The sequence below is a fragment of the Salvelinus alpinus genome, chromosome 9, assembly GCF_045679555.1.
Source record: "Salvelinus alpinus chromosome 9, SLU_Salpinus.1, whole genome shotgun sequence".
Taxonomy (NCBI): Eukaryota; Metazoa; Chordata; class Actinopteri; order Salmoniformes; family Salmonidae; genus Salvelinus; species Salvelinus alpinus.
The window spans coordinates 80,131,412-80,185,525 of NC_092094.1; the positions used below are offsets into that span (position 1 = coordinate 80,131,412).

A 54,114-nucleotide genomic window follows, 5' to 3' on the forward strand; every position below is an offset into this window, starting at 1 on the left:
TCATCAGACCAAAGGACAGATTTCCACCGGTCTAATGTCCATTGCTCGTGTTTTTTGGCCCAAGCAAGTCTCTTTTTATTATTGGTGTCCTTTAGTTGTGGTTTCTTTGCAGAAATTCAACCATGAAGGCCTGATTCACAGTCTCATCTGAACAGTTGATGTTGAGATGTGTCTGTCACTTGAACTCTGAAGCATTTATTTAGGCTGCAATTTCTGAGGCTGGTAACTAATGAGTTTATCCTCTGCAGCAGAGGTAACTCTGGATTTTCCTTTCCTATGGCGGTCCTCATGAGAGCGAGTTTCATCATAGTGCTTTATGGTTTTTGCGACTGCACTTTAAGAAACTTTTAAAGTTCTCCACATTTTCCTTGACTGACTGACCTTCATGTCTTAAAGTAATGATGGGCTGTCGTTTCTCTTTGCTTATTTGAGCTGTTCTTGCCATAGTATGGACATGGTATTTTACCAAATAGGGCCATCTTCTGCATATCACCCCTACCTTGTCACAACACAACTGATTGGCTCAAATGTATTAAATTAACTTTTAACAAGGCACACCTGTTAATTGAAATGCATTCCAGGCAACTACCTCATGAAACTGGTTGAGAGAATGCCAAGAGTGTGCAAAGCTGTCATCAAAGCAAAGGGTGGCTACTTTGAAGAATCTCAAATATATTTTGATTGAGGAACACTTTTTTGGTTACTACATGATTCCATATGTGTTAATTCATAGTTTTGTCTGCACGATTATTCTACAATGTTGAAAATAGTAAAAAATAAAGAAAAACCCTTGAATGAGTAGGTGTGTCCAAACTTTTGACTGGTCCTGTGTGTGTGTGTATATATATAATATTTTGAAATACATGTGCTAAACTGCACGTGTAGCTACCTACCAAAAAAAGAAACGCATGTCCACCAGAGCTGTTGCCAGAGAATTTAATGTTCATTTCTCAATCATAAGGCGTCTCCAACGTCATTTTAGAGAGTTCGGCAGTAAGTCCAACAGGCCCACAACCACAGACTACATGTTTGGCGTAGTGTGGGCGAGTGGTTTGCTGTTGTCAACATTGTGAACAGAGTGCTCCATGGTGGCGTTGGGGTTATGGTATGGGCAGGCATAAGCTACAGACAACAAACATAATTGCATTTTATCATTGGCAATTTGAATGCACAGAGATACTGTGATGAGATCCTGATGCCCATTGTCGTGCTGTTCATCTGCCGCCATCACCTCATGATTCAGCATGTTAATGCACAGCCCTAGTGGTGCCAAGTACTTAAGTAAAAATACTTTAAAGTACTACTTATGTAGTTTTTTGGGGGTATCTGTACTTTACTATTTATATTTTTGACAACTTTTACTCCACTACATTCTTAAAGAAAATTAGGTACGTTTTACTCCTTACATTTTCCCTGACACCCAAAAGTACTCGTTACATTTTGAATGCTTAGCAGGACAGGAAAATTGTCTATTTCACACACTTATCAACAGAACATCCCTGGTCATCCCTACTGCCTTCGATCTGGCAGACTCACTAAACACAAGTGCTTAGTTTGTAAATTATGTCAGCGTGTTGAACGGTGACCCTGGCTATCCATAAAAAAAATTTAAACAAGAAAATTGTGTCTGGTTTGCTCAATTAAAGACATTTTAAAATGATTCATACTTTTACATTTGATGCTAAAGTACATTTAAAACCAAATAATTTTAGACTTTTACAGAAGTAGTATTTTAGGTGTGTACTTTTACTCCAGTATGAAAATTGGGTACTTTTTCCACCACTGCACAGCCCCATGTTACAAGGATCTGTACACAATTCCTGGAAGCTGAAAATGTCCCAGTTCTTCCATGGCCTGCATACTCACCAGACATGTCACCAGTTGAGCATATTTGGGATGCTCTGGATCAATGTGTAAGACAGCGTGTTCCAGTTCCTACCAATATCCAGCAACTTCGCACAGCCATTGATGAGTGGGACAACATTCCACAGGCCACAATCAACAGCCTGATCAACTCTATGTGAAGGAGATGTGAGCTAAAATGTGATCACACCAGATACTGACTGCTATTCTGATCGACGCCCCTACATTTTTTAAAGGTGACCAACAGATGCAGATCTGTATTCCCAGTCATGTGAAATCCATAGATTAGGGTCAAATAAATCTATTTCTATTGACTGATATCCTTATATGAACTGTAACTCAGTAAAATCTTTGAAATTGTTTCAGGTTGCATTTATATTTTTGTTCAGTACATAAAGTCTTGGTAAATAGGCATTTATAAACTGGGTGGTTCAAGCCCTGAATGCTGATTGGCTGACAGCCGTGGTATATCAGACCATTACTAATTACATTGGTAACCAATTTAATAGCAATAAGGCACCTTGTGGGTTTGTGGTATATGGCCAATATACCACAGCTAAAGGGTTGTATCCGGGCACTCCACGTTGCGTCGTACATAAGAACAGCCCTTTGCCTTGGTATATTGGCCATATACCACACCCCTTCGGGCCTGATTGCTTAAATACAATCCCTTTTCTGAAAGGGTTACTTCCCAGACTGACCTCATGTAATGTAGTACTACTTGTCACTGCATTCATTCATTTTCAAGTGAACAATCTGCCAATATTGATCACAAATGTTGTGTTGAAGAAACAAGTTACACTACATGACAAAGTATTTGGACATTAAGCCACTTCAGCCAACGCTTGGCATTGCGCATGGTGATCTTAGGCTAGCGTGCAACTGCTCGGCCATGGAAACCCATTTCATGAAGCTCCAGATGAACAGTTCTTGTGCCGACATTGCTTCCAGGGGCAGTTTGGACCTCGGTAGTGAGTGTTGCAACCGGGACAGATGATTTTTACGCATTTCAGCACTCGGTGGTCCCGTTCTGTTAACTTATATGGCCTACCACTTCGCAGCCGAGCCGTTGTTGGTCCTAGACCAGTGGTTCCCAACCAGGGGTACCAGGACCCCTGGTGGTACTTGGTCTATCCACAGGGGGTACTTGAGAAGACTCATGACACCATAGTTCTGCTGGTTAAATGTACATGAGTGGGTACTTCAGGGGTACTCCAGGCAGGGCAAAATTAGGTTGGTGGTAGAGTAACTGAAAAAAGGTTGGAACCCCTGTCCTAGACATTTCCACTTCACATTAACAGTACTTACAGTTGACCGGGGAAGCTCTAGCAGCAACGGGTGTGGCTGAAATAACCAAATCCATTAATTTGAAGGGGTGTCCACAGTGCATTCGGAAAGTGTTCAGACCCCTTCACTTTTCCCACATTGTTACATTACAGCCTTAACATAAAGTTTAAAAATGTATCCCCCCCCCCAGTCTACACAATATCCCATAATGACAAAGCAAAAACTGGTTAAAGTTTTACACATTTAAAAATAAAACTGAAAAATCACATTTTCAGACCCTTTACGCAGTTTTGTTGAAGCACCTTTGGCAGTGATTACAGCTTCGAGTCTTCTTGGGTATGACGCTACAATCTTGGCTCACCTGTATTTGGGGAGTTTTTCCATTCTTCTCACAGCTATTTTCAGGTCTCTCCAGAGATGTTCGATCGGGATCAAGTCCGGGCCACTCAAGGACATTCAGAGACTTGTCCTGAAGCCACTCCTGTGTTGTCTTTGCTGTGTGCTTAGGGTGGTTGTCCTGTTGGAAGGTGAACCTTTGCCCCCAGTCTGGTCACTCAACCATGAAGGCCTAATTGGTGGAGTGCTGCAGAGGTTGTTGTCCTTCTGGAAGTTTCTCCCATCTCCACAGAGGAACTCTAGAGCTCTGTCAGAATGACCATCGGGTTATTGTTTATCTCCCTGACCAAGACCCTTTGCCCCCGATTGCTCAGTTTGGCCAGCTCTAGGTGTCTTGGTGGTTCCAAACTTCTTCCATCTAAGAATGGAGGCCACTGTGTTCTTGGACCTTCAATGCTGCACATTTCATCATTTTGGTACCCTTCCCCCAGATCTGTGCCTCGACACAATCCAGTCTCGGAGCTCTACGGACAATTCCGTCGACCTCATGGCTTGGTTTTTGCTCTGACATGCAATGTCAACTGTGGGACCTAATATAGACAGGTGTGCCTGTCCAAATCATGTCCAATCAATTGAATTTACCACATGTGGACTCCAATCAAGTAGTGGAAACATCTCAAGGATGATCAATAGAAACAGGATGCACCTGAGCTCAATTGAGTATCATAACAAAGAGTCTGAATGCTTATGTAAATATAAACTAAATATAATTCTGAAAATCAGTTCTGTCATGAGGTAGTGTGATTGAGGAAAACTATTTAATTTATTTTAGAATAAGGCTTTAATGTATCAAAGTGAACGGGCCTGAATACTTTCGTATATATAGTGTATGTTAATTTGGGCTAGGGGGCAGTATTTTCACATCCGGATGAAAAGCGTGCACAAAGTAAACTGCCTGCTACTCAGGCCCAGAAGCTAGGATATGCATATTATTTGTAGATTTGGATAGAAAAAGCTCTGAAGTTTCTAAAACTGTTTGAATAATGTCTGAGTATAACAGAAGTGATTTGCCAGGCGAAACCCTGAGCACAATTTGAGCTCAATCTGTTTTCCATGGCAATCCCTTTTTAATAGAAATATGTGTGCAGTTCCTATGGCTTCAACTAGATGTCAGTCTTTAGAAATTGGTTGATGTTTTTCCTTTGAGAAATGAAGTACGGCATTTCAGAATGAGTGTCAAGCGGACTCTTGTTTGGGGCGCGCGACCTGGAGCCCTCTCCACTTTGATTTTATCCGCTATAGAACAGAGTATATTCCGTCTTAAATTGTATCTATTACTTACGTTTTAGGATACCTAAGGATGGATTAGGAAAGCTGTTTGGACCAAGTTTACAGGTAACTTATTAGATAATTTGTAGTCATGTTGGGCGAGTTGGAACCTGTGTTTTTCTGAATCAAACGCGCCAAATAAATTTATATCCCCAAAATGTCAAAGGAGTTTATCGAACAAAAAGGAACATTTGATGTTTCTGGGAAACATTGGAGTGCCAACAGAAGATGATCTTCAAAAGGTAAGGCGTGAATTATATCGTTATTTCTGACTTGTGTCGCACCTCCCTGGTTGAAAAATGTTTGTCATGCGGGGTGCTGTCCTCAGATAATCGCATGGTTTGCTTTCGCCGTAAAGCCTTTTTGAAATCTGACATGGTGGCTGGATTAACAAGTTAAGCTTTATTTTGATGTATTACACTTGTGATTTCATGAAAGTTAAATATTTATAGTAATTTTATTTAAATTTGGAGCTCTGCCATTTCACCGGATGTTGTCAAATCGATCCCGCTAAAGGGATTTGATCCCTAAGAGGTTTTTAACTTAAACTTCTCTGCCATGTAAAACGAGCAACAGTCATGCTGATAACTAGCAAACTGCACCTGAAGATGTTTTTGAATTAACAATGACATTCAAGCATATTTCTGTAGATGAAGACTAGTAGATTTATAGCATTGTTTTTATTGGTTTCTAAAAGTAGTCAGATTGTGTGGTCCTTCATATTTGTATGAAGTTCACAAGCACTCCAAAAAAAAAATGGTTTCATTTTTGCAGAATAAAATCACATATCCACACAACACTGAATGTGTCCATTTTTGCTTGGCTAACTTTACTAACGTGTTGTGGCATTACCAAAATACCCTTGAACATCCCGTTCCAAGTGAAATCTAGGAACACTGTTTTCATTGAAATGTGGGGATGACATGGGTCCTAAACAACCTCTGAAAATACCAAACTACAATACATGGATGGAAGTCCTTCACAATTGTTTTGTCACATACTGTAGGAGCAGTATTCTATATTGTTAATCTGGGTAATACAGAATGAATACATCTTTGAGAAGTGGACCTAATTGTCATAACTACATTTCCGAAGGCACATGACAACAGTGGGACTAAATACACAAGTGGATTAAATAAATTAAATCCAAAAGATATAAAAGCGTAATAGTTCGTGCTAGGCCTTTAATATATAGACTACAGAAATGTTTGAGTAAGAAGCGGATAGGATAAAAAGATTCTAAACAAAATGGGCCTAAGCATACAGAACAGTACTTACAAATAAATCACTCCATTTGAATTTCAGTCCTTGAACAGAAACATTTATATGTTCTAGAAAAGACATTTAGCCCATTCCAATTTGAAGGAGCAGGATCTGTCATTAAAATGTATAGTCCTTTAGGGATATTCTTTGTAGCAGCCAGTAAAGGTAACTGCTCTGAAAAACAGAACCGGTACAATCGCTTTAAAGAGAGCTAGGAGCTCCTCACGGTGTCTTGGACTCCTCTTTTGGCCTGTCGGATAAACAGGGAAAATGACTTAGTCATCATTAAATTAGTTTGTAAAAAATCTGATACGACAAGTTTGAAATGTTTGCTCACCCCTTTGTGGATGTGTCCATTTTCTCCTCATCTGGCACCTTTTCTTCTTTTACTTCTATAATAACAAAGCAGCAACAAATAATCATCCTCACATGTTCAATGGGACGTGGTACGTCTGATATAGAACGAAGTAATGATTTTGATACCTTTCTTCTCATCAGCTTTCTTTTCGTCACCTGCTTTCTTCTCCTCACCCTCTTTGTCTTCCTCAGTCTTGGTCCTCTTGGCCTTCTTGAAGCTGGCTACATTTCTGCGTCCGCCCCCTTGACCCTCAGCCTCATCCTCAGAGTCAGAGAACTCCTCGTCACATGCTATCCTCTTATCGTGGGCACGGACTGCACAAAAGCAGAAGACAGGAGTATAAGCATCCCCGTGTGTGTGACATTACACACACCGGGCAGATTACGTATGATACTCACAAACTATAAACATAACATGTAAAGTGTTGGTCCCATGTTTCATGATGAAATATCACATTTTCCATACGCACAGTGTATTTCTCATAGATTTTGTGCACAAATGTGTTTCTCCCTTCCCTGTTAGTGAGCATTTCTCCTTTGCCAAGATAATGCCTCCACCTGACAGGTGTGGCATATCAACAAGCTGATTAAACAGCATGATCATTACACAGGTGCACCTTGTGCTGGGGACAAAGCCCCACTAAAACACGCAATTGAGTCAACACAATGACATGTCAAGTTGAAGGTGCATGCAATTGGCATGCTGACTGCAGGAATGTCCACAAGACTGCCAGGGAATGGAATGTTCATTTTTCTACTAAGCCGCCGCTAACGTCGTTTTAGAGAATTTGGTAGTACGTCCAACTGGCCTCACCACATGCCGATGTCAACATTGTGAACAGAGTGTCCCATGGTGGCGGTGGGGTTATAGTATGGGCAGGCTACAGACAAATACAGAACTGCAATTTGAATGCACAGAGCTACCGTGACGAGATCCTGATCATTGTTGTGCCATTCATCCCCCGTCATCACCTCATGTTTCAGCATGATACACGGCCCCATGTCACAAGGATCTGTACACAATTCCTGGAAGCTGAAAATGTCAAACATGTCACCCATTGAGCATGTTTGGGATGCTCTGGGTCAACCGGTACAACAGCCTGTTCCTACCAATATTCAGCAACTTCGCACAGCCATCGAAGAGGTGTGGAACAACATTTGATTGGCCACAATCAACAGCCTGATCAACTCTATGTGAAGGAGATTTTTCACAATGCATGAGGGAAATGGTGGTCACACCAGATACTGACTGGTTCTCTGATCCACGCCTCTACCTTTAAAAAAAAACAAGATATATGTGCCCAACAGATGCAAATCCGTATTCCCAGTCATGTGAAATCCATAAATTAGAGCCTAATGCTTTTAATTCAATTGCCGGACTTCCTTCTATGAAGTGTCAAATCTTTGAAATTGTTGCATGCGTTTACATTTTTTATTTAGTGTATTTGCAAACTGGACAAAGAACTTACGCAAGATGTGTTTGCAATGAATCATATCTCAATACAAATAACTTACTGGAGATGCGTTTGTTAGGGTCTTCCTCCTCCTCGTCTCCACTGTCCTCCTGCACAGCATCTTCTGGGATGGCCTGCATCTGAACACCCGGGGCATGGGGCAGCATGCGCAGGTTCTCAAACAGACGCTGCCTGAAGTGACACACATACAGGTGACATTAAACTAAATGACATCTCAACACAACTATAATAGTGCCAAAAATACACTCAATGACTCACATCAAGGATCACATGTATAACCTAAGTGCAGTAATATGACCTTTGGTAAGTGAAATTACCTGATTAACATAAATAACTACACAATCAAAAGGTATGTGGACATCTCTTCAAATTAGTGGATTCGGCTATTTCAGCCACACCCGTTGCTGACGGGTGTATAAAATCAAGGACAGCCATGCAAGCTCCATAGACAAACATTGGCAGTAGAATGGCCTTCCTGAAGAGCTCAGTGACATTCAACGTGGCATCATCATAGGATGCCACGTCCCCAACAAGTCAGTTTGTCAAATTTCTGCCCTGCTAGTGCTGCCCCGGGCAACTAAGTGCCGTTATTGTGATGTGGAAATGTCTAGGAACAACAACGGCTCAGTCACGAAGTAGTAGGCCACACAAGCTCACAGAACCGGACCAGAGTCCTGAAGCGTGCAAAAATCTGCCCTTAGTTGCAACACTCACTACCGAGGTCCAAACTTCCTCTGGAAGCATCATCAGCACAAGAACAGTTCGTCGTGAGCTCAATGAAATGGGTTTCCATGGCCGAGCAGCTGCCCACAAGCCTAAGATCACCATGCACAATGCCAAACGTCGTCTGGAGTGGTGTAAAGCTCACTGCCATTGGACTCTGGAGCAGTGGAAACGCGTTCTCTGGAGTGATGAAACACGCTTCATCTGGCAGTCCGAAGGACAAATCTGGGGTTGGCGGATGCCAGGAGAACGCTACCTGCCCCAATTCATAGTGCCAACTAAAGTTTGGTGGAGGAATAATGGTCTGGGGCTGTTTTTCATGGTTTGGGCTAGGCCCCTTAGTTCCAGTGAAGGGAAATCTTAACACTAAAGCATAAAATGACATTCTAGATGATTCTGTGCTTCCAACTTTGTGGCAACAGTTTGAGGAAGGCCCTTTCCTGTTTCAGCATGACAATGCCCCCGTGCACAAAGCGAGGTCTACAAAGAAATGGTTTGTCGAGATTGGCCATGTAGTGTAGCTTATATAACGGTTATATCTATCTATACTAAGAACCAAATCTAGAGACGTCACTTCATGACAGGAAAACATTTTTCTAATGATGTACAGTAGGACTAAAGAGCACAGTAAAAGGTATGGTCAAGGACTCACTTGATCTTCTCCAGGTAGTCGTTGGTGTTCTGGTTGGTCATGTTAGAGGGGCTGATGTGCAGTTTGAAGTCCGGCCCAAAGTACTCAAAGTAATCATTGTATGGAAGCTCTGGAGAAATACAAATGTGTTATCAACACGGTGGGCAATGATGTCTGCTTTAGTGGAACCTATCCTTAAACACTCATGCTCCTCTGACCTGTCAAAAAAACTAACTGTAAAAGATAGTAACACTAGAAAGTAAAAATACACAAATCAAATGGTGCAGCAGGAGAGATCACCATTGGGTATGGCGCTGTCCAGGGCCACGGCTGTCTCATAGGTCCAGCAGCGGGCCACGTTCCGGATGGTGTAGCCTCCACCACCCAGCATTAGCAGGGGCAGGTTGAAGCTCTTCATGTACTCCACACACTTAGCATGGCCTTTGATGGTGAGGTTAAAGCAGCCAAGCCTGTCTCCTGAGAGGGAGTCGGCTCCACACTGAAGAACCACTGCACTAGGCTGGTACATCTCCATCACCTTAGCCATGATCTACACACAGATATAAAATTACAAGATATGGTTGGCTAAATGGAAACAGGGCGGTCTATTTGAGTTACAGGGAGGAAAGATGACACATTAAAGGCATTTTTAAAATATTTTTTTTACTTACAGGTTTGAATATGGCTTCGTAAGACTCGTCGTCTATACCATCTCTCAGAGGGTAATTCACAGCATAGTACTTGCCCTTCCCGGCGCCAATATCCTTGAGTAGAAATAAGTCAGTCAACTACAAATGTGGACAGTTAATTGACCCTTAAGATGAATGAGAACATATATTTTACAGCAACAACCTGCGGAAGAGTTACAGGGGGGAGGAGACAAATCCACCAATAAAGCAAATGGGAAACTACAAACAGGCCATGAAATTCAAAGTATCCTTTGGATGCCATTTAATAAACAATGCGTGCCAATTCTCATCCACTGCCAATATCGGTAATATACTATTGCAATGCTTAAAAGCCAGATCAATGCCAGTGGGCTGGACAGACCATAATATTGTGACCATAACCATGAACACCAAGGTACCAAAGAAACCCCCTAGGATTGTAGTCAAGAGAAATTTGACAACATTTAATCATGAGCTATTTGTAAATGATTTGGCTGCTGTACCCTGGGAGCTGATTTATCTAGAGGATGATTTAAATCACGCTACAGAATGTTTTATTGATTTGCTCACTGAGGTAATGGACCATCATGCCCCTATAAGAGAGAGTACGGTTGGTGCTCGTCCATCTCCATGGATTGATGAACTGGGTGAGGCTATTTCTCAAAGAAATATGGGCAAAGTCTTAACAGCCAAGTCAAAATTAGAAATTGATGAACAGAATTATAGAACATTATGTAATTATGCAGTTAAATTGAAAGAAAGCTTTTACAACAATGCTTTTGATTGTAAGAATGATTCTAAAAAAAGGTACGGAACACAGTTAAGGGCTTACTTGGGACATCTCTCATCATACCCATCTAGTGTGGAGGTTGACGGGAGAATAACAAAACCAGTTGATATTGCCAATCATTTAGCAGATTTTTATTATACAAAGATTTTATTTACTGAGCAACAATATAAAACATACATTCTACCAAACAAGCTATTGTCCAATAGACATATTATGAGCAACAAGATCTGCTCTTTTAGTCTGCAAACAGTGTCAGTGGAGGAGGTGTTAAACCTATTGAAGTCATTACCTGATGGTAAATCTACAGGTTATGGTCTCATGGACAATTTTTTACTTCGCTATGCTGCTCCACAGATAGCAGTTCCACTGAGATACATATTTAATTGGTCACTGGAAAAGGGGATGTTTGCAAATGTATGGATTAAACCGGAATGGCCGATTAATTAGGACCGATTTCAAGTTTTCATAACAATCGGAAATCGGTATTTTTGGGCGCCAATTTGCCTTTTTATTTTTTTAACACACCTATATTTAACAAGGCAAGTCAGTTAAGAACACATTCTTATTTTCAAAGACGGCCTAGGAACGTTCTGCCTTCAGGGGCAGAACTTTAACCTTGTCAGCTCGGGGGATCCAATCTTGCAACCTTACAGTTAACTAGTCCAATGCTCTAACACCTGATTACATTGCACTCCACGAGGAGCCTGCCTGTTACGCGAATGCAGTAAGCTAAGGTAAGTTGCTAGCTAGCATTAAACTTATCTTATAAAAAACAATCAATGACTGTCATTGCTCCAATGTGTAAGAGCGTCTGCTAAATGACTTAAATGTAAATGTAAGTGTACTTAGCCATAAACATCAATGCCTTTCTTAAAATCAATACACAAGTATATATTTTTAAACCTGCATATTTAGCTAAAAGAAATCCAGGTTAGCAGGCAATATTAACTAGGTGAAATTGTGTCATTTCTCTTGCGTTCATTGCACGCAGAGTCAGGGTATATGCAACAGCTTGGGCCGCCTAGCTCTTTGCGAACTAATTTGCCAGAATTTTACGTAATTATGACATAACATTGAAGGTTGTGCAATGTAACAGGAATATTTAGACTCATGGATGCCACCCGTTAGATAAAATACGGAACGGAATAAACTTTTTGTTTGAGGTGATAGTTTCCGGATTAGTCAAAGGTATATGGTTTAGAGAAATAGTCGACGCGTTATAATTCCTGTAATAACTTGCGGCTGAACTTGAAAGGGGTTCCTTCGTTATTTTACGGTTCATGTCTTCCATAGAGAATGTCTTGATCTACGTCAAATAAGGTCTGTGTTTCGCAGAGGAGCAGACTGACAGGGGACCATGCAGACAAGCTCTGCTTTCTGCACTACAACCTAAAACTTAACTGGGAATATTGAAGACCCATGAAAGCTGGTGGTTCGTTTTAACATATGTTCTCATGTTATTTGAGACTAAATTGATTTTATTTATGTATTATATTAAGTTAAGTGTTCATTCAGTATTGTTGCAATTGTCATTATTACAAAAATGTGTGTGTGATATATATAAATACATGTTTTTATAAATTTTTTTATAAATCTGCCGATTAAAAATCGGCATCTTTTTTCCTCCAATAATCGGTATTGAAAATTCATAAATCGGTCGACCTCTAGTATGGAAGCATGCGAAACGGTGTCCTATTCCGAAAGACAGCAAAGAACCCGTTACTCCTGCCAATAGTCGACAAATTAGTCTACTCCCGACACTCAGTAAGATATGAGGGTATTGTGAGAAGACAAATATGGGAGTACATGGAAAAGAATGATCTGATTACAGCTAATCAGCATGCTTATCTCAAAACATTCCACTACATTGGTTGACATGACTGACCAGTAGCTCAATGCTATGGCAAGTTTGTGGGTGTACTATTTTTAGATTTCAGTGCAGCATTTGATTTAGTGGATCATGAAATAATTGACAAAATTAATGCATTATGGTTTTAAGGAGGTAGCATTGAATTGGGTACAGTCATATCTAACAGGAAACAGCCCACCTATATCAATGGTTCATTTTCTACCCCTCATGTGTTAAACTGTGGAACACCGCAGGGCAGCTGCCTTGGGCCACTTTATTTAATATATACCAACGACCTTCCCTATGCCTTAGCTGAAACTCAAGCTACTATATTTGCAGATGATACTACAATGTATGCAGCAAGACAATCGGTTCAACAGGTACAGCTCGCTTTACAAGGAGATTTGGAGAATATCAGGGAGTGGGTTTGCCAGAACAAACTTTTAAACACCAAGAAAATCAAAGTTATGTTGGTCTGTTCCACTAGGAAAAGGTCAAAACGGCATGGGATACAATTAAGTATGGGGGGAGTACAAATTGAAGAAGTGGCAGAAACCAAACTATTGGGAGTGCAGCTAGACAACTGCTTATCATGGTCGTCTCAAATAACTCATCTATGTAACAACATTTATTAAAACAGCATGCATAATCAGAAGGATAGCTAAATATTTACCAGGAAATATTCTTAAGCAAATAACACAGGCATTAATTGAGAGTCAGGTGAACCATTGTTCTGTGGTCTGGGGAAATGCATCAAGTGAAGTTAGGAGGCTGCAGATTGCACAGAATAAAGCAGCAAGGATTGTTTTAAGGTGGCGATATTGTTTTTCTGTTGCGGTCATGCACAATGTTCTTGGTTGGTCATCAATCGACAAGATAATTGGAAAAAACATGCTTATTTAATTTAATAAAATACATAATTTAAAACGACCAAGTTCTATTCACAAGGGTATTCAGTTCGTAAGAGACAGACATTCCGTAAATACTAGGAAAAGATTGTCCACCATCTATGCGTTATCCAGACAGAAAAGAGAAATAGGCAAAAGAACATTTCGATATAAAGCTATAAAATTGAATAAATTAACTGAGCAAACAAACCTTTCAATATATAAACCATTTAAATATAATACATAAATGTTGTGGGACTATAGTAGATGAAGAAGCAATATTTTTTAGATTGAGTTTATTGGGTCATTATATTATGTATGTTTGTAATAGTGTGTTATATGTGAAAGTGTTCGTATTATAAAGTTTAAGGACTCTTAGAAGATTAGTCCAAATGGAGACTAAAAGAGATCAAATATCAAACTCACCCTCAGGTCTCCGGTGCCGGGGAAGTACTCTCCATACTTATGGAAGGATACGGTCATGACCCTGTCTGTGGTGTAAAATGCCTCCTCCACTCCATCTCCATGGTGGATATCAATGTCTATGTACAGGACTCTCTGGTGGTATCTGGGGGAGAGAAGATTCAGCATCAACAGAATGAATGATACTTCTAAATGTGGTGTACCTATGGGGTCCCAATGTGAAGTTACTATTTAATTCAGTAGGCTACAATATTTCCTACGTAAACTTGATTAAGTGCTGTGGGCCTGTTTGACTCACTTCAGTAACTCCAGAATGGCGAGCACAATGTCATTTACATAGCAGAAACCTGATGCCTCAGACTTCTTGGCGTGATGGAGGCCTCCAGCCCAGTTAATGGCAATGTCTGTCTGCTGTTTGTTCAGCTTCACAGCTCCAGCTAAAAACACAGGACAAGAAGTCAATCGGAGAATCAATGGCTATATTGTGTTTTGTCAATTACAGGAAGAGGACAAGTAAGCCTGAAAAATATTCCATCTATCCAGGCAAAATGTGTCATCCAACGGGGTAGCCTACACATCAGGGTTTCCGGTGAGAAAATGTGTCCGGGAATATTTTAATTTAAAAATCGGCCATTTGAGATATTTAATCAGACCCATATGTAACCAATTACGGTATCCACTCAGTGCTCAAAATGACAAATCATATTAGATTATGGTAATTCATCTTAACAGAACATGCAACTCCTGTAATGAAGCAGCCAAGAAAATGTCAAAATCATTTGCCAAAATGCAATTTGCAGGAAAACACCACACCTGAGAGCAGCTCCATACGTAAAATTAGAACGAGGGCGAATCTAAAGATGCGCCAGCTAGGATGGGTTGCTAATGACTAGAATTGTGCCTGAAAACCAATAGAACAGGAGAGAAACGGCATAGCGGTGGGTCCAATAGGGAAGTTAATTGAAATAAACTTGACAAATCATAGTTACTCCTGTCTATACAGAAAGAAAGAAAATACTTCACCAGAAAGCTTGGGGAAGGAATAGGCAAGTGTGGCAATAGGCCAAGCTGATTCTTGAGTTGCAGCTGTCGGTGAAAAGCATCTACAATGTGTGAAAATAATGCATCTTGAGTAAGTTGAGACAAGGGGAGGGGTGTGTGGCAAAGACACAGGAGTCTCTACAGAATGGCTCAGCTGTCCACCGCCAATTCATTGTTTTATTGTGTGAAATGTTCACCCTTTGATTTTTATTAAATAAATTCTCCATTACATGTAACCAGTAGAAAATGTAACGTTATTCCCCGTCACTTGGTTACATTAATTTGTTACTGCATTGTATTAAAACTAGTGAGAAACAAGTTTGGGTTCATTTCATAACCATCATTTACAAGACTTGTCAATGTTTTCATTGTCTTTTGTTTGGAGTGCTCCATGTGCGCAGTGAGTATGTGTCTGGTTTCTGTCTTGATAATGTTGATGGAGCGTGCGCACCCGAGTACCTGGCCTGCTGCGCAGAAATGTAGGAAAGTGACCATTTGGGGATGTCTGTCTTAACTCACTACTACATCCACCACTAATAAGTGAAGCTTCTAAGTCATTTTCTTTACCACACAGTAAATTTAGAAAAACATTTATTTTTAAAGACTGATATTCATTTTTAATTTGGAATTTGTAAAAAAAGAAAAGAACCTCACAGATCTTCACTGCAAAGGGTTTAAACACTGTTTCCCATGCTTGTTCAATGAACCATAAACAATTAATGAACATGCATTTGTGGAACTGTCAATAAGACACCAACAGCTTACAGACGGTAGGCAATTAAGGTTCAGTTATGAAAGCTTAGGACACTAAAATACACCAAAAGAAAGATGCCCAGGGTCCCTGCTTATCTGCGTGAACGTACCCTAGGCATGCTGCAAGAAGGAATGAGGACTGCAGATGTGGCCAGGGCAATAAATAGCAATGTCCGTACTGTGAGATGCTTAAGACAACGCTACAGGGAGACAGGACGGACAGCTGATCATCCACACAGTGGCAGACAACGTGTAACACCTGCACTAGGAATGAGCGTTACACCGAGGCCTGTACTGTGGAGCGGGATCGATTTGGAGGTGGAGGGTCCGTCACGATCTGGGGCAGTGTGTCACAGCATCATCGGACTGAGCTTGTTGTCATTGCAGGCAATCTCAACGCTGTGCGTTACAGGGAAGACACCCTCCTCCCTCATGTGGTACCCTATCGGTCAGAAATGTCATATCGGTGCATCACTAGTTCAACCCGCTCCTTTCTTTAGCCACCAATGGATCACAGTGTATCAATGTGTCCATATAGCAGAGGCGGGTGATCTCGCATTAGTTTAATTGATACTTTTAAAATTTTAGCATTTTAATTCAGACTTTTCTGATTAACCACCTGACAATGCTTTTGAGAAACTTCGTTATTGAAATTAAACAGTTCCACGAAAATGTGCATGTGAAAATCATTACTGGCACACAGATCGGTAGGATAAACTGGAAGCTTCCCAACTTGACACCCACACACCATCTATGATGTCTTTATAAAATAATTGCCTCCATGTTGTCATGGTCAGATTCTGGCTACTTTGAAGTAAGGTAAGACATGCCTCATAATATGAAATAAAACATTTAGTTTTCAAACAATTAAGTATGTTTTTAAAATGCATACTGCCTCCAGCTCACATTGTAAAGTGGTGGGTAACATCCTGTTGCCTGCACTTGAATGGGAGGCCTGCTTCAAATACCAGGTGAGAAATCATTTTTTTTTTTTTAAATAGCCCTTTTAAATCATGCACCAAAACTGTTAACATGCAATTGCATTTATAATTGTTGCACAATGAATGGGGTTTATAAAAAGCATGTTTAAGTCCAGCAGTAAGTGGCTGAGGAGCTGCAGCACAAAGGCTCTGTATGCTGTGCGCGCCTGTGATAGAGAAATAAAGATACATGACTAACAAAAATACACCCGCCAATGTAATTCCACTTAAGTATGCATATTAACCTATAGACCGATAAGCAAATGGTCATATGCATTGCCATCAATGATTAAAAGCATTATTTTGCAATGGGATATTTTTTGGTCAGCAACAGTATTATTCAAAAATCGGCTTTTAATTTTTTTGGGCCCAAAAGCCGGTACTTGCGCCTAACAGAAACTCCGCTACACGTGAATATGACAGATTAACTTACCAACAGAGCCTCCTGTTGAGAGCTGGCAGAACTCAAACAGGCCATCAAACACAGGGCAATCCTCTCCAACGTTAACTGTGTGGGAATTGCAGAAAATGTGTTAATTTACAATCCATGAGAGCAGCAAAAACAATGACAAAGCTTTACTAGATGCTTTCCCCCCAAAAAATGTGTGACTTTTCATGGACTACATCTAAAATGTATAGTTATATTGAGACATGACATCTCTGCCCCAAACTCACATCTCTGCATCTGTTTGCTGTACTCTGACATGTTGTCCGGCCGAATGGAACGCAGGAACTTGATGTAGTCGTCACTGTGGTACTTGGTCATCTCCTCTCCATTGGCTTTGTGAGGTCGCTGTACAGAGACACGGAGAAGACCAATTACTGACACCTTAAAAACCAGGCAGTACATTTTCCAATTGGGAACTATTGAGTTGCAGGCTTTCTGCTGCGCTTGCAAATCTTTAAGGTTTTCAACATACGTATATCTCCATCTTTCTGTAGAGACCATAGTTCAGCAAGAGGTTGTGTGTCATGCGGATACGGTGTGGCTTCATGGGGTGGCCCTGGCCATAGTAGTAATTCCCAACATCACCTTTGAATGAAGAGAGGAAAATTGTGAACATAAGCAGACATACAATGAATGCATCATCCTAGCTTGTTGTTCAGTACAGCATAGTCTGGCTAACGTTAGATTGCAAACCTTTAAAGGCAACATTACAATAAAACTTTTGCGTTGATTAATAGTAACAATTCGGACCACAACATATGCACAGCCGCAGACAATGGACGGCCACTAACGTGCAAACAATCTGGCCAATGCAACGGAACTGAGTGCATTTTTTATAGAGACTCGCCATGATGGTAGGAAGCTTAATGCGTCCAGGAAGTGAAATGGGTTAACGTTAGCTAATAGTAGCTAACGTTGCTAGCTATCTTAGTGGTTTGTGGATTCCAATGCTTGCATAGCTAGCTAATGGGTCCTGCCAATGTGTTCTCCCTTTGTCCAAGCTATCTAACTAGGTAGCAAGCTAATCGACGACGTGGACAAGTAACTTGACGTTACTACACATTTGATGATAATGTGGAATTAGTGAACATTTTCTGAACGATCAATTTAACTTACAGAATTTGAAAATGCCTCGCTCTTGCACAAAGGGAATCTGCACGTTTGCACATCGGAGCTAGATAACGTTAGCTGGCTAATCTGACCACAAATTGAACCATTTGCACCACTCTAACAAAGCACATTGTACAATTAGTCAATGTATAGGCAAATCAGTACTTACCATCATAATAGTAGCAAACTTTTTTCTTTGTTCCTTGAGAACTCAGCGCCATTTTACCTTATTTTACAGCACAGACTACAATTAGCGAAAAGCGGCAGCTGTACTTCGGAAAACGGATGGATACAATCGGATAATTTGTAGAACGTCACTTGAACCAATCAAGTAGTAGTTTACAATGTCGAGGGGCGTTGCAAACAGATCCCGCCACAATAAGCACTGTTTTGGATTCCAGGTTGGGAAACATGTTTTACTTTTGCCACTTATTTGTTAAGAGTCTTTTCTATGTTTTACATCACTTTTTATTGCATGGTCATCATCGACATCTCATATGCATTTCGGGTAAGAAGAAGTATCAATGGCACTATAGATACATGAACAGAGTAGGTCTAACATTTGTGTTTTTTGTAAGGGCATCATCATCCATGGATTTATAGTCTTCAAACGCATAGAAAAAATATACAAATAGAATATAGAAAAATCTAAATAGTACAAATCGAACAAAAAACATGAAATGACAAAGGAATGCAAAGTATGTAAAAGTACAGTGGTATCTTCCTTGAGTTTAAAAAAATGTCACACTATAAATGCTTTAATTACATCCTACAAATGTTTAGGTGTGTATTGAAAGTAGATCAGGTATGGTTCTCAGATAGAGAGTATCAAAAGCATATAAGCTGGGACCATATCTCTGTGTCTTAAAAGTTAAAGTTAATGTCCTTAATGACCTCTCCTCTCCTTTCCCCATGTCTGTCTGTCTTATGGCTGTTCCTGGTACTGCCCCTCTGTGGCTGTGAAGAAGTCCTCCAGAACGCTTCTCAGGTACTCAAAGGTTGGCCGGTTCTCTGGGCTCTCATTCCAGCACAGGTTCATGATGTTGTACAGACCCTCAGGGCAGTTCTCAGGTCGGGGCATCCGGTAGCCTTTCTCCAGGTTTTGGATCACCTCTGGGTTACTCATTCCTGGGAAGAGGGAAGAGACAAGAGATGGGGATGCAGACTTGTTAATAATGTGGCCAATGTGTTGGGGTTTTGTGGGCAACACCTTTGTAGAGAGTATGTGATGTTTGTGGATTATACAGGTGCTATGTGGAGAATGTGTGTATGTGAAGTCTACATGCATTGCATATGAAATAGACATGTATAATATTGGATTATTGTGGATGTGCATCAGTGAAATACCTGGATATGGGATACGGCCATACGTCACTATCTCTGTCAAGAGGATCCCAAACGACCACACATCTGACTTGATGGAAAAGGTTCCATAGTTTATAGCTTCAGGTGCTGTCCATTTTATGGGGAATTTGGCACCTGATAAGGAAAAGTGAAATGGGTTTAATTTTGGGTTCATGTTCATTTCAAAAGCACCCAATGGATTGTACATGAACACTTGGTGGGGCTATAGTATATAGAGTGCATGGCTTTGCAGAAAGCACTTAGAACATTCAAGCACATCCATTTTTTTCTAGTTTAAAGGAAAGTCATGCTACCCTCTCTGGCTGTGTACTCGTTGTCCTCAATGAGTCTTGCGAGTCCAAAGTCAGCGATCTTACAGATGAGCTCATCAGACACTAGGATGTTTGCTGCTCTCAGGTCCCGATGGATATAGTTATTCTCTTCAATGTAGGCCATTCCCTCAGCCACCTGCAGAAGGCAGTACATCATAAAGAATTAATCATACTTGTTTCAATTTTTTAAATTTCACCTTTATTTAACCAGGTAGGCCAGTTGAGAACAAGTTCTCATTTACAACTGCGACCTGGCCAAGATAAAGCAAAGCAGTGCGAGACAAACAACAACACAGAGTTACACATGGAATAAACAAACGTACAGTCAATAACACAATAGAAAAAGTGTCTATATATAGTGTGCAAGTGGCTTGACGAGGTAAGGCAATTAATAGGCCATAGTAGCGAAGTAATTACAATTTAGCAAATTAACACTGGAGTGATAGATGTGCAGATGATGATGTGCACGTAGAAATACTGGTGTGCAAAAAAGTTAATAAAAACAATATGGGGATGAGGTAGGTAGATCGGATGGGCTATTTACAGATGGGGTGTGCACAGCTGTATTAGTCGTATAGGGTACACATGGTATACACTGTCCAATGAAATGCTTACTTCCTTCTCGACAATGTAACAACAATAAGAAATAATAAAAGATAAGAATAGGAACATAAAGTAACTGGCTCAGTAGAATAGAATGCACATTTTGGCATAAGTATAATACAGGAAGGCACAATTTATGAAGGATACATACTGTGTGTGTATAAGAGACAGACAGGACAGCGGTAGATTCCTGTGACAAGGAGGTTCCCACTTCCCCAGGTCAGATCTCTGCTTCTCACCTCAGTGCTCCACCCAGTTTTCACAGGCAGGTTATGAACCCCTAACAACCAGCTCTCTTTCCGGCCCACCCTAATGCCCCAGCTGTGTGTGTGTGTGTGTGTGTGTGTGTGTGTGTGTGTGTGTGTGTGTGTGTGTGTGTGTGTGTGTGTGTGTGTGTGTGTGTGTGTGTGTGTGTGTGTGTGTGTGTGTGTGTGTGTGTGTGTGTGTGTGTGTGTGTGTGTGTGTTTAGGCAGACATTAGTGCATATTTCAGATGTAAGAATCTCACAGATACGTGTCATGTGGCCCCGAATCCCTTGGCAGAAAACCGAGAGGTGCGTATGTGATATGAACTTCATATCATCATTGTGCATCACTCTGGAAGTTAAAAAAATCTAAATTTTCACTCATTAGCTCTTGAGGTCATGTTGTTTCAGTGTTCTTACTAACTACATGCTTACAGCAATGTATGGTGCTGAATGCCATTCAGTGTTCTTGCCATTACTCAGGAACATTCTTTTGCCGTAACACGTTCACAGTTCATCCATAGAGTAGGCTGTTCTTTTGCCACAGGCGGCTTTGACAGCTTTGTTAGTTGAAATCCCTGTAACCCCATTACACATCCATGTGGCTCAATGTCCATTACTGTAAATGAGAGTTATATAATTTAACCATAACATTACGTTAGTGTAGCCCAATTAGATAAGATTTTGGTGTAATTAGATGTTCTCCCATCTTTGGCCCGATATTTGGCCCTATCTTTGGCCGTAAACTACTTCTAAGTAAGTTGTTCTTCTAGAACGAGAGGCTCAAACAGCAATACAACTGCTTTCTTGATCTTATGAAGCTTGGTGCAAGTGTGATTTAGAGTAGGCTGTAGGTTTGTTTTATTATGGAATATGCATTACGTCTCTCAGGTATCAGGATATCTGTCACTTCGATTTGTGTTACACCTATAGCATTGCACTGTGATAGGGGTGAGCACCTCAGTGGTGTTGACACAGTTAGATTTGTGACAAGGTGTATAGACTTATGTTTGTTAGTAAACCTCACACAGTGGTCTCCATTGTTACCGGGAGATTATAGTTAGCCTCATAATAGCAAGAGCTGTTTCCTGTAGATGAGGGCCATACAGAGAATAGAAACTGAAAGAGCGAATGGAGGGGAAAGAGTGAGAGAGAATTTTGGAGACAGACACTCGTTAAAAGTGTAGAGAGCTATTGGGATTGACGTAAAGAGCAGGGAACTTGCCTGAGAGGCCATATCTATGAGGGTGTTGATGGGTATGTTGGATCCCTCAGACGACTTGAGAAAATCTACCAGAGCGCCTGTAACAAAATGTGATCAAGTTATTAAAATGACATATGTTTTGAGCGGCATTACATCAGATCTCCTTTGTTTAATTATAAACAGATGTTACCAGTCACCAGCACTTAATGCAATATTGATGGAGGTGTAATTATTTTAAGATACAAATACTTTTAAGTCAGAAAACTCTATGTTCAGTGAAAGGCTTTGTGAGAAAGATTAATGACACTGCCATTAAAACTACATTTAGATATGTCTCAGACATACTGTAAATAGCTGGCCTTAGACCCAGAATAGATGTTTAAATTAGGAAAATAACATTCTCAGGAAGTGCGTTCACCGTCAGTCAATGTGATGCATGGCCTCTATTCGACAGGCCATGGCTCCTCCGTCTCTACATTGTGTTTGATTAAAACCGAACAATACCACAGGACCTCAGCCAGCCAAGGCAAGCAGCAGGAAATGCCTTAAGAAAAGAGGATTGACTCTTCCAGGAAAGAAGGGCAACAGGCTCCTGTGCTTTAGTAAAGAAGGACTCCTTTGATGTCTGTGTGCCAAAGGAACGGTATAAGCCAAGGTTGCGAGGAAAGTTAAGCGTGCCACACCTGTTATTTTCCAGTTGTATTGTCTTCAATGATAAAAAATGAGGGACAAATTGAGAGGATGGGAACATCAAGCCTTACTTTCTAGTGACAACAGAGGCAACAATTGTGTCTGTGCATGTGAATCACAAACAAAGAAACAGTTCATGTTAAGGCACTGTTGGTGCTCTACAGGCCTCTCATAGAAGACAATACAAAGGCCCTCCATTCACTGGCTCAGAGCACTTACATACTGAAGCTATTGTTGCACCAGTGACAGAGCCTTTTCAATGTTCTTTGTTACCGTCCCTCCTAATGTCAGGTCTTCAAAAAGGCAACAACAACCTTTGAAGGGAATGTGGGATCACATTAAAAAACATGCAGGTGACATAGTAACTGTAGTCAGAGATTATGACCAAAGCTTTTGGAGAGAGCATACTGCTATCAAAATAAGTTGTTGTATTAAGCAGGGGCGTAGGCACGGGTGGGACCAGGCCCACCCACTGAGGAGCTAGGCCCAAACACTCAGATTGAGCCACGAAAAAAAACGATATATATATATACAAAAAATAATAATCCAAACGGGACATTATTTGTCTTTTTGCCTAAGCATGCAAACACCATCAGATATAATTCATAGCAAGCAGTGCACTGGTTTAGTCAGGTTTGATGAAATATAACAGAACCAATGATGTATGTTAACCCTGGATTGCTGCATTGTTTCACGTCAGATGGCGTCACTCATCCACAACGCTCGTCCCTCAACCGATCTTTATTGTTGGACGTGGAACTCATTTTCACATTTGAATATTGAACATTCTAAAAATGAAAACATAGTTCCTAATTCCTAATCACTGCGCTCTCGTATGACTTTCCATCGAATAGGAATAATAACTAGCTAGTTAAATGTTTACAAATGTTGTGACAGTGATTTAATAGTTTGCAATTGTGATCAAATAAAAAACAAACCGGTGGCTTTCGCCTGCACAAATTCTGTGCAAGGACGTTGGTCGTCTGTGCAGTGACTTCATCAGCTGTGTAGCTAACTGTTGTAGCTAGCTAGCTTACTTCCTTCACTCACATAAAAAGCTTGCTTAGCCTGTTTAAAATGCCCTGAAGTTGTAGAAATGCAGCCCCACAATTAAGGGGAACTGAATGTTATCAGAAATCAGTCCGTAGATAGATCAGCATGTTTCTCAACAATCTTATCGTTGGGTCTGCAGAACACAGCAGCTGACTTGGGAAGCTACTGCAATGACTCGTGGCAAGAACAGTTGCTTCATGAAAACTCATAATAATGTAAGCATTAGCACTACTAGCTACAGTAGCTTGCAAGTTGGCTTTTGTTGGAAGAAAAGCATTGTATGTGGAGCACGAAGCAGGTAGCTGGTAGGTTAGCAGCATCGTTTCAGTCAAAGATGATTTCAGTGACTGGTTCAGCAAGCTAGCAAACTAACGTTAATGTTGGACAAATTTATGATAGCTTTCATGCCCGTAGTCAAACTTCAGAAATACTGCTCATTGAAGCACAATAATCCTTAGCTAGATTTAAAATGGGGCGACTATGACTTCCTCACCAACAAAACATAAACATTATTGACATATTTATTGTTTTAGCTTAGATTAATTCAGACCATTTTGAGGCAGAAATTGGGTTCAGCAGACGATGTCACCTAGGTAATATTGTCTAATGTTATGGCAGCCCATTGTAGCTGGAATACTTTTGATCTATACCATTAGCCTTTGCAAGATATGCGACAGAACAGTGCGTGCAGAATCGACGCGCTATCTGATGGAAGACAATGTGGATTGCTGATGATATGTATTGGCCATTGAGAGGCTTTGAAGCCACCAGCCATATTGGCACTCCCCAGTAGGAGCAGTCCGCCATAGGAATGAATGGAATTCTATAGTAGTTCAATTAAATGTTTTATGGCCAAAATTTCATGTATTTAATGATTTTTTGTTGTTGTAGTTAGGACAGTAACATCAGTAATCTCTACAAATTATACTTTTTAAGGAAAAGGTTTTATATCTTTAAAAAAAAGTTGTTTTATGTTTACCTCACATGTCTACGTCCATTTCCCCCCCCCATTTTTGCCTAAAATGACATACCCAAATCTAACTCCCTTTAGCTCAGGCCCTGAAGCAAGGATAGGCATATTCTTGGTACCATTTGAAGGAAACACTTTGAAGTTTGTGGAAATGTGAAAGGAATGTAGGAGAATATAACACAATAGATCTGGTAAAAGATAATACAAAGAAAAAACGAACCATTCTTTTGCATCTTTGAAATGCAAGAGAAAGTCCATAATGTATTATTCCAGCCCAGGTGCAATTTAGATTTTGAACATTAGATGACAGCAGTGTATGTGAAAAGTTTTAGACTGATCCAGTGAACCATTGCATTTCTGTTCAAAATGTTGTATCAAGACTGCCCAAAATGTGCCTAATTTGTTTATTAATAACTTTTTATGTTCAAAATTATGCACTCTCCTCAAACAATAGCATGGTATTATTTCACTGTAATAGCTACTGTAAATTAGACATTGCAGTTAGATTAACAAGAATTTAAGCTTTCTGCCAATATCAGATATGTCTACGTCCTGGGAAATGTTCTTGTTACTTACAACCTCATGCTAATCGCATTAGCCTACATTAGCTCAACCGTCCCATGGACAGGACACCGATTCCGAAGGAGTGCATTAAGGTGTCTGTAATAGAATAAATGTGGCAAACGAATGTAGACATTAATAAATGCATTTCTATAGCTTCCAAAATATATTTTACAATAGTGGGTGAGTGCCAAGATGGAGGCTGTGTCTGTAGACTGTGGCTTCAACACAGTGCCCTATATCAGTCATCTCGTCTTTATATAAATGATTGAACAGAACCGATGACCTGTAATGACATTCACTATCATGGGATGGGTTGCCAAAAATAACTAACTTAAAGCCACACCCCCAATAAGCTACAAATGTGACCGCATTGAGGATATGTCACTGTGCTTCTATAGCTATATGCTAGTTAAATAAAGGTTAAATAAAAAATATGCACCATGCCACTGCTTATTTAATTTCTTCATTTAGCAAACAAGACAGCTCACAATCCAGTGCCTTTGTCAGTAAACACACCTATATGTTAGCTTTAATTAGCTTAAAAAATGTAAAATTGTCTCTCAGCCTCATGGCAAAATGTGTAGAATAGAATTAGATGAGCTATAAAACTGCACATTTTCCTCTCTGCCCCAAGGCAAAATGTGTAGAATTGCAGGAAGTTTGTTGCCCACCAGAAATTTTTGCAGGCCCACCCACCAACAAATTTCTGGCTACGCCACTGGTATTAAGACTTGTGTTTTCAATGTCAGCTAGTCTGTGTACAGGGCAGTGCACCTGTAACCATGGTGCCATTTTTATTGGTCTGGCTTTGCTTTGCTACCCGTTTACAGACAGCCTCTCTCTTTCTTGTGTGAAAAGAGAAAGAGAGTAGTCACTGGACAGTGGCTGAATAGCCTAGTCTGACTGGGGGAATAGGGGGGCTGTAGGGGGGGCTGTGTTGCGGTCTGTCTGTGCTGACACTGGAATGGAGCCACGTGCTCATGGGGGTGGACACAGGTCCCATCACTGAACAATGAGACAGTGAATCACCACTCCCCTATTTGACGTCTCTCTTTTCCAGTCAGAACGGACTTCCCTTTGGTGTGTTGACATTAGAGGCACCGGCCAGTACGGGAAAAGATAATTAAAGTTCACGTTTGCTGATTTGATTATTTAAGTTGAGGAAAGTGCAGCAGGGTCACCAAAATAGGCTGAAAATAGCCTCTAAGAAGATTATCCACTCTAAAGAAGGAGATGTATGGAATAACAAGGTTAAATTTGTACTGCGTTTCTGAAGATCACATGTTCCATTTAGAATGAGCGTTTCAGTAAATAACCGTTAAGCCATAACTAGGAGTATTCATCTTATAATTGAATGAGAAAACATTACATTTTAATCTTGCATCTATAATAAAATGCTTTTTTGGATCATTTAACATTGTCAGTGGACTGCAGCATGCCTGGGAAAAGACTGACTCATGAAACGCATTCTGGTAAACACCCAAGCCACTCTTTTGTTACTCTCACTCTTATCAACATAACAGTTTAACATGTTTGATCACGAAAGCCGATGACGATATCCTGGCTGAAAACACTCTTTTGTCTGCTCCAGGTGTTTCTCTAGAATCTCCCTTGATGACTCTGTCTTAGCTGTTCACTCTTTCAGCGCCGGGATTGAGAGTCATCTACGTTGACAGGCACAGACATAGGCATAGGCTTGCTGAGCAGCTGTCATGGAATAGAGTACAGTAGAATAGAAGAACAACTGAATAGAATAGGATCAGGGTTATTGCCCTTTTGTATAGGGAGTTGGTCTTACCCTGAAAGACGAGCATTGACCATTAGCCTAATAACAATGTAATCCTAGACAGTGACACCCACCGTTCTCCATGAACTCTGTGATGATGTAGATGGGCTCCTGGGTAACCACGGCGAAGAGGCGCACCAGGCGCGGGTGCTGCAGCGCCTTCATCAGGTTGGCCTCGGCCAGGAAGGCAGCCATGGACATGGTGCCCACCTTCAGGTTCTTAATGGCTACCCGCCTGTGGTTGTTGTACAGACCTGCAGCATGGAGGAAGGCCATTGGTGATACAGTAAATATACAGTTTACTGCAGTAATATCACAGTGATATTACTCAGTAGTGTAGTATACAATGTGTAAGATGGAGTGATTTGAGGACACTCAAGTTTGCAATAGGTCACAATTTGCCGAGTTATAGCATATGCTGTTATGGTGAGAATGAACTTTATTTGTTATTGAAAGCATTCTTCCCTACTTTTATCTATAACTGAAATAATTTCGGGAAAAGGAATGGTGGTTTGTTTTTTCCAATCTGACATGCATGGATACTTTTTGTTGTTGTCAAACAACAATCCCCCCTATGTTGTTGGTGTATTCATCCGCTGAGAGAAACAAATACTGTATGTTGCCAAGATCGCATGAAGGAGGAATTTGGAAAATACAAAGTCCCATAGCAGGATAGTTTTGAATGTTGCTTTGTGTTCACACACATGGAGCTGGACAAAAGGAAGATCTCCCCCTCCACTGGAAAACTAGTGTGAAGTGATCAGATTACATCAGCAGATATTCTCAACATCAAAACACTGGAGTTTATTTTTTAATGGTTGATTTTAGGGTCACAGTGGGAGGTGATAGCAAATATTGTAATATGAACTAATATAGAGAGAGCCTCTGGTGTGGCTAGAACTTCAGCCCAGCATGCTCACTGGCTCTCTTGCGTAATGCAGCTAATACCTGACATCAATCCCAAACGGGCCCTACCAGCTCAAACAAGCACTGCAGTGATGGCAGTATTTAGGAAATTACACACAATGCAGAACTAAAGCCTAAACTAAAGCTGTTCTGGCAGACACAGAGAGAGACAGGACCAATTGAGCAACTGGTTGCTTTATATCTAGTGCATCTATGCAAACCAACACACGCATTGGTAATCTGAAAATATCAACCACTGTGGTTGTACATTGCCTTCAGAATGTATTCACACATTTTGTTGTATTACAGCCTGACTTTAAATTGTTTTTTCCCCCTCTCACCCATCTACACACAATACCCCATAATGACAAAGTGAAAACATGTTTTTAGAAATTTTTGCACATTTATTGAAATTGTCAGCAAGACAATAACCTAAAACACAATGCCAAATCTACACTGGAGTTGCTTACCAAGACGACATTGAATGTTCCTGAATGGGCTAGTTACATTTTTGGATTTAAATCGGCTTGAAAATCTATGGCAAGTTGACAGCGCTTGAAGAGTTTTTTTAAAGAATAGAGAGAAAATATAGTACAATCCAGGTGTGCAAAGCTCTTAGAGATATACCCCAAAATTCTCACAGCTGTAATCGCCGCTAAAAGTGCTTCTACAAAGTATTGACTCAGGTGTGTGAATACTTATGTAAATTAGATATTGCTGTATTACATTTTCAATAAATTAGCAAACATTTCTAAAAACATGTTTTCACTTAGTCATTATGGGGTATTGTGTGTAGATGGGTGAGAAAACAAATCTATTTAATCAATTTGGAATTCAGGCCTAAACTAAAGGCAAAATGTTGAATAAGTCAAGGGGTATGAAAACTTTCTGAAGGCTCTCACCCATCCAGACTTCTCCAAACTGCCCAGCCCCGAGCCTGCGCTCCATTTTGAGGGACTCCCGGGGGATCTCCCATTCGTCTTGCCACCAGGGTTTCTGGGGCATGCGGGACTGGCACGGCTTCATCAGCCGGGTGCACAGACCATCCGCCTCACCTGCAGACACACACAACACAGGCAGGGTCAAAGGTTGAATAACGTCAAGTTATACAGTTCACATTTTGAGAAAGACTGTGCTAAGATGTGCTAAGGTGCACTATGGATGGTATGATAATGGTATTTGGTACCAATGCTTTCTGTATTGTTTGGCTGATGTATTGTGTTCTGACTGGAGGCATCGCTCCAAGAGTTCAGACAGGATGTGAGTCATAGCACATACGTGAGTGATGCTGGACCAGCTCTTTCAGGGAGTTGAAGGATATCTTTGCGGTGATGTAGAAACCACCATCATCCAAGTTCCGGATTCTGTAGTGCTTGACCGTGTCTCCAGTGTCGGGATCCAAGTCCCTGACAGATAAGGAGAAGGAGCCTTGGGTTGTCTCACTCTCTCTGACCATGAAGGAGCCCTGTGTATTCCCCGGAGCTAGCAGGAGCCTCATGGCATCGTTTCTGGAGAGGTTCTTGAAAAACCATCTGAAGCACAAAAAACAGGCATAGAGCTTCAAACATAACCACATCCCTTTCCCTTGAAGGTTGTTGAGTATGGGGAGATGGTGTTGGTTGAGTGAGATGATGTTGGGTAATGTATGTGTGTGCTTCCTGCATGACTTAAAGTGAAATGAAATGCAGTTATTTGAGTTTGAATTGAATTCAACTGAATTGACTTACGTCTCCATCTCCATTGAGTTCAGGGGGGCAACAAAGTTGTATGGGATGAATCCCTTCTGGCCTGTGATGAGAGACTCTGCCATGAACCACTCCGGGTCATCCCTGGACAGCAGACATAACAGCAACACTTACTCACTATCTCATACTTTTCAAGCACTGGCAATGTGTCATGCTCCATCAAACAACTACACACTTTTGCACAACTACACAAATATATCACATCCTCTAAAAAGTAAATTGCATCACACAACCCTCCCATCCCTATTCTTACTTATTGAGGATTTTCAGCTTGTCTCCCTTCTCAAAGCCCAGGTCATCATTGTGGTTTGGTTCATAGCTGTATATGGCAATCACCAGGCTATCTGTACAACCATAACCAGCATGGGTGAGGAAAACATAAACAATAATGATTAGATTTGATCCACCAGAAGAAGGCACATCATTACCCACATATTCATGTATAAGAACATACCTGGTAGAGGGGAAGAGGGAGGCGTGAGATGAGAGGGGTAGGGGATCAGTTGATCTGTGTACTGATGATACCAAAGCAGGGTATGGATTAGTAAAATAACCTGGGTTTCCACTTCTGAATTCAAAGATTCTTATTCAGAGTACAAACTATGGAAGTTCAAGTTGTTACTTGCATGAAAACAGTAAAGAGAAAAGTCTGGGGGTTTACACTATCATGATGGGAAATTTGACTTAAGGTAAAAACCATAAATTCCTTAAAGTGAGGCACGATATTAAGAGAAGATTTTTAAAGACACCCTAGCTTCATGTTTACTTTCTGCTGACACACTGGCCAACAACAACATAGCATTCACATGTGCTATTCTCCTCTACTTCAAATCTACTAGTATATCTCCTGTAATTCAGAGGGAGGAAGTGAAACAGAACATTTAGTGAATGGTTACAGTCCCAATTAATTGCACACACAAAAGCCAACTTCCCCCCCAAATTATGTAAATTGCCAATTCCCATTTCTAGCTACCCAGAATCATTGAGAGAGTTTGATTAAGTACAGCGGGCTATGGCCCGTGATGTGAACGGAACAAAAGCGGTGAGGGAGGAGTGCCCTTCTCAAATCAAACAGTAATCTGCACCGCTCGGTCATGTTGTCAACAAGGCAGCATCGTTCAGAAACATACAACATCTCGTTTCCATAAAATATATGTTCAAATTCTCAAACTAGTTTTCATTGGGTCGACAGATAAAGCCTTTTTATCAAAATCAATCACTTCTGTATGTGAAAACACAGAATCCTACTTGTTACTCCACATGCTTAACCTACATGACTTTTGTTTTAAGCCGACTTCGCCGTCAGCCAAAACGGGGCACCTAGCTCACGCCATAGAGGCATCTTGGTTCCAGTAGGGCTGGGAATTGCCAGGGACTTCAGAATACGATATTAACATGATACTTAGGTGCCGATACGGCGATTTTATTGCGATTTTCATGTTCCAAACATATTGCTCACTACAGTGCCTTCAGAAAGTATTCACACCCCTTGACTTTTTCCACATTTTGTTGTGTTACAGCCTGCATTTCAAATTGATTAAATTGAGATTTTGTGTCACTGATCTACACACGATACCTCACAATGTCAAAGTGGAATTATGTTTTTAGAAATTTGTACAAATGAATTAAAAAGGAAAAGCTGAAATGTCTTGAGTCAATAAGTATTCAACCTCTTTGTTATGGCAAACCTAAATAGGTTCAGGAGTAAACATTTGCTTAACAAGTCACATAATAAGTTGCATGGACTCACTCTGTGTGCAATAATAGTGTTTAACATTATTTTTTTAATGGCTACCTTATATCTGTACCCCATGCATTTTCTGTAAGGTCCCTCAGTCTAGCAGTGAATTTCAAACACAGATTCAACCAGAAAGACCAGGGAGGTTTTCCAATGCCTCGCAAAGAAGGGCAGCTGTATTGGTACTGTCTTGGGTGACGTTATTAAATTACACTTTGGATGGTGTATCAATACACCCAGTCACTGCAGAAATACAGTTGTTCTTCCTAACTCAAATACTAACCTAAATGACAGAGTGAAAATAATAAATAATATTCATCCTGTTTGCAATAAGTTACTAAAGTAAAACTGCAAAAAATGTGGCAAAGAAATGTACTTTATGTCCTTAATACAAAGCGTTATGTTTGGGGCAAATCCACATAACTGAGTACCACTCTTCATATTTTCAAGCATGGTGGTGGATGCATCATGTTATGGGGATGTTTGCCATCGGCAAGGACTAGGGAGTTTTCTTTAGGATGAAAAGAAACGGAATAGAGCTAAGCATAGGCATATCCTAGAGGAAAACCTGTCTCAGACACTGAGTGACAAATACACCCTTTAGCAGGACAATAACCTAAAACACGAGGCCAAATATGCACTGGAGGTGCTTACCAAGACGACACTGAATATTCCTGAGTGGCCTAGTTACAGTTTTGACTTAAATCGGCTTGAAAATCTATGGCAAGATTTGAAAATGGCTGTCTAGCAACTTGACAGAGCTTGAAGAAAATAATAATGTGCAAGTATTGTACATTCCAGGTGTGCAAAGCTCTTAGGGACTTACCCAGAAAGACTCAGTAATCACTGCCAAAGGTTATTCTAACGTATTGATTCAGGGGGTTGAATCCTTATGTAGTCAAGATATATTCGTGTTTTATTTTTACAAATGTTCAAATTTTTCTTTCACTTTGACATTACAGAGTATTTTGTGTAAATCGTTGACAAAAATTCATTTTAATCCTACTTTGTAACGCAATTGTTTTGGTAAAAAGTCAAGGGGTGTAAATACTTTCAGAAGGCGCCATATATGTCTGATGCAGAGAGACAAGAGAGAGCATGCGGCAGGTAGCCTAGCAGTTAAGGGTGTTGGGCCAGTAACCAAAACGTTGCTGGTTCAAATCCCTGAGCTGACTAGGTGAAAAATCTGTTGATATGTCCTTGAGCAAGACACTTAACCCTAATTGCTCCTCTAAGTCGCCCTGGATAAGTCTGCTAAATGACTCAAATGTAAAAACTAGTTTTGATCAGTCAGGGAAATAAAAGTGCTGAAAAGATGTTGGCTCACTGTTTAAAAAGAAGATGGAGAACAAGCTATTGGATGAAAAATACTTTTTTGGAGCAGGTACAGCCAACTAGCGCTAGCTAACACTACCTAAAAATGTATACTCTGAGTCAACTATCAATATAATATCGTCCAAAAACAATATTACGATATGATGCTGCCCCCCCCATCACTAAGTTCAAAACAAATGCAATCAATGCTAACCCGCATTAATAGAACTCCCTCATTGTTCCGGCCAAACGCCACGCCCACAAACGTTGGTTTCTTTTTCGCAATGAGTCTGGATTTGACTCCTTTCCTGATCCCTCTAGAATGTGAACACATTCGGCCTGTTTGATTGGACCCAGAATACAATCGGTTGGGCCAGAGCCAGCAGTGTTTTCGAAAGAACGCAATTGGCTTTGGATGCTCTGATTGGTTAGAGACAATCTAATTGCTGATTACTTTGTTTTCATCGCAAAGATGTTACCACAAACGACATTCAATCATGGCAGATTCAGACTGAAGTATGTAACGAACGATAGAGCAGCGAAATAATTCAGTGTGAGTCATCAGGCAACAATTCCCAAGCGTTGACTTGCACAACACTCTTTTAGGTAGACCGTGGTTGCATAAGTTATATTCATTGATATGTCAATTAAATGCATATCGGAGATGTTTGTGTGTTTTTCTTTTTTTTGAGACCACGTAAAAATATCACACCCTCTTCCTCGCCTTCCACACTACTTCCCCAGCCACGTCCAGACGCTATGCCGCTGTCTACACACAAACACACACACACACTCACCGGGTTAGCCGACTGGGTGGGAATCGGGCAGTTGCAGTTGTCACACACTTCGTCTAGGTTCTCTACCCAGTCATCATCATAATCTGAACTACAGTTGCATCCCATTTTACCTGAAACATTGTCAAGAGTTTGTCAGTTTACATCACTACATAATAGAAGAGATTGATTGACAAAGTATGATTAAAAAAAATTGTGCTTGATTGAAACAAAATAGTTGCTTAGTGCCCCATACTTAGACTTGGCTCCCAAGAGAGTTGGTGAACTACATAGCTGTAGCTTATTATATTACCTTCTTAAAAAGTGAAAAGCTGTTCAACCTCAAATCCCTTGGAAATGTAAACTCAAATCAATCAAATGAAGAGTGTACATAAACAAATGAATTAACATTAATAAGCAGAACTTTTTGCCCAGAACATGTCTTTTATGTTAACATCCTGTAAACATCTAATATCCCTTAAATCCCCAGCCCTGGAAAAACAACTCAGGATGTCCTGATATGGCTAAATCTTTGAAGTGAGAAAATAAAGTAAAAATCTTGGCCAGACAAAAATATGAAATTGTGTCAGGATGTAAACCTACATTATTGTTTCTGTGTAGCTTCACATCAATACACAACAACCAGCGGAGTTTAGCAGGATGTCAAAAATCGCCCACCGCAAATTAAAATACTCCAACACATTGGCATGTACGCCTCGTCTCCTAGTAGTGTGATGAGGATCTGCATGGCACTAAGAACTGATCCATAGACTGTGCAGCTTGCTGAGATATGACAGACTTAAATCGGTCACAGATACAGTGAAGAGAATTGCACATATAATTCAATGTGACCTTTTTTGTTGAGAAACCAAATTGCTAGACGTTTCACAAAGTAACCTACATTTCGTGTTATAATTATTTGTCTTCATTTGGGAATGAATCATAGTCCAGATTTTTTGGGAGAAAATGTGATTATATTTCAAATAAAACGAATCCAGTGTTAAACCATGCTCTCAGTGCGGATGGAGTGCTCTACCCCTCAGCAGTACAGTATGACCCTGTGTTCTCAGGCCCGCTCCATGCTCCAATCCCATTGGTTGGCTCACGTAACAGGGTCAGTGGGCTAGTTGGAGTCGCCGCATGTCCCGAGGGCACAAATCCGTGAGAAAATCTGACGGGTCCGGAAAAGCCTGACCCCGTTAGCAACAGTCCACCCCTGCACTGGGACGGAATGGAGGGGGACGAGAGGGGTCGCTTTTGGGTGACATCTCTCCTGCCTTTGTCTGACAGGCTCTCAGAGAAAGTCATCTAAACAAAGTCAATATTTTCCATTGAGTGGATGCCCTCTTGATTTAATCTCTTAATTATATTCAGCTGCTGAGGGGCTGCCCTCCTCTCAAGGCCCAGTGTGTAGGCTTTGGTTGGTTGACTTTATTATCATTATGTTGTGCTGCATTTGTTGAGGCATTGATGTTTCTTTCACATGAAATGCTATGTGTGGTGTGATCCACCCTGAAGGTCATTATAATGAAGGTTGGAGAAGGGTTACACAGAGGTAGACACTAAACACTGCTCTTTAGGCTACATTTTAGTGGTATGACTAACCTGTATTAATGCATTACATCAACAAGATGTCCTTCCATCTGTCAAAATGCTCTGAAAATAGTAGCCCTCTTGAGCGTTGCTGCTTTCATGAAATCATCAAATTTTCCAAATGCATATTAAATGATGTGCTATACAGATGGATACTAAATCACAAGGACCTTCTTGGTCACCAGATCCCTTCCTGACAAATAAAAACCTTAAACAATTGTCCGTCAAACTGTAATAAAAGCATAATAACCACAAGAATTGCAATTACCTAACCAGATGTTAATTTTCATAAATGTTTCCTAAATGACCTGTTACCCCCTTGTATTTTGTATTGCCTTTTAAGCTAAATGTAATTTTTTATAGTACATTAAACATCTTCTCAATATTGACTATAGCCTAAACATTTGTGACTGCTCATTTACTGTAAAACACAATTGTATACATTGTTGTACATCCTGATTCAAATTACGCTCTCAAAGGGAGACCACGTCAACATAGATGCATTATATAGAAAGTTTAAGACCTACCTCATTAAACTTTAAGCCCAATATAATGCTCTTCAACAGGGTGTCAGCGATGTCACTGGTCTGCAGCCAGAACAGCTTTATCCATGACTAAGAGACCTAGTCTTCATCAAATATGAACATTATCAAAAAAAGCAACTAGAAATATAACGTTACTTTTGGAGAGAAAATAAGAAACAATAGGATGTTGAGTGAGGTTTTCAGGCCGGGAGTTTTGTATGTGAAGATCTCATCACTTACTCATGCAGTACCTTCAAAACACGCACACCACACACACGCACACACACACACGCACGTACACACACCTCAGTGGAGAGAAAGCCACCCAAAGGGCTTCCTGTCGTTGAAAGGTTGAGGGTTGTTCTGCAGTGGCTCTGACAGGTGCTACCCATGCAGCTGTGTGTTTAACAGGGAACGTTGGGCTCCTCTGTAAATGGGTCAGGACAGTACCTCTCTCCTAGTTTGTGAATACGTGTGAATGTTCCATCAGTCACAATTGGGTAGGATTGGTGAAGTAGAGTCTCAGGCAGCTGATAGACTCCATTTTGATTCAGATCTTTGTATCTGTGTATCGCAATGAGACTGTGATTACGGGGAAACCTGTGTCATCGACATTAAGTTGTAATTGCCAAATGAGTCATTGCCTGCCCCCTCAATTGACTATGCAGAAAAGTGTTGTCATGTTCATTTTCAAATGGAGAGTGATTCCCTGGGAGTTAGAATACATTTTACTTGATTCTAAATGTCCTCTGAGAGGACAAAAGCTATAAAACCCATCAATTGTTTGGTTTGTTTAGTCTCAGGAAATCAACAATGACATTCGAGGCCATTTTGTTTATTTTATAATCACATCAAATTTTCTGTGCTCTGGTCTGGGATGACAGATGTTATTTCATGTTATTTTGGTCAATGGTGTGGTTTATCACTGATCTACAGACAGTCAGTTGTTGATTGGTTTACTTGGTCACAAAACAATCTGAAAACGGCTTTGATTTTCACCATTCATTTCTTGGTTGATATGCTTACAAACATCCATACACCTACACAAACCCTCAGGTGATCTCTCATAAATAATTATTTACACACCATCTCTGTGATGTGCACGACTGTGGGCCGTAGAAGACCACAGCACGACCCTGTTCCACTGTCAAATGACAAAGGTGTAGAAGCATGTGATGAATATGAAGCTCCAGTCACATCCCCCTCTCTTGCAGGGAGTGTTACGGACCACATAGATCTTTGTTGCGGTGGCAGGCTGCAGCTCTAGACTCTATAGCATGTACTGACAGGAAGTCAGCCCAAACATGTACAGGAAGTGCACTGAAATAGGCGCAAGTGTGACTGCTACAGGAGAGATTTAATACACACATTAAACAAATTAAAATTAAGGAAACATCGTTTTGTAGTTTTACTTTCAAGTTCTAAGGTGACCTGTGTGGCTGGCTTCTTCTTTGTGTGCCGGTTTATCAGAGAGAAGCAGATTTGTGCTCATGGGTCTTTCTATAAAGATGTGTGACATTGGGATCAAAATTTCAAAATGGTTTGAAACAAAAATAAAAACGATTTTCATGCAGCTCCACATTTGTGCTCAGAGGAATAAAAGTGAATGTATGCAGATTGGAACATAACTCGACCTAAACAACAACAGAGGCCTAGGACTATACATCCTTTAAGCAGGGTTCTTAAAGACATTGGCAAGTCAAATTCAAGGACTTTCAGGAACTTTTATAAAGCACTTCATTGTAATTTTCAAGGATCTCAATGTAATACAATTGTATTATTTATATAATTGTACACATAGGGCCTAATATAGAACCCCCCCCAAAAAAGCATGCAAAAAGTTTCGAGAAAATAGGCCATTAACACATTAAGAATAATTTTAAAAATGTAGGCCTTGTCAATGCATTGATATTCAAAGTATTCGTACATTCTAATATATGTGAGAATAATGTGGACATTGCCTGACTAAATATATTGGATGCATACATGGCGATTTTCCTGTTGCCTATGTGGCGGACGCAGGGACACATTAGCATTCATCTCACCATCGCTGTTTTTATAATGAGAAAGTGATCAAAAAGCAGGTAAACAGTATTTGTATGTAAAGCCATGTTGAAGCCAACAGATGCTGTCTTCTTCCTCATAATAACCGCACATGATTTTACCGCAACAGAGTAGCGCAACACCCTTCAACTGAAGCAGCGGGAAACAAACGAAAGTATCCACGTCTCTCACAAATATATCACAAATTAAATCGCGGTTAATTATAAGGGAGTAGGAGACTTATAAATTGTCTACAATAATTACAAGGACTTCTCAAGCACCAAATTGAGGATTTGATTTTCAAGATATGCCTAATCCAGTAGCCTAATGTGTTGTTGTCATATCTAGAATAATTAATAGGAATAGAATTGGGTGTTGCGCAACAGTCTATCCTACACGATTGTGCACACTAGACTCGGTGTTCAGTCCTAGGCACAGAAACATGAACTAATTTCCTTAATAATGCTTTCTCTGTTAAATCTAATGAGGCCCTGTTCTAAATCAAGCAGACAACAACAGATGATCAACATCAATTTGCTAGGGATATTAGATCCAACCTGGATCCAGGCACAACTGTCTTCACCAGTGTAATGAATGAGACACAAAAATGTTCTTGACATTTCCTCGTGAACATCTTTTTTACAGCACTTTGGCTATCACAACAGCTGTTCATCACTAGACTGTCATTTGGAAAATTCCATCCTCAATCAGATGATGTGTGAAAATATCACACCTTAACTAATCAGATGGATAGCAAATGTGCATTCAAAAAGTATTATGCATACTTAGCCACGGGAAGTAGGGGTGCTGAGGGTGCTGCAGCACCCCCTGAAAAATGAGAATATTTAAATATATATATAATAAAATAATCACAGAAGTAGTGCACTGGGTCTTTACTAGTCCTGTATAAGCAGGACAGATCTGTAGCCAGGGCAAAACATTTCTGAGATCTCTATACAAAAAAACTGTTCAACAGCTAGATCCAGGATTTTTACAGGGTTCAAGTTCAATGTAATTTAACTGATTACTGCTTAATATATTATATAAAACGACAACTTACACTGCCATAATTGCAAGGACAGACAAGTAATGTTTTATGTCACAGGATTTTTTGACAAATCCTTCAAGACATGATAAAGGGTTAAACATAGGTTTTAAATCAACTCGTGAACTTGATTGAATATAGCTATGATCCCCCCCCAATATTTTCATGTAATGACATGAAAAAATGAGGCAGATTATTATCAATGACTTATCAACAGCTGGAACAAGTTGTCCAGTGTAGGAAATCCTCACTGGTACCCTCGTTTATAGAAAGACCCTCATACAGACACACCATGTACATTTTCAGTTAAGAGTAGCAGTTTTCAGAAGAGTAGGAGTCATTGATTCAGTGTAAACATGTTTAATCAGGTTTATGTGGAGACAAGTAACATGCCTGCAGTAGCCCCGAGAAGCAGAAATATCAGCCAACAGAGATTGAACTTCACTCAACTTTCAAGAGCTGTGATCACCAACCGGTTGATTGTGATCGGCTGGTCGATCTCCAAGGCATTCCTAGTTGATCGCCAAACATTTCTGTAAAAAAACAACAATGATAAAGCCTTGTGTTCCTATTTTTATTTCATTTTCTTGGGCTGTTGGCGGTAGTTGCACCTGATTCAGATGCCCTGAGCGCCGGGTAGTCAAACTGTAGCAATTTTGAACCATTTGATGTGTCTGAAGGCACAAACTCTGCCTTCCCGGCAGGTCCAGAGAGCAAATCGAGTGCACTGTAGGCTATAGGTCTACCGCTGGCCAATCGGGTGGCTCAGATGACCGTGTCTGCAGTAATGTACTGTAGCAGGCATAAAAGAAAGCTACAGCAAAGTTGATACTGTGAGATTTCAAAACATTTAATATAGGGCTGTCAAATGATACAAATAATTAATCGCATTAAATTCTGTAGTTAATCGCGATTAATCGCACATTTTTTATTTGCTAAAATTTGGTGCTAAATAAGGATTTTTCCATTAAAAAAGCAGTTTATTGAGTTATAGGAATGTAAGGACTGAAACACAAAAAATATTCTATATGTCACGGCCGTCGTAAAAAGCGGACCAAGGTGCAGCATGGTGAGCGTACATATTCCTTTTGCCACAAACAAAGACAACTACCCACAACCAAAGGAGGGAAAAAGGGCTACCTAAGTATGGTTCCCAATCAGAGACAACGATAGACAGCTGTCCCTGATTGAGAACCATACCCGGCCAAACATAGAAAACCAAATCATAGAAATAAAGGACATAGAATGCCCACCCAAATCACACCCTGACCAAACCAAAAAGAGACATAGAAAAGGCTCTCTAAGGTCAGGGCGTGACAGTACCCCCCCCCCCCCCCCCCCAAAGGTGCGGACTCCGGCAGCAAAATCTGAACCTATAGGGGAGGGTCTGGGTGGGCATCTATCCGCGGTGGCGGCTCTGGTGCGGGACGTAGACCCCGCTCCACCACTGGCTCACCCCACTTTGGTGGCGCCTCTGGTGCGGGGACCCTCATCACCGACCCCGGACTGGGCACCCTCGCTGCGGGCCTCGGACTGGGCACCCTCGCTGCGGGCCCCGGACTGGGCACCCTCGTTGCGGGCCCCGGACTGGAGAACGTTGCTGGATGCTCCGGACTGGAGACCGTCGCTGGAGACTCCGGACTGGGGACCCTCACTGATGGGAGGAGACGTATAGACAGCCTGGTGCGTGGGGCTGCCACAGGGCCCACCAGGCTGGGGAGACATACAAGAGGCCTGGTCCTTAGAGGAGGCACAGGATGAACCGGGCTGTGGGGGAGCACTGGAGATCTGGTGCGTAGCCTTGGCACCACTCTTTCAGGCTGAATGCCCTCTAGCCCGGCACCTCCCGAGCGCAGGCACAGGTCGAACCGGGCTGTGGGGGAGCACTGGAGATCTGGTGCTTACCACGTGCACCTCTCCTTTTGGCTGCATGCCCACTTTAGCCCGGCACGTGCGGGAAGCTGGAACAGGCCGCACTGGGTTCTCCTGGCGAACTGGGGATACCGTGCGTAGAGCTGGCGCAGGATAACCCGGGCCGAAGAGACGCACCGAAGACCAGGAGCGCTGAGCCGGCACAATCCCTCCTGGCTGAATGCCAACTAGCACGGCAACTGCGGGGAGCTTGCAGAGAGCGCACCGGGCTATGAGAGCGCACTGGAGACACACGGCGCAGAGCCGCATAACCTGGTGCGTGACTAGTCACTCTCTCCCCACGGTAAGCACGGGGAGTTGGCTCAGGTCTATAACCTGACTCCGACAACCACCCCGTGTGCCACCCCCCAACATTTTTTGGGGGGCTGCCTCTTGTGCCTGCTTTGCTGACTTGCCTCCTCATATCGCCGCCGCTCTGCCTTAGCAGAGTCCCTTTCACCACGCTGTTTGGTCCTTTGGTGGTGGGAAGTTCTGTCACGGCCGTCAAAAGAAGCGGACCAAAGTGCAGCGTGGTAAGCGTAAATATTCCTTTTTATTTTGGAATGTCGCCAACAAAACAATAAACAATACAAAAACGACCGTGACGCTTACAGGGCATAAGTGCCACTAACAAAGACAACTTCCCACACAGAAAGGAGGGAAAAGGGCTACCTAAGTATAGTCCCAATCAGAGACAACGATAGACAGCTGTCCCTGATTGAGAACCATCCCCGGCCAAAACAAAGAAATACAAAAACATAGAAAATAGAACATAGAATGCCCACCCAAATCACACCCTGACCAAACCAAAAGGCTCTCTAAGGTCAGGGCGGGACACTATAGCTTTCGGCAGCTTTCTTCTTTGGTTGCTCTGACTCTGTTGCTTCATCAGGTTGCTGTGCAGGCCACCCTTCCTTCAGCAATTTGCTGACAAAAGCCCACATCTCACCCCTCTCAGGTCTGGGAAGGCACTTCAGGTCCTTAAACCTTGGGTCGAGTGCTGTGGCGATCTTCAGCCATGTGAGGTTGGTGTTTTCTACAATTGCGTTTCTCCAGGTCTGTTGTGAATGTCAGCTTGAATCTTACCATTTAGACAGGGTCATCATCGGAGCTCTCCATCACCTGAAGGAGATGGCAAGCAACACCACTGAGCAGGAAATGTACTTCTCTCCTCCCAGAAGTTCAGGCAAGTACCTGCAGTGAAAGATCATTCAAAATCACTTCAGTTAATTGTGAAAGACTTGTTATACATTGTCATGACGTTGGCCTATTTGGGTACAGCAAGTCCCATCCCCCTCTCCCTGCCTCTCCCTGCCCCCTACAACTACGCTGCTGTGGTCAGAGAGAGGTCGTAAATTCCTGAGGAGAAGACCCTGCCACATGGCCACACAGTATAAGAGGCAGAGTAAATTTTCATAGAGAACAAGGGAATTTCTTCCACCTCACAGAACTTGAGGTACGAACAAATTTCATGTTCCGGAGAAAGTATAAAAGATCGGTGAAGAATCCAGCTACGAACTGGTCCGTTTGTTACAACTTGGGGAAGCTCATGGGAGACGTTGTGGCCACATTCCCATAACACTGTTTATATAATAGCCTCAGATATGAGGTTTACATCTAATTGTTGTATAAGATGAATGAGTGAGTATGATACTGTTTGTAAAATTGTGTAATATGATTTTGGACTGTTTAATGAAAAATCCAATTCCCTTTTGATTTGAACTAAATCAGAGGACCACCCCTGAGCCCAGTTAGGGTCAGGCATCCTGGGACAGCCCCTTTTCTGCAATTCCGAATAAAACCCAACTTTGATAAATTATTACCAGACCATGTTTTTCTCCATTAGGAGGGGACGAAGTTTGCAGACCATTGCTGAATCTTTTAACCATACCACATGGTTAAACTCTTAGAATATCGATACCGACAGAATAAGAACAAGTCTTTGATATTGATTACTAGTCTGCAGCTAGGAATTCGGTATCATTGAACGCGAAGAACGACAACCGCCGAAACAACCATTCTACAACAACACGAATGAATGTCACTCTGAACTATCCACTCTAACCACGACAGAGAGAGAGAGAGAGAGAGAGAGGACGGAAACTCTCCAACAGAAACTCCAACAGAAACTTTTCAACAGCGATCAAGACGACACACTGAGCGTAAATATATATATTGATTGCAATTGTTCCCAAATGAGTGAGCGTTCATGTGCAAAGGATTAGCATTTCAATTGTTATAATTATTAACTCTGTAGTGACTTCTCAGTCGACCCCCACTTCCCTTTGGTCTAACAAGCCGCCATGCCGGTTTAGCCCACTAGGGCACATTCACCTATCATTTCTTGTAACCATATTTACTTTGTTTGTTTGTTTATGCATTTCTGTGAATTACTTAGTTAGTAATAAATAAATGATTTAAGACAATTGATGTATGGATGACTCATAGTGAAGACTGGGTTCGTGCAGATAACCAACAATTTACGACGTTTGGAATGAGACTAACGTGAGGTAAAGTAAATAATTAATTAATTAAGAAGACTATTGATCAGATATGAAAATATCTGAAAAGTTATATTGGGAAATTATAACTTTGTAATCTGAATATTTTCCTTGGTGTCCCGACTTCCTAGTTAATTACAGTTACATGATTATTCAGTTTAATCGCGTAATACTAATTACAGGAATCTTTGATAAAACTAAGTCTTCAATTTAATGATAGTAAAGACACGACAACATAGACTCTCTCGCTCCCTCTCTCTCACTCACACACACACACTTTTTCACAACAAATCATATTATAAACTAATAGAGAGGTAAAATATTACCTGCAGTGTCTCCAACTTCTACAGTTTCTCCAATTCAGCTGTGGTTGGCATGGTGATGTTAGTATTCTGTTGGGCCAGAGCATCTCTGTGGTTGTTGGTTTCTGTGGAATTCCATCTTGTTGTGACATCTTGTGCGAGTGACTACTTCTTTAGCCCATTTACAACTTGCTGTTGTCCTAGCTCTGCAGCGTTTGGTGGGCTGTGTTAGAAATGGTCAACAATTTCTGGACATTTGGCTAGGGCATTGTCGAACCCGTTGTTCTGTAGGGACACTGTGATGGACCTTTGGAGACTGTGCGGTGCAGGGCATGTGTTCAAAAGGCAGATGTCTCGCATCTGCAATCATGTTCAGTTCACTGTCTGTGCAAACGGTGGTAACTTTGTTTTCAATATTCCACTGCTTTGCTAGATCCATGAAATGCCCGGTGCACGTTTCAGCATAGTGCCTCTCTTGTCTTCATTACGGCCAGAGCATGTGAATGCAGTTTCCAGTTTTCATCGATGTGGTGCACAGTAACCCCAAGGTAGTTGTGATTACTGGCCGAAGTCCAGTGGTCTCCTGTGAGAGCAACAGCCGTTGCATGTTTCAACTCCTCCGCTTTCATACAGCTTGTGTATTCTTGTAACGACCGTGGCTCTCAAGGGTAACTCATACGTTTAGTCTTTTGATGCTATCCGAATGATATCCCCCAAGCATTTGTTCTCCACGATGTGGACTGGCCAGCAAGACGAAGCTATTGCTTGTGTTGGCTTGCTGTTCCTCGACTTGTTCATAGGCCGCTCGCGCGCACACTCTTCTAGCTTAACCTGCCAAGACGCTACTTGTAACGTTACTTATAACGTACCAGTCAAAAGTTTGGACACACCTACTCATTCAATGATTTTTCTTTATTTTTACTATTTTCTACATTGTAGAATAATAGTGAAGACATCAAAACTATGAAATAACACATAAGGAAAAATGTAGTAACCAAAAAAGTATTAAAGAAATAAAAATCTATTTTAGATTCTTCAAAGTAGCCACTCTTTGCCTTCATGACAGCTTTGCACACTCTTGGCATTCTCTCAACCAGCTTCACCTGCAATCCTTTTCCAACAGTCTTGAAGGAGTTCCCACATGCTGAGCACTTGTTGGCTGCTTTTCCTTCACTCTGCGGTCCAACTCATCCTAACCATCTCAATTGGGTTGAGGTCAGGTCATCTGATGCAGCATTCCAACACTCCTTGGTCAAATAGCCCTTACACAGCCTGGAGGTGTGTTGAGTCATTGTCCTGTTGAAAAACAAATTATAGTCCCACTAAGCGCAAACCAGATGGGATGGCATATCACTGCAGAATGCTGTGGTAGCCATGCTGGTTAAGTGTGCCTTGAATTCTAAATAGATCACTGACATTGTCACCAGCAAAGCAGCCCCACACCATCACACCTCCTCCTTCATGCTTCATGGTGGGATCCACACATGCAAACACCAATTCTGTGTCTCTCAAAGTAGTGGTTTCTTTGCAGCAGTTCAACCATTAAAGCCTGATTCATGCAGTCTCCTCTGAACAGTTGATGTTGAGATGTGTCTGTTACTTGAACTCTGTGAAGCATTTATTTGGACTGCAATTTCTGAGGCTAGAAACTCTAATGAACTCATCCTCTGCAGCAGAGGTAACTCTGGGTCTTCCTTTCCTGTGGCGGTACTCATGAGAGCCAGTTTCATCATAGCACTTTTTTTTGCGACTGCACTTGAAGAAACTTCTTGAAATTTCTTGATATGTTCCAGAGTGACTGAACTTTGCGTCTTAAAGTAATGATGGACTGTCGTTTGCTTAGTATCCTGTATCCTTAGTATCCTGCATCCTGTAGCTCTAACTCCAAAAAGTTCTGGGACACTGTAAAGTCCATGGAGAACAAGAGCACCTCCTCCCAGCTGCCCACTGCACTGAGGCTAGGTAACACGGTCACCACCGATAAATCCGTGATAATCGAAAACTTCAACAAGCATTTCTCAACGGCTGGCCATGCCTTCCTCCTGGCTACTCCAACCTTGGCCAACAGCTCCGCCCCCCCCGCTGCTACTCGCCCAAGCCTCCCCAGCTTCTCCTTTACCCAAATCCAGATAGCAGATGTTCTGAAAGAGCTGCAAAACCTGGACCCATACAAATCAGCTGGGCTTGATAATCTGGACCCTCTATTTCTGAAACTGTCCGCCGCCATTGTCGCAGCCCCTATTACCAGCCTGTTCAACCTCTCCTTCGTATCATCTGAGATCCCCAAGGATTGGAAAGCTGCCGCGGTCATCCCCCTCTTCAAAGGGGGAGACACCCTGGACCCAAACTGTTACAGACCTATATCCATCCTGCCCTGCCTATCTAAGGTCTTCGAAAGCCAAGTCAACAAACAGATCACTGACCATCTCGAATCCCACCGTACCTTCTCCGCTGTGCAATCCGGTTTCCGAGCTGGTCACGGGTGCACCTCAGCCACGCTCAAGGTCCTAAACGATATCATAACCGCCATCGACAAAAGACAGTACTGTGCAGCCGTCTTCATAGACCTGGCCAAGGCTTTCAACTCTGTCAATCACCATATTCTTATCGTCAGACTCAACAGCCTTCGTTTCTCAAATGACTGCCTTGCCTGGTTCACCAACTACTTCTCAGATAGAGTTCAGTGTGTCAAATCGGAGGGCCTGTTGTCCGGACCTCTGGCAGTCTCTATGGGGGTGCCACAGGGCTCAATTCTCAGGCCAACGCTTTACTCTGTATACATCAATGATGTCGCTCTTGCTGCTGGTGATTCTCTGATCCACTTCTACGCAGACGATACCATTCTGTATACTTCTGGACCTTCTTTGGACACTGTGTTAACAAACCTCCAAACGAGCTTCAATGCCATACAACACTCCTTCCGTGGCCTCCAACTGCTCTTAAATGCAAGTAAAACTAAATGCATGCTCTTCAACCGATCGCTACCAGCATCTGCCCGCCTGTCCAGCATCACTACTCTGGACGGTTCTGACTTAGAATATGTGGACATCTACAAATACCTAGGTGTCTGGTTAGACTGTAAACTCTCCTTCCAGACTCACATTAAGCATCTCCAATCCAAAATTAAATCTAGAATCGGCTTCCTATTTCGCAACAAAGCATCCTTCACTCATGCAGCCAAACATACCCTTGTAAAACGGACTATCCTACCGATCCTTGACTTCGGCGATGTCATTTAAAAAATAGCCTCCAACACTCTACTCAGCAAATTGGATGCAGTCTATCACAGTACCATCCGTTTTGTCACCAAAGCCCCATATACTACCCACACTGCGACCTGTATGCTCTCGTTGGCTGGCTCTCGCTTCATATTCGTCGCCAAACCCACTGGCATCTACATCTATAAGTCACTGCTAGGTAAAGCCCCGCCTTATCTCAGCTCACTGGTCACGATAGCAGCACCCACACGTAACACGCGCTGCAGCAGGTATATTTCACTGGTCAACCCCAAAGCCAATTCCTCCTTTTGCCACATTTCCTTCCAGTTCTCTGCTGCCAATGACTGGAACGAATTGCAAAAATTACTGAAGCTGGAGACTCATATCTCCCTCACTAACTTTAAGCACCAGCTGTCAGAGCAGCTCACAGATCACTGCACCTGTACATAGCCCATCTGTAAATAGCCCATCCAACTACCTCACCCCCATACTGTTATTTTTTTTTCTATTTCTTTGCACCCCAGTATCTCTACTTGCACATTCATCTTCTGCATCACTCCAGTCTCTATCACTCCAGTGTTTATTGCTAAAATGTAATTATTTCGCCACTATGGCCTATTTTTTGCCTTACCTCCATTATCTTACCTAATTTGCACACACTGTATATAGACAATTTTTTTCTATTGTGTTATTGACTGTATGTTTTGTTTATTCCATGTGTAATTGTGTGTTGTTTGTGCCGCACTGCTTTGCTTTATCTTGGCCAGGTTGCAGTTGTAAATGAGAACTTATTCTCAACTAGCCTACCTGGAAAAATAAAGGTGAAATAAAAAATAAAATAAAAACTGCAAGCGTTGCAAAGCAATCACTAGACTGCTATTCAGTGGAGTGGGTATGTGGTCCAAGTCTGGGTTTAAGGGTCTCTTTTCCAGACTTAAAGGATAAACATTCAGCATGATGGGCCAGAAAAGGTTGAATACATTTGCCATTCTGGCTTGTTCAAAACAACTGGAAACTCGGAAATATTAGACTTCAGTGAGTTCAAGACAACTGGGAACTCGAAAAAAAAAAACGAGCTCCAACTGGGAAAATACGTTTTGAATGGTCATCCAACTCGGAATTCCAAGTCGGGAACTCGGGGCTCTTTCTAGAGCTCCGATCCTGAAGATCACTGTCGTCATGATTCAACCCTGTTTTTTTTTTCCAGTTCCCAGTTGTCTTGAAAGCACCATAAATCCAGAGATTGACAGACTTTAATGACAAAGTTTGATGACAAAATTTGCCCACGAAGGACCGCCGCACCACCATCCTGTTCAAGTGAGTACAGCACAACAAGGTGAGTCCAAAAATGTATTGTATGCGGCTGCATAAATGATGTATTATGCCAGGGAGATATGTATATTGTATCTAAGAAAGTAATACTAAGTGCATGTTGTGTAGAAAGCTGTTAGTAGCCCATGTGCCTCACCCTAATAATATGGTCCCCTTCCCACTCCTAACTTAGCCTACTGTTCTGACTTGGTGGTGCACATGTAGCCTATAGCCTGTTTTAGAGAAATGTCATCATCGAATATTGTAAGAGCTTTCATTGTCTGCTTATATTCCCCCTTTATTCATCCTACAGTTCTGACTTGGTGTACAGGGAGATTACTGTAAGAATGGCCCATGTTCTGAATTCTGTCACTGTACATTTCAAAAGTGCTGAACAAATAGGTATATTGACTACGTCCGTCCTAGCATGCTCATTAATGTCTTAATCAAACTGACTGGTTGCCTCTTATCCGCTCGTCGTCCCCTTATGCCATAGTTTGTACATCTCAATTGTCAGTATAAACCACATTTGTTTAAGCAAGTCAGCCATATCAGTTATGTTTTTTTAAAACGGCAGTAAATGAGGCTGAATGAACTGTTTTGATGATAACCAGGTGTAGCAGTGGCTGAAAAGAAGGCCCTAACAGTTTGTGAGCACCGTTTGTCACCGTTATAGTGCAATTAATGTATTGTTTAGTGTTGTGTTGCGTAGTGGCTTTGCTGGAAAGCATCGAAAACCATTTTTGCAGTTTGCTCCACCAAGATTTGCATGCGTTAACTTTGACAGCCCTAGTTTAAAACCATGACAAGAGAGACTGTCAACGAATACAACAAAGAGATGCTGTTTTTATGAGTGAGTTAATGTTTAAAGTTCTTACTCAGTACTGTTAACACTTTGTATTCAACATTTGTATAAGCCATAAAATGCACGTTCTTCCTATTTCCACTCAGTGCTAAATAAAAATAAAAAGGGAATTATTTGTATGCTTACTCAGCTGTGCTTCACAAGTAATACAACAACAGATCTATTACCGGTGTGATCATATAGCCAGGTTTTCTCCAGATGTTACGCTTGGTATTCAGGCCAAAGAGTTCCATCTTGATTTCATCAGACCAGAGAATCTTGTTTCTCATGGTCTGAGAGTCCTTTAGGTGCCTTTTGGCAAACTCCAAGTGGGCTGTCAAGTGCTTTTACTGAGGAGTGGCTTCCGTCTGGCCACTCTACCATAAAGGCCTGGTTGATGGAGTGCTGCAAAGATGATTGTCTTACTGGAAGGTTCTCCCATCTCCACAGAGGAACTCTGGAGCTCTGTCAGAGTGACCATCGGATTCTTGGTCACCTCCATGATCAAGGCCCTTCTCCCCCGATTGCTCAGTTTTGCTGGCAGTCCGCTCTGGGAAGAGTCTTGGTGGTTCCAAACTTCTTCCATTTAAGAATGATGGAGGCCACTGTGTTCTTGGGGACCTTCAATACTTCAGAAAAGTTTTGCTAAACTTCCCCAGATCTGTGCCTCAACACAATCCAGTCTCGGAGCTCTACGGACAATTTCTTCGACTTCATGGCTTGGTTTTTGCCCTGACAAGCACCTTCAACTGTGTGACATTTATATAGACAGATTTGTGCCTTTCCAAATCATGTCCAATCAATAGAATTTATCACAGGTGGACTCCAATCAAGTTCTCGAAAACACCTCAATGATGATCAATGGAAACAGGATGCACCTGAATACTTGTGTAAATTAGGTATGTTTTTTATTTTTAATACATTTGCAAACATTTCTAAAAACCTATTTTTGCTTTGTCATTATGGGTATTGTGTGTAGATTGATGAGGATTTTTTTTATTTCATCCATTTTAGAATAAGGCTGTAATGTAACAAAAATGTGTAAAAAGGGAAGGGGTCTGAATACTTTCCAAATGCACTGTATATCCTATAATTAATTACAATGGTTCCAATTGGCCTAGTTATCTCTCTCTCTCACGTCATTCATGAGGTAATCTCAGTGTAAACTAGTATGTCATGTCTACCCATTTTGTAGAATAATTTATGACATCTTGACATCGTTATGAATTCATCCATTTATGCTGTACCCCTTAGGGCAGGGATCATCAACTAGATTCAGCCGCGGGCAGATATTTTCTTGAGAGGAAGGTAGGGGGGCCGGAACATAATTACAAATAATTTGTAGCCTGCAAATGGAACGCAAGAAGCACAAACCGATATAATATTTGACTAAAACGTAATAATTTCAAACCTTTGCATATGATCACGTGTCTCTCTATAATGGGTGGAAATACTTGGAAACAGATTTCCAAAATTAAAATCATTTGGAGCTGATTTCCTGTTTTTTTTACAGTTTGTGCAACAATGGAAAAATTTTATTTTTTTTATGGCTCAGAAAACTTGGGGGCGCAAATAAAACAAGTTGGGGAACCCTGCCTTAGGAGGTTTTCTGATAGGATCAGCTTACACCACGTAATTTTTAAGAGACAAACGCCTGATGTAGTTGAAAGAGGAAACTGCGCATTGAAGCTATTTCAGGATGTGAAAGGTTATAGCTGACTGAGCACTCAGTGAGGTCTCACGTAATGACTCAGGTCATTTACCCTGTTCTAACTTTTTTAACCTTTAACTAGGTAAGTCAGTTAAGAACAAATTCTTATTTATAACGATGGCCTACCTTAATGGACAGACAGACAACAATTTTCTTTTCTCAAGTGTATTTTCAAGTTTGTTGCAATTTTTTGTGCATTTAAACAAATACATTGAAAAACAAGCATCTTGAAAACCGCTCTAGTCTGCCTCTAGTCATTTCCCTCATACATTAAATGGATGGCCTTGAGATATTCCTGCATTAGCAGAGTAGAACTCAGTAGGTAATCAATATAAAGCACTTACAAATCTACATTTTGCTTTGTGTTTATTCAGCAAACATTTTGTAACATCGATTAACACCCACCAAATCCTGTTCAACATTCACTCCCTCAAATCTCCCACCAAAATTATTTCAGTTTGTCCCCTCTCTTCCTGAGAACAATATCTTTAAATACATCTAAAACTTTGATACAGTTTTTTACTTGGACAACATTGCAGTAGGCCAAGCCTATAATCTACTGTAAAGCACAATGACAGCACATTGGGCTGTGATCTGTCTACAACATCTGGATCATCTAAAGGAAAATAAAAAGCATGGAGTACTACATAAGGCATCGCCTCCAATAATGTCCTATCACTGAAGCCATGACCCCATGGAGGTCCTTGCTATTTTTGGTCTCAGAAGAAGAGGTGACAGAATGCTGGAATGTGACCTACAGCTTCCTGGGGAGTGTGGACTGGGACTCTGCCAATGCAGAGGGGAGAGAAATGCTTCCCATTGGGCTGTCAAATGTCCCTGGTGGTGTGACTAGTGTTAAGGTGTCTGTATGAAGAGATACATACTTCCTCCTGGGTTGTGATTAAAGTATGGGACTCGTGTTAATGAGTGTTAGCGCTGTGACCATTTTTTCTTTGTCTGAAGAAAGACAATTTCCCTGTGCACCGCTCAAGAGACATCTCTAGTTACAGTACCACTATGGCAGTCAGGCCTATTCTATATGTCAGTGGGTCATCATAACTAATTATCTGAATACAGTGCAATTGATCTGACACCATGGCAATCCAAACTCAAACCATATCCATTCCAGAGCCACACCTCATCACTATCTTCCCTGTTCATCTACTCTGACCTATCAGTCCGCATCTTCCCTGAGGTGCATTGGAAAGGTGCAGCTTTGCTATGGGTGTATGCCGTGCGCCTACAGGGCTCTACTATGGAGGCCTGTGTCTCTCTCACGTCAGGGCTAGGGCACGGATCAGAGGAGTCATTTCCATTTCCTCCCACTTGGCTAATTACAGTCTGCATGCTCTGCCAGCCATTCTTCTTCCCTCATGTCATAACAGAAACCTGTGCAGTGGAAAACCCCTGATTACCCTGCATAGATTAGATAGAGGCTTTAATAGAGTAAACCAAGCCTCGCAGGGTGGTATATGTTTTAACAGAGAGAGAAGCGTCGGGAGTTGATGTTCATCTTGGTGAGGCCAAGGTGTTTGAGGGGGGTGGACAGAGCAAAGGCAGCCTTCATGGGGATGTCACAGAGCAGGTCGGACTCCTCTCCACACTCCTCCAGCTCGTAGGTGGCGTCGTCCAGCATCTCCTTGTGGCGGTGACACACCTGCTCCACCTTCAGCCGGTGGATCTCCACACGCAGACGGATCAGCTGGCGTGCCAGACGGTTATCCTGGAACCGCATCTCCCTCTGAGTATGACGAGGAAGGGAAAGAGAGAGGGAAGAGATTAGCAATCAAATATCAATTCAAGCGCTCAATCCCTTGGATTAGGTTTTCGTCATTGATGTGTAAAGACACCAACACATGATCTGTGTTAAAAATTATTTGTTCTATTTTAGGATTTTTCAGCTCTGAAATGAACGCAAGGTTCATGTTGTTTTAGTGTGTTTGCATTGTTTTGGATGCAAAGATAGCACAAAGTCATGCTGTAATCAGAGCTCAACCTGAAAACAGGTTTATTTTCCATAGATGTCTTCATCACATGACACTGGTGGCTGGCACATAGACCCTGCACTATGGCACACTTGCGTCATGAGGATGCACAAACCAGGCAAACCAAACCAGTGAAACTACCTACCTGGTAATTATGTTTGCCAAATAGTCGCATTGTGTCCGATTCAAATTGACTTGAGTATATCTGATTCTAAATATCTAGGACGTTATGCAGAAATATTGCAGCCTTATTAATTTCTAACATGTTCCAAGTAAAAATAACTGAGTCAGAGTTGGAGAAAAAAAGAGACAATATCTGCATTAAAATAAGTGCACTCACCAGCTCTTTTCTAAGAAAATCCAACGCATCATCAATGGTATCGAAGCCACAGATGTTGCGGATGGTTAGATCTGAGTTCTCATCCCGCATAATTTCAGGCAAAAACACATATTTCTCTGCAGTCTCTTGACTATTATCTAAACCATTTGGGTTCTCCTTCCACGGTCGGCTCTGCAAGCGCTCCTGCCATTCAAAGTAGGATGGTCTGCGGGTTTGCAACTTTAGTTTTTCGGTAAGTACTTTCACATTGTTCAAATCCTCAGCGTTTCCCTCTGCATCTCCTTCGCAGTTGTCCTCGCCTCCTAGCTCCTTGAAGTCCATTGCAAGTGCACTAGACGTTTTAAATGGATCTGCGTAAAAAGACATCATAGAGGCTGCAAAAACTTTTTAATGAGTTATTCACAGAGCAGGATATGCCCCTTGAGTGTTCAGTCAGTGGGCTTGCCAGTTCTGGATTGGAGTGCACTGGTGATCCTTACTTTATTTATAGAGTGATAAGGATAAACAAAAGTTACCGCCCCTTATTGAGCGAGGGAGAAGAGGTGTAGGCCATGCAAGTGTGCAGCCTCCCTCAAGTATCCATGTAACCACACGTTGGTGAAAGAAAGAGTTAGCGGTGTCTACTTATGGCAGCACTCAGGTGCAACTTTTAACATTGGAATGCAATGATTTGATTTGACATGTCTATGGTTCAAAGGCTTTAAAAAATCCTAGTGGAAAATGGTAATTTGATAAAAGTGACATGGATTTATCCATATCTCTGAAACTTGTGAAGTTAAGATGACACCTAGATATATTTAGCATTTATATGGAATGTTTCTAATTAATATTTCTTATTTGATTACATTTGAATTCTTTTGGTGTTACCAATTCATTTTTATTAGGACAGGTACAGTAGCTATACATACAAATTATGTATCAGTGCATGATCCTGGCTGGAACAGCTGACAAACTGTATAAAGGTTTCACTTACTAGGACTGTGATATGTGGTTGTCTTACCTAGGTTGTTTGCTGTGATAAGAGTGTCTGCTAAATGACAAAAATGCAAACGTAAACTCAGAAATAGGATTGGAATGTTTTCCTTTAGGGCAATGCCTCCATCTAGTGGTGATGTTCTAACACGCACGGGGAATCATTTTGACTTGCTGGAAAGATGGATGGGATAGCAAGCAGCTTGCTGCATGTTTTACACTATATGTGAGTAAAAAAAAAATTACTCTCTGCCACCTACTGTTTGACCTCCGGATGATAAATTTTCTATCAAAGACTAGGTCAACACACAGGAAATGAGAATGGTATTCACAAA

General features: G+C 41.4%; 3 protein-coding genes across 3 annotated transcripts; all 3 read right to left on the reverse strand.

The window, feature by feature from the left end:
- Positions 1-5,476: 5,476 nt before the first annotated feature.
- Positions 5,477-18,531, reverse strand: LOC139530709 (histone deacetylase 1). The gene is made up of 13 exons (XM_071327343.1): positions 18,383-18,531; positions 17,576-17,688; positions 17,331-17,448; positions 17,089-17,163; positions 14,180-14,318; positions 13,885-14,026; positions 9,936-10,028; positions 9,565-9,814; positions 9,286-9,394; positions 7,951-8,081; positions 6,562-6,750; positions 6,416-6,470; positions 5,477-6,328 (listed from the first exon to the last, which is right to left on the reverse strand). The coding sequence occupies exons 1-13, from the start codon at positions 18,432-18,434 to the stop codon at positions 6,301-6,303; spliced, it is 1,494 nt and encodes a 497-aa protein (XP_071183444.1). The 5' UTR covers positions 18,435-18,531; the 3' UTR covers positions 5,477-6,300.
- Positions 18,532-18,658: 127 nt separating this feature from the next.
- Positions 18,659-35,818, reverse strand: LOC139530708 (proto-oncogene tyrosine-protein kinase LCK-like). The gene is made up of 12 exons (XM_071327342.1): positions 35,600-35,818; positions 33,504-33,613; positions 30,109-30,169; positions 29,908-29,998; positions 29,637-29,738; positions 29,188-29,441; positions 28,812-28,964; positions 27,078-27,257; positions 21,962-22,038; positions 19,872-20,025; positions 19,561-19,692; positions 18,659-19,341 (listed from the first exon to the last, which is right to left on the reverse strand). The coding sequence occupies exons 2-12, from the start codon at positions 33,606-33,608 to the stop codon at positions 19,139-19,141; spliced, it is 1,512 nt and encodes a 503-aa protein (XP_071183443.1). The 5' UTR covers positions 33,609-33,613; positions 35,600-35,818; the 3' UTR covers positions 18,659-19,138.
- A 14,813-nt stretch (positions 35,819-50,631) lies between these two features.
- LOC139530710 (protein FAM167B-like) lies at positions 50,632-53,277 on the reverse strand. The gene is made up of 2 exons (XM_071327344.1): positions 52,808-53,277; positions 50,632-52,223 (listed from the first exon to the last, which is right to left on the reverse strand). Exons 1-2 carry the CDS (start codon positions 53,174-53,176, stop codon positions 51,960-51,962), a joined length of 633 nt encoding a protein of 210 aa, XP_071183445.1. The 5' UTR covers positions 53,177-53,277; the 3' UTR covers positions 50,632-51,959.
- Between the last annotated feature and the right edge of the window lie 837 nt (positions 53,278-54,114).

Bases quoted from the DNA above. Each gene is read 5' to 3' on its own strand.
- LOC139530710 (XM_071327344.1), bottom strand. From the start codon at position 53,176: ATGATGTCTTTTTACGCAGATCCATTTAAAACGTCTAGTGCACTTGCA. The intron at 52,224-52,807 runs GTGAGTGCACTT...CGTCATACTCAG, and splicing joins ATTTTCTTAGAAAAGAGCTG to AGGGAGATGCGGTTCCAGGA.
- LOC139530709 (XM_071327343.1), bottom strand. From the start codon at position 18,434: ATGGCGCTGAGTTCTCAAGGAACAAAGAAAAAAGTTTGCTACTATTAT. The intron at 14,319-17,088 runs GTAAGTTAATCT...CTGTGTTTTTAG, and splicing joins CTCAACAGGAGGCTCTGTTG to CTGGAGCTGTGAAGCTGAAC. The intron at 8,082-9,285 runs GTGAGTCCTTGA...GTGTCACTTCAG, and splicing joins GACTACCTGGAGAAGATCAA to GCAGCGTCTGTTTGAGAACC.
- LOC139530708 (XM_071327342.1), bottom strand. From the start codon at position 33,608: ATGGGATGCAACTGTAGTTCAGATTATGATGATGACTGGGTAGAGAAC. The intron at 29,999-30,108 runs GTATGTTCTTAT...ATGGTTGTACAG, and splicing joins TCCCTCTTCCCCTCTACCAG to ATAGCCTGGTGATTGCCATA. The intron at 29,739-29,907 runs GTAAGAATAGGG...TCTGCTGTCCAG, and splicing joins AAGCTGAAAATCCTCAATAA to GGATGACCCGGAGTGGTTCA.